General features: G+C 41.2%; 5 protein-coding genes across 11 annotated transcripts; 2 read left to right on the top strand and 3 right to left on the bottom strand.

Moving 5' to 3' along the window:
- The first annotated feature begins 28047 nt into the window (after positions 1-28047).
- On the top strand, positions 28048-34071 carry LOC117543077 (cadherin-4-like). 2 transcript variants are annotated; one of them, XM_034211130.1, is made up of 17 exons: positions 28048-28136; positions 28630-28749; positions 28845-28991; positions 29109-29253; positions 29352-29521; positions 29675-29806; positions 29900-30082; positions 30487-30791; positions 30886-31028; positions 31116-31340; positions 31441-31668; positions 31811-31935; positions 32082-32144; positions 32287-32343; positions 32640-32684; positions 32869-32913; positions 33045-34071. In XM_034211130.1, the coding sequence occupies exons 1-17, from the start codon at positions 28101-28103 to the stop codon at positions 33306-33308; spliced, it is 2433 nt and encodes an 810-aa protein (XP_034067021.1). In that variant the 5' UTR covers positions 28048-28100; the 3' UTR covers positions 33309-34071. The 2 variants fall into 2 exon arrangements, with proteins under 2 accessions (XP_034067021.1, XP_034067020.1); XM_034211129.1 differs by having other exon boundaries at positions 32869-32952.
- A 4145-nt stretch (positions 34072-38216) lies between these two features.
- Positions 38217-41103, bottom strand: mtg2 (mitochondrial ribosome-associated GTPase 2). The gene is given in 7 exon segments (XM_034211182.1): positions 38217-38656; positions 38659-38712; positions 38826-38964; positions 39066-39284; positions 39397-39512; positions 39759-39906; positions 40434-41103. Coding segments are annotated over 7 exon segments (1263 nt in total). The 5' UTR covers positions 40683-41103; the 3' UTR covers positions 38217-38318.
- A 267-nt stretch (positions 41104-41370) lies between these two features.
- Positions 41371-49917, bottom strand: LOC117543110 (calcium-responsive transactivator-like). 4 transcript variants are annotated; one of them, XM_034211186.1, is made up of 11 exons: positions 49659-49917; positions 48791-48867; positions 48615-48699; positions 48159-48291; positions 47565-47801; positions 46369-46533; positions 44741-44842; positions 44108-44200; positions 43855-43956; positions 43642-43769; positions 41371-43303 (listed from the first exon to the last, which is right to left on the bottom strand). In XM_034211186.1, the coding sequence occupies exons 1-11, from the start codon at positions 49725-49727 to the stop codon at positions 43277-43279; spliced, it is 1218 nt and encodes a 405-aa protein (XP_034067077.1). In that variant the 5' UTR covers positions 49728-49917; the 3' UTR covers positions 41371-43276. The 4 variants fall into 4 exon arrangements, with proteins under 4 accessions (XP_034067077.1, XP_034067075.1, XP_034067076.1 ...); XM_034211184.1 differs by lacking the exon at positions 44741-44842 and having other exon boundaries at positions 49659-49915; XM_034211185.1 differs by lacking the exons at positions 41371-43303; positions 44741-44842 and having other exon boundaries at positions 43310-43769; positions 49512-49917.
- Positions 49918-50992: 1075 nt separating this feature from the next.
- lsm14b (LSM family member 14B) lies at positions 50993-53988 on the bottom strand. Of its 2 annotated transcripts, none has more exons than XM_034211180.1 (8): positions 53679-53988; positions 53390-53556; positions 53160-53289; positions 52855-53046; positions 52592-52678; positions 52353-52505; positions 51750-51885; positions 50993-51666 (listed from the first exon to the last, which is right to left on the bottom strand). In XM_034211180.1, exons 1-8 carry the CDS (start codon positions 53797-53799, stop codon positions 51507-51509), a joined length of 1146 nt encoding a protein of 381 aa, XP_034067071.1. In that variant the 5' UTR covers positions 53800-53988; the 3' UTR covers positions 50993-51506. The 2 variants fall into 2 exon arrangements, with proteins under 2 accessions (XP_034067071.1, XP_034067072.1); XM_034211181.1 differs by having other exon boundaries at positions 52855-53031.
- A 1130-nt stretch (positions 53989-55118) lies between these two features.
- On the top strand, positions 55119-70441 carry LOC117543106 (transcription initiation factor TFIID subunit 4-like). 2 transcript variants are annotated; one of them, XM_034211178.1, is made up of 16 exons: positions 55119-55386; positions 55547-56272; positions 57337-57491; positions 57907-58029; positions 59387-59512; positions 60728-60850; positions 61010-61099; positions 62851-63075; positions 63171-63285; positions 63682-63784; positions 64288-64457; positions 64565-64695; positions 64797-64922; positions 67833-67889; positions 67996-68115; positions 68208-70441. In XM_034211178.1, the coding sequence occupies exons 1-16, from the start codon at positions 55119-55121 to the stop codon at positions 68373-68375; spliced, it is 2826 nt and encodes a 941-aa protein (XP_034067069.1). In that variant the 3' UTR covers positions 68376-70441. The 2 variants fall into 2 exon arrangements, with proteins under 2 accessions (XP_034067069.1, XP_034067068.1); XM_034211177.1 differs by having other exon boundaries at positions 63679-63784.
- The last annotated feature ends 522 nt before the right edge of the window (positions 70442-70963 follow it).

Here is a 70963-nt window from a genome sequence, read left to right as displayed (position 1 = left end):
GTCTCGCTCTTTTCCAGCTGCGCAAACATGTTCTCTTCAGATCATGCCTGCGATTGCTGGGGCTCATGGCGTCAGCCATCCTGGTCGTACGACTGGGACGCTTACACATGAGGGAGTTTCAGCGCTGGGTGGCCGCCCTAAAACTAAACCCCGCGCGCCATGGCGCGCTGTTTAGAGTCGGAGAGGTCCTGATAATTTATTCCGGTAAATTACTCTGACCTACTAATTGACCTGACCGAAGTTATTGAGTCTATGTAAGTTTGCTGCTTGGCTCAGATCCACCAACGTCAGCAAGATCTCACCTCTTCCTAACCCCCCCGAAGAACCAGGTTCAATTAACTGCTGTTTCAATTCAGACAACTCTTTTTTAATCTGTTTAAGGGATCCCGAAGGATTTTGATATCAGTAAATGGAGTGTGCTCCTACCTAAGTGTGTGTGGCAGGGTGCAGTCTTACCTTTGAAGCAGGAGAGGAGAGCACAGGTTGTCTTTTAAGTTATCCCAGTCCAAAAGGTGGGATTAGTTTATTTGAAGAAAAATAGGTCCAAACTAATACAGGGTTTTTACCTTCTCTCTTTACAACATTATAATCATACTAAAAAAATGGTGCTGTGATCATGTTCAAATATGAAACTTTAATTCACAGTCTTACATTTATTACCAAAATGTTTAATTTCAACTGCCCAATTCAGTTGTGACATTTTCAAATCTCCCGATAGAATTTAGAGGTATTTCCTCATAAAAAGACCGGTGACAATAAAAAGCGCATTCAACTTTTCATTCACCAAATCAATTCACTTCAGTTTCATACCTTTTTTCCGACACAGATGGCGGGTACTAACATTCAAAAACACACACCTATCTCCCGCAGGTATTTCGGAGGAAGATCCTCACGGTGGCGGTTCCTAATCACAACCACACTCCTATCCGACACAGATGGCGGGTACTAACATCCACAAACACATACCTATCTCCCGCAGGTATTTCGGAGGAAGATCCTCACGGTGGCGGTTCCTAATCACAACCACATCTCACAACCACATCTCCCATCAAATCATTCCACTCAGCATTCCAATCAAGAAATTCACTCAGCATTCAAAGAAATTCACTCAGCATTTAAACCAAATTCACTCAGCCTTTCAACCAACAAATATCAGAGATATTTACCAAGTTTGAGAGAACCTTACCGAGAGCTATTAACCCAGCTCTGAAGGACAAAGCCTACCGGGAGAGAGTCTACCAGGGGAAACCCCCCTCTCTCTCGTGCTCTCTAAAAAAACCAGTCTCTTTATGCTCAAAAAACCGGAACGAAACCCCAAAAAAACAAACTCCTCCTCTACACCCAATTTGTGGAAAACTGGGCATGGCCTCTAATGTACAAGGCTGGACATGACCCGACATGTTCTATGGCTATCATAACCAACTTTTTGACGCCTCAATGTTTTTCTCATTCAGTAAGGAGCCCCCCTCCCTGTGAACTGCTGTCACAGGAGAGGGAAAAAACGGCCTACTCTCTTATCAGAGACACCCATAACTCTTATAGGCCTTACACTCAACTTAACAAACCACTTGGTTTTGTTTATACTGTAACTATAGAAAAACCTAAAATATGAAGCATTTTCATTGTGGGTTATACAAGAATATAATTGATTATATTTGATTATAACTAACTTTCATTTTAAGTATTCACTTCATATATGATTTATAATTAACTTTCGTTTTAAGTATTCACTTCATATGAAGATCTCAACAGCGCGGAGAGTGATGGTTACTGTGAAATGCGTAATGGCACTGCGTCACTGGCTGCACCCGACTTTTCTAGTACGAGGTGTGCCTATGGGTGCTGTCCTTTCACGGAAAGTGGTCACCACAGACGCATGTCTGACAGGTTGGGGAGGTATTTATGAAGGTCGCCCGGTGAGGGGTCTCTGGAGCAGAGACCTCCAGCGGGCGCACATAAATTACCTGGAGATTTTAGCGGTGTTTCTCACCCTAAAACGCTTTCTGCCTTTCCTCAGGGGACATCACGTCCTCGTGAGGACAGACCATACGACCACAATATCGTATATTAACCGCCAAGGGGGTTTGCGTTCTCTCCAGTTACACACACTGGCGCGCAAACTGATCCTATGGAGCTGTAGACGTCTCCTCTCTCTGAGAGCGACGCACGTACCGGGAGTGATGAACCTCGGGGCAGATCTACTGTCCAGAGGTAGGCCTATACCACTTTATGCAGACTGGACTCTACATCCAAGGATTGTGAGCCAGCTGTGGGTGCGTTACGGCAGAGCCGCGGTGGATCTGTTCGCATCGAAAGACAATGCTCAGTGTCAGCTGTTCTTTTCGATGCGCGATCTAAATGCACCGTTAGGCGTGGATGCACTCGCGCACGATTGGCCCCCAGGCCTTCTGTACGCGTTCCCACCCCTGGCTCTGATACCCCCAACTCTGGCCAGAGTGAGAGAGCAACGCCACACACTTATCCTGATAGCTCCGCACTGGCCAGCTATGTACTGGCTAGCGGAGATATATCAGCTGCTGTGCGGGCAGCCATGGCAGCTCCCACTACGCAGGGACATACTGTCCCAAGCGGGGGGGGCGATCTTTCACCCACACCCAGAGCGCTTGGCTCTATGGGCCTGGCCCGTGAGTGGTACAATCTGAATACAGTGTGACATGAAGCTGACCCTGGCAGCTGCCAAGCGAGCCAGTGGCACTCATGCACTATCTGTACAGTCTTCATGCACTCAGTTCGCCCCAGGGCAAACAGAGTGTGTTTGAAGCCCAACCCTGCCTTTATCTTAAGGCGGTTGGTTCAGGTACCACATTTGACATTGAGGCATCCTCCCCGCCACTGTATTCCTCCGGGGAACAGCGGCCGGATTTGCCGTGTCCAGCCCGTGCTTTACGCACGTACAGGGACAGATCAAGGGTGCTTGGTCATAATGACCAACCCCTTGTGTCCTGGGCTAACCCTTATAAGGGCAAGCCTGTTACTAAGCAACGGCTCTCCCACTGGTTTGTGGAAGCAATTGCTTTGGGGCTCATACGAGTCAGAGTTCGCAGGCACCCTCGGGTCCGCGAGCTCTTTCGACTCAGGGTCTGGCTGCATCCTGGGCTCTGTCCAGGATGTCTCCCATCCAAGGCATTGGTGCAGCGGCGAGCTGGTCCTCGCCGCTCACTTTTGTCCGCCTCTTAACAGGCTGGACGTTCTGCTCCCAGTGTGACTCAAGCAGTGCTGGGCACCTGGTTGAGTCAGAGCTCTACCTGTTAAGTTCTGGTTGGTTTGGTGATTTTCGAGATAAGCTCGTCTGACAATACGGGAGCTACAATTTCCCATAGTGAGACATCGAACGGAGTGTTATGAATGAGAACTATAGGTTACTTACGTAACCCCAGTTCTCAGAGTAACATGAAGTGAGATGTCTCACCAGACGGCCCTCCTTGCTATGGTGAAGCGAGAAGAGGTGCTTATTTTGAATGACGCATGCGTCGTGGCGCAAGCTACTTATAGGGGGTGAATTCCCTGACGCTGACGTCAAGATCACCAACCAATCAGGATTGGCGTAATGAGATTGATGCTTCTGTTTGCTCCGCGATGAGGCGCATCCCATAGTGCAGGGGTGGCCAACCCGCGGCTCTCGAGCCGCATGCGGCTCTTTGCCTAGTTTCATGCGGCTCTTCAGTTCATATCGAATTGTATATGTGTGAGTTTGGGGGAGAGACACTGACTCCTGTCCTGACTAGTGTTGCACGGTGTACCGATACTTGAAAGGTATACCGCGATACCCTGTCGTTAAAATCGTTACGATTCCTCCGTTTCATTAGTATCGGTACTTTAAGAATGCCGGGGGAAAGTACTCCGGTGAGAAAGCGCTGTTTTAATAAGAGCCAGCGCTCTGCTTCCACTCCCTGCACTGCAGCCGTGCCTGCACCCTCCCCTCTCAAGCACGCGCTAAATCCCTCCCCTCTCTCGTGCACGCGCTAGCTGCCAGAGCATGTGAGAAAACGAGAAGCATGGCTGCAAGTGGGAGTGCAACTGCCGCTGCGCCTCGGCTTGTTGACAAAAAATATGCCAGAAGCTAAATTTGGAAGTATTTTAGCTATATCTCTGACAGTGAGGGCAAGCCTACGGACACCACGAGGCCTGTCTGTAAGAAATGTATTAATTTTATTTAATACGAATTCTTGTCATTTATTGTATTTACTGTTCTCATTGTTTAAAAGTTTGTGTTATGGTTATGATTCTGGTGTGACATAAAGCACAATAATTACATTTAAGACTGTTTCCCGTTTTTTAAGAAAAATAATCGGAATCGCAATTCTTGACTTGGTATCGAAACCAAAATGTTGGTATCGTGACAACAATGACAGTTACACCTGATATTTAGTAGGTCTGTTAAGTATTGAATGCTGATCATTCTGACGTAATTTGGCCGGTCAAAGTTGTTTGGGCTCGGATAAAATCGCTCCGTTACTTTGGTCCCGTGTTACTTTCGTCCCGGCTCTCCCTACGTGTGTATGTGTGGTGTCAGGTGTCAGTATGAGAGGATGACAGCGCGTCTAATTTTGACGTGGCCCAACAGCCAATCACAATAATACCTGCAATGCAGTGAACCAATCACCTTTGAGGGGGGGAAACCTATTGTTGATTAAACACTATTCAGTGTTTCCCCTACCATTGTCTTGGAGGGGCACTGCGAGCCGCCAACGGAGCCCCGCGCCCCCCCCTGAAATTCAAGGTGTTATATACTTTTTTTAAATATATATAGCATCAAATTGCAAATAATCTATAACTACTGTCACTTTTCACATTGAACATGTGCTCTTTTATTAAATAAACTAAACGCTTTCATTTTAATTTGTGGGTTTAGTGTTTTTGACCCTAAGAAACACTGATGCATTAATCAATAACAATAATACACAGCTCCTCTCTCTGCGCCAGAGGATTTTAAAAATATATCCCAATGCCACAAAAATGAATCAGTGACGTGGTTGAAATCTTGTCTCCAGAAAACAAAAAACTGAAACAAGCGGTATCAGTGACTGTGTGTTTGATGTGGCTCCTTGCAGTAACATAGAAAACATGTTGCTCTTAACCTCTGACTGGTTGGCCACCCCTGCCATAGTGAGACATCTCACTTCATGTTACTCTGAGAATGGGGTTACGTAAGTAACCTATAGGTCCGTTGTCCAGCAGTCAGGTGCATCTCTTTGCCCGGTGTTGGTGGTGGCAGTTGCGCCAGCAGCAGCTAACTTTAGAGGCTCTGGAGGAGGCGGCGGAGCTAGTGCTAATGCTAATGCACTAGAACTTGGAGCAGGAGGATCAACCAAAGAAAGCTCCCCATCAGACACAATTTCCAACACAGGCACAGCATTCTCTGTATTTGAAGTTTCTTCCGGCGACAACCGCTGTCTTTTTGCACTTTTATTAATCCACGCTAACATTTTAGAAATGCTAATTTGTGACGTGACTTGCTTTCCTTCTCTCGGGGGCGTGCATGCTCTGTTCTATCACTCTACATAGCCACCCACTGGGTGGGAGTTGCACTGCATAAACACAACACACGTGCATCTAGGTATGTAAATTGTAAAGCATTAAAACATGGTTTTACTAACAGTTTTCAGTATGTTGTTACTTCGGCATTATTATTATTATTTTGAAACGTGTATTACTATTAAATCACGGTCAAATAGGTTAATTTTGACAGTCGTTTCCACCACAGTATTTACATGGAGAAGATAAGCCCCGCCCCCTCTCCAGCACGTTCTGTTTGAATGACAGGAGTAAACAGCTGACAGCCGCTGTGAAACTCCAGCGGTTAGAGCGATGAGAATGTCCGTTCGGCACCTCATGACGCATCTACTGAGTACCGGGCGGCTGTATATATATATATGGATGTATAATAAGAACGGCGGGAGAGTGTTGAGTACTGGCACGGTGCATGAGTACCGGAGTACCGCCAGCATGCCGGTACTGAGCAAGAAGTGCCGGTACTCCATGGGTCAGAACCAGAAGTGCCGGTACTGCGTACCGGTGAGTACCGGCCCAATTCCAGCACTGGAGAGACGGAGGCAACATCTGTGGCGAGCGACGCACAATTTCTAGAGACAAGAGAGGGACCTGTGGAGGGACCTTTATGAGAGGAGGCGAAGCGAAAAGATGATGGGATGGCCGTGACAACATGAAAAAGTGTGGTGGTCTATTTTCATCCAGCGGGCATTTCCGAAACTTACATTTCCCGGGAAAACTGATATGGCATGGGGGGGGGGGGGGGGGTTAGTCGCTCGAGATTCCAATCCTGCAATTTCCCCACAGGTGAAAGAGTTGACATGCTGAAAACCCAACCCCTGCAGGGGGGTCTGGGGAGATTCTCCCCCAGGAGATTTTTTGAAATACTAACATAAAATACACATTCTGGTCCTCTCTTGAGTAGAAAAATAAATAAATCTATTACTATACAACATATTTTAAAAAATTAATGCCATTACAGTTTTTTGTTACTTTGTTCTGAAAGCTGAACTTGCTGCTCCTCACAGAGAGAAGAGGGAAGAGGCTGTGTGAATTACTTTACATAGTGGATAGCCCCCATTGTTCTGTGTGTCAAAATGAAAGACAGCCCACACACCTATCAATCATCAAACCGTTGGGTCTTATTTCTATCGATGTATATAGAGATGTGTAGAGGAAACTTCTGTGTAGCTATGCAGTGGGAGTCACCGACTGCAGGAAGGAGACACGGGAAGAGCAGTAGCTTTGATGTCAAACACATGATGGTTTATTTGGAGTTAACGGCCGGAGGATTCACATCACAAGTCCAAGAGTCAGAGGTTCTGACTTCACGGTAGAGTTGCCACGTCAATTCTGGAGAGCCTCTCTCTTGCCAGCCCATCTAACTGGTTTCGCAGAGAGTAAACAACATATTTGAGGAGATAGCCTAAACAGTGTGGGAACACAGAGCTACTTGCCTCGGACACTTATGACCTCGAAGATTTTACCTTGGAGTCCACAAATACAGAGAAGGAAGTGTCCCAGTGTACCCACAACACAGACCATCTGTATCCCAGTATTGACCGGTCACAGAATGGGAACAATAACATTATTGGCTAAGCCGCCTGTGTCCTTAAAGAAGGTAAACAGACATCGAGGTTTGTCCTGTATGTTACTAATTGGCGTCTTATGATAATTATTTCCACAACAGTCCTCTCTTTTTATCATTTATGATAACCTAAAAACATTAGTCTAATAATAATTTGGTCAATAATTAACTCAATAGGCGTCTCCAGGTTCGAGTGTGGTCTCACCTTACATTAATTATATCACAAAGTGGAATAAGATTGAAACATTCAATCACAATGATTGATACAGCCAATCATAATAGGAAAAATCATCTCTCATCAGTGTTTGATCATCTTTTGTCAAAAGCATAATAATGAACACACATAAAACACAGGTGCACAATGGCTAAATATTTGTTTTTAAACTAATATATTTGATCATTTACCATTAGTTAATTTCATTCATCAAACTATAAAATCAAAACCAGCTTGCCGCTTTAAAGATTTACTTCAAGGCAATCACTAGTCAAAAGCATTTTAAAACTCAGGATCGTAAGAGATCCAGCTAAAAATGTACAGTTAGAGTATAGAATTCACAATGGTGATTTGATCAATCTGTAATCTGCAAAAGTGCAGTGTCCTCAATTTTAGGATTACTTTTACGTTTACTTAAATACGCTTTAGTCAATAGTAAGGCACTTAGTGGAATCAATACATTCATTTTAGTCAAGTACATTGTTCAAAATCTGAAAAGGAAAAGTTAGGCAAATATTCAAAGACTTTTGTAAAAACCTGGAAAGGACGGATTAAACATTTTTAAACCTTGAATTATTACATTTGTAAATGCTACCACTGATCTGTACCAAATTAAGTCTATCAAGTATTCCTATTAGCCATACTTACCTGAGCTACTTATGGTACTTGGAAAGGATTCTTCTGTGTTTATCTAATGTTGAGAATATCAATTTCTTTAAATTATACTTCTCTAATTTGAGGATCAAATATGCTACATAATTGTTATATGAAATATTATAAATATTTGTTTTGGGCCAAAACTGAAATGAATCCAGTACTTGAAACATCATTGTAGGTCTTTCTATGCATGGATAATACATTAAAGAGTAGTGTTGTTAAGCCTGATTGCTGGATTCAAATCCACTAGAGTGCATGTACCTATCCAGAGGGGAGCCAGAACTTGATAGAGCTTGTCGCCGCACAACCAAACGTAATCTTGTGGCGAGCTAAACCCCACATCACTGGGCCAGGCCAGTTGTATTGCTCACGGTTGCGTTGTCCCAGGCGAGCCGTCATCACGAGGTGGGAATGCTCCATGGGGTGTGTGTGTGTATTCCTTCGGTCGATGTTGTGACACGGACAGTCAGACTCCGCACACCGGTAACACAAACGAGGAACCAGAGAGCATATGGAACCGCTCAGCTGGCACTTGCTTGTGACACCTTGTGTGTAGTGTGTTTTGTTGTATGTAGTGCAAGTGTGGTGCAAGTTGGTGATTAGGACACATCACTTGTTGTCATCTACTTTTGTTGGTGATTAGGACACATCACTTGTTGTCATCTACTTTTGTTGGTGATTAGGACACATCACTTGTTGTCATCTACTTTTGTTGGTGACTAGGACCTTGCAGTGGCTGGCGTGGACCCACGTAGCTCTCTCTCTGACCCTTGGCCTTCAGAGCTGTCCTACTGTAGTTATTGGGTTAACACTTGATAGGGATGTTTTCCTGAGTGCAGACAACTCAAGGTAATGGATTAGCACATTATCATTTAAATACAAAAATAGGATAGGCCCCTCAGAATTATTTGGGAGCCTTCCTGAGACATGCACATGCATAAATGTAAGGTTTGTGTTAGTCATTTAACATGCAAGAATCATAAACTCATCAGTCCAAAGTAGAGAAATGTTATTGTAATTTAAAGGTGAGCTAGTCCCTGCGGATATCACCCCTTCTCAATGATTCTAAATGTTATATTAATTCACCATTTACCGTTTGATAACATATTAGTTTATCAGAAATATTTTCCTCTTCCATAAAACAGGTTTGAGAAATAAATGTTCCAATATAAAATCAATTACTCAATATAATTGACTCTTCCCTCCCTTTTCTTACATATGTCTCATATGAAATAATAACTTAGGAGTCTATTTAAGCATGGTGTAATCTATTACTCGAGAAGACTCAGTATCACCTGTGTGCAGCTTACAAAAAAACAAACAATTTGTGAGAAACATATATTATGCAGGAACTGTATACCTTTGTTGAAAAAACAAAGCATATCTGATTTGGGAGGAAAAGCTTCTTCCCCCTAACATCTGAGTCACTACTGATGGCATAGCATAAATGATAGTGGGTGTCTGAGGGTGTTTTTACTGAGAAATGTCAAACACATTCAAAACCTTACATTTGAAAACAGGTTTGCATTCCTTCTCTTAAAATGACGTTATCATTGGAAACAATAAAAGCTAATTGTTTTGATGTAGAATCTATCAATTGAATTGTTAGAGCAGAACAGAATGGTCGTATTGTAGCCTGAGTACCGTGCAGCCTTCAGTTTCACCAGGTGGAAACATTGTCCATATAATGTGAATACATGTAGAACTAGACATTAAGAGGCTCCTGACATTAGGCCTATTTTAAAAATAGTAGGGGCTTTTAACAGCTTGCCAACCTACAGGCATCCTCTGCATAGCAGTATGAATAGCCTTAAAAAAACAACCCACTCTGCGGTAACGAGAGTCATATTTCTGAACCAAATGCCCTAAGTTAAGCCGTTAGTCCCATCTGACTGACCCAAGGGTTGGTGCTGGTGTGACCGGGAGGCTTCCAGGTGTTCAGATGTCAAGCTTTCAGTTCATGGCTTGGTGGGGGGAGTGGCCCACGTGAGACAGTATTGTTCAGTCTGAGGAGCGGCATTGTCTCTGGAAGCAGGTAATGGTGTCCATTCTCAGACCAGACCATTAATGTCATTTCATGTAGAGCAGCCATAGCATCTCTGTGACTGCACTCAGAACTGTGTCAGAACTGGCTGATTCTTAGTGAAGCCGTCCAAGGTCATAGACAGAATGGAACCACGTACCAACAAAAGGGACACAAGGTCATCAATGTCTCTCTTTACCATTGGCCTAATTGCACAACAAATTAGTGGGAAAAATGTGGAGCACTAATCCATCATCATGTGAAATGTTGAGTTAATCTAAATAATTACTTATGGGTTGAAATCAAATTAACATTAGAACTAAAGTCAGTCATAATTGGACTTTGCACAGATCCGAATCTAAGCAATACACCATTTCCCCAGCTCTGTAATGAAAAGGATAACAAGATTAGGTACATTACAGGAGTGTTCCACACCCAAACATGCACACTTATCTTATTCTAGTAGAGATTAGAGGACAAGGTCTAATGTTGTGAACAAAATGATCAAATCAAAGTTATTTTGTTTATTGTTATGTACCTAATTTAATTTAATAATTAATCTTGAATTACTAATAACTTTAAAGAAGGCAACAATTTACAATTTGGATGAAGTGATTACTCATCCAAAGTGTGTGTGTGTGTGTGCTTGTCTGCCCAAGGTTTCAAACATTTGGGACAGCACAGCAGTGAGAATGTTATGAGAACCAATCTGTTGTTTACACTAAACTCGAAGGAAGCTAGACTGGAACATTTTAAATAAATCAAAACACTTGCACATTAATTAAATACATTTCACATTTAGCTCGAGCTGGGTTCAATACTTTTCTTTATGGTATTTAAAATTGGGCTCGAGTAGAACCCCTGGATTTGGCTTGCAACACAAAGTGATACTGATCTCTGTAGGACTTGGAAGTGTTATGATTCAAAGTGCCTGTGAAAGAGAGGCCCTTGGAAAACAACACCTATTTTGTAACTGTAATTACTTATTTTAAAGAAATTGCAACATTATACTTTTAAAGAATTGCTCAATTAATTTAACACATTTATTATGCACACAATAAAAACTTCAACAAATATATTGATCCTGGCTTAACCAGCAACCTTTACTCTATTGTTCATAAGCTCGGTTTCAGAAAACTTGTCAGTAGTTTAACAACTATTTTAATTTTAATGTTGTCTCTGGAGACCAATTGGTTGATACTAGAAATAATTTGAAGCAGTTTAATAAAAAATGTTAAACAATGTTTAAAACTGTAATTGAACTTCAACTTATATTAATTACCTGATTCCAGTGGCCAGTTGGAACAGAATAATTAACACAGTTTCCATTTTTCTGCAACAGCGCAAAAGGTTTCAACAACAATTAGTATTATGTCTGAGTCTTGTTCTGCTTATCTGCTTTGTTTCGGAATGTGTTCAATACATTACGTTTTTATTCATTATTACTATACAATACATAGATTAAGAATAAATGAAACAAATAATACAACATTGACCTAAAACCAGATTTTGCAACCCTGATCTCCTCAGGCAGGTCTCTGAGGGTCTCGGGGCGCAGGACGGGCATAGGGTTTATACAAGGTCACAAAGATATCTTAACATACCAGCAATACCATTTAAGAATGGATTCTTAAAGCAATATAATCTTATTTTCTTCTTACACCTACAGCGCTCACCCTGAACAGTGTGCTTCTTGTTTACATTTTCCCCTGCACTCAGAGGCAGGACATAAAAACACTTTTTATTTTTCTCAAGTCATTTACTTTTGGTGAGATAATTAAAGTTTAGTTCATTTTACCCTGTCTATGGACTGATTAATTATTGTTACAAAACATACACAAGACGGCGGGACAAACCAATATAGACCCCCATACAAACAATCAGACAAACAAAACATGAACTCTTAATAAACACCAGCGCGACAGCAAAGCTCATCCAGCTCAATTTAGTCCGGATTTTAGAGATCTTAGAGGGGGGGGGGAATTCTCTCCAGTGCGGCGTCTTCTCACGCCTCACCCTTGCATACAAGTGATTTATCGGTGCCTGAAAGCCGTCCAAGAACGATAACTAGCTTATCATCTTGCGACAACCACTAGGCTATTTGTTTCTAGTGGCGCTGTGCCCCCCCGATCGGAGCCCACAGACTTTTTCCCTGCCCTTTCTCTCCAAACAACAGCTCAGTTGACTGTAGTCCGTACGACCAGCCTATATACACTTGCCATCGAGTTCACCTCAAGGTGAAACACAGTTTGCCTATGCTTGCTTGCCACTACACACCTCTGATCAATTAGCCTATATTTTTATGTATGCACTCCTGACCGCCACCTGCTCCAGAGAGCCGTAGTGCATCGGGTGATGCACGCACTTCGCGCTGGCCCGTCTAACCATGAGAAAAGCGGTCCTAAACAACGAGTGCTTTTAGACCGTCCCGTTTGAAGGACGGCGGTGCCGTGAGTTAAAACCTATAGGCAATAAGCTGTGACTTTCTCCCTCTCAGCCTGCACTGCTCCAGCCCCACACACACGCAGTGAGGTTTCTTTTACACACACACACGCAAGGCTGCAGCTGGAGCCGTGTTTTTACAGAGAGGTGATAGCAGCAAATATCTTTGGCTGCTTATTTTCAACTGCTATGTTTAGCCACTAAGACCCCCAAAATCCGGCGATTTGTCCAATACAAATCTTTTACATTGCTTTCAATTCACACAGAAGCTCCACTTCACTGATGCTCTTTCTTTAAGGTATCTCTAAACATGAGCTGTGTATGCCTGTATGGCACTTCCGTCCCGAGCAGCATACACAGAGGAAATAAGCCAGGACTGAGTCCCCAGACACTGATCTCCTGGGTTTATCATCCCCAAATGTTCATTAACCAAAAGGAAACGCAGCCGATCAGTTTCACAGGTAATTTTAGGATACCGTCAATCACAGATTCTGATAAGGCAATGTCCAAAGTAGATTTGAAAATCACACTTACCAGAATCTGAAGATCTGTTGGCATCCTGCCGACAACGCCAATTTGTAGAGGAAACTTCTGTGTAGCTATGCAGTGGGAGTCACCGACTCAGGAAGGAGACACGGGAAGAGCAGTAGCTTTGATGTCAAACACATGATGGTTTATTTGGAGTTAACGGCCGGAGGATTCACATCACAAGTCCAAGAGTCAGAGGTTCTGACTTCACGGTAGAGTTGCCACGTCAATTCTGGAGAGCCTCTCTCTTGCCAGCCCATCTAACTGGTTTCGCAGAGAGTAAACAACATATTTGAGGAGATAGCCTAAACAGTGTGGGAACACAGAGCTACTTGCCTCGGACACTTATGACCTCGAAGATTTTACCTTGGAGTCCACAAATACAGAGAAGGAAGTGTCCCAGTGTACCCACAACACAGACCATCTGTATCCCAGTATTGACCGGTCACAGAATGGGAACAATAACATTATTGGCTAAGCCGCCTGTGTCCTTAAAGAAGGTAAACAGACATCGAGGTTTGTCCTGTATGTTACTAATTGGCGTCTTATGATAATTATTTCCACAACAAGATGTACTACAGCAAAAGTATTCTCCGTCGGGACTTCCTGCAACAACACCACGTCGTTATCTTGATTCTGATTGGCCAGAAGACATTATCAAAGATGTTCTATTGAGAAGATGATCACTACGTGACAAAAGTTTTCAAACCGTTTCTAGTCTTCGGTATTTCCAGACAAGTGACTCAGGGTCGGCTCTAGAACAAATCGAATGGGGGGGGCAATCATTTACCAAGGGGGGCACACACTGCCGTCAACAACCAACACACAAACACCAACGCAACTTCAATTAAAAAAAACATGCTGTAAAGTCTATTGTCTTTCACACACATTGCAGGAGTGTATGTGCTATTTTATAGCGCACCTATGACTTGTGCATACATGCACGGTTGTGGCACAACCACCAAAACAGCAACATATGGACATAGGCCACCATATAAAAAGTGTGCAAATGTATTTAGTATCCTATCCATGTGAACATGTTTTCGGTGGGGGTGGACCTAACCTCCTCTAGGAGGGTCTGGGGGCATGCTCCCCCGGGAAGATTATTTTTAAAATATTGAAGTTAAATGCATCAATCTGATGCACTTTGAGAGTAAAATGAAGAGATCTATGGATAGCCTACATCTCTCAGCATCCATATGAAACAGAACTGTACACAGATTTACTTTTTCTTTATGGATATTTTACTAATCACTCCCCTTTTAAACTGTATTCTTGTGTTACTGTCCTATAGTATTTCATACCCGTTTTTCATTTATTCTCTTATTTTTTAATAACTATAATGATCATATTGGTGTTCCTCGCAAATACTTGTTTACATAAATGGTGACCAAACAGTTTGAGACCCACTGAGATAACTTACACTAAAGTGAACTATCTAAACACTGAGAGTCCTTACCTCACCGAGCTGAGGTTATACGATCCTCTCAGTCTGACAGGAGAGGACTCTCTTCCACCTTGGTGTAGAAACAGCTCTTTATATCCGTTAGCATAGCTAGCTAACCAGATGCTAACAACAACATTCCACGTTACCGCTCGTGCACTCACAAAATGCGCTCGTGCCACACACATAGGCCTACAGAGCCGAGCTGAATGAAATACAGAGACCCAGAAGTAGGCTACTTGTACTGTACTGTATATCATATTATTTTCGATGGCTTTACTGTATAATCAGTGTAACAGATGAACAGATCGCCACTGGGCTTTCATCTAAACACACAGCCGCGTAATGATAACAAAACAAAAGTCGGGGGTCATTGGTCAAGCAACACACCAATCAGAGAGCAGCAGTGAGCACACCTCAGGCTGTGTTTTATATTTGTATTCTTTATTTCTGACGTATTTCACACAAAAAACCTTTAAAAAAAAAAAAAACGACAAAGTGGCAAAGCTTGCCCACCCTGCGTTGACTCATTTGGGGGGGCATGGCCCGCGAATGACCCCCCATGACGCAGACCCTGAAGTGACTGCTGAAATCAATCTTACTAACTGCTGTCTCTGCAGTTTACTCCGCGCGAGTTGGCGGACTTTATTTTGCTTACTTTAAAATCATTTTTCATGGTGGGGCTAAGCCATTTCTTGGTATGGCTGTAGCCTACCCCAGTATTCCCTGGCGCAGCCACTGAACATAATAATAAAACAATTAAAATGTTGTATTCAGCCCTGATTAAAACAGCGGGCCCAAATCCTGGATGGGCGGGCCCAAATCCTGGATGGGTGGGCCCAAATCCTGGATGGGCGGGCCCGGCCCCATGGGGCCCGCCCATGACGCCGGGTCTGTACAAAACAAAGTGACAAAAAAGTATTCAAAGTTCTTGTAGCCTGCTTTAGCGTATAGGTGTAAATATATATAAAGTAATTTAAATGTGACTTTGTTTCCCTCCCTACGACGTAGCGAGACAAGGGACAGTTGTAACACGGGACAGTTGTAACGCCTTCAATCACAAACAAGCTAGAGTGATGACACTCACTCTGGCCATGCTCAGTTAGATCGAAAGATCGCTGTGAAAAAAAGGAGCCATGTTTAAATGTCTCGCGAAAGATATCAGCAAAAGTGTTTCTGAGGTAAAAAAATTAATTAAAAATGATATGATGTATTTTTTGGATACTGTCTTGAGGTCAAATGTCTAGGAATCCAAACTAGTATTATTAGAATGTTTGTAAGCTAGTACAAATATAACTAGCTAAATATGGGTCAAGCTAGCAATCAGGCAGGTTCACAGGGGGTGAACACATGACTGGTGGTCCTGGGACGGTTGTAACACGGACAACAAAGGGGAGAAAAAGAAGAGAAACCGCTGTCCTCACAGACACTCCATTAAAAAACAACTCGAGGCTGAGAAAAAAAAGTCTAACGCAAAACAAGTCTAAATTTAAGAGAAAAATGAATTTCTGCAAAAAACCCAAACCCAACAAGAATCAGAAGATTCAGGACTCATCTGATGAAGATGAAGCTCAATACTGCAGTGTGTGCCTGGAGAGCTACTGGTCTGCAGTGTTGCTCCTGTAAAGGACTGCACAGATGGAAGTTCTCATTCATAACACAAAAAATGAAAAGAAAAACAATAAAAACAATAAACAGTCCGTCAACTGTTCCCCTTCTGAGAGCAGCTACGGCCTCTCTCAAAGGGCGGACAATTGACGGGTCTGTGAAGGCACCACCGTCACGCGCATGCGCAGTGCCGGCTGGGGCTGTAAAGGCACGCGCTGCGCATGCGCAGTGCCGGCTGGAGCTGTAAAGGCACGAGCTGCGCATGCGCAGTGCCGGCTGGAGCTGTAAAGGCACGAGCTGTAAAGGCACGCGCATGCGCAGTGCCGGCTGGGGTTGTGAAGGCACCACCGTCACGTGCATGCGCAGTGCCGGCTGGGGCTGTAAAGGCACCACCGTCACGCGCATGCGCAGTGCCGGCTGGAGCTGTAAAGGCACCACCGTCACGCGCATGCGCAGTGCCGGCTGGGGCTGTAAAGGCACCACCGTCACGCGCATGCGCAGTGCCGGCTGGGGTTGTGAAGGCACCACCGTCACGCGCATGCGCAGTGCCGGCTGGAGCCGTAAGGGCACCACCGCCACACGCATGCGCTGTGTCGGTGGGGATTGTCGAAATGGGGCACCACAGTGCTCAGACACTGGAGGGCCCCATAACACAACAAATAGAGACTCAGAGGGGAAGAAACGTGACATCTCAGCTGGCTCTAAGGAGCATACAGCGGGAGATGCTCACGACATCTGCTTGGGTTTCTCAAGACAGTTACACGGAGCTACAGACTCCAAGTCACCGTCACCCCCCCTCACTTCTCAGGCATTCTGCATTTGCAGGCCCGAGGAGAGTCAGACCATATTCTGGAGAGAGAGATTCTCTCACTCCTAGAAAAGAGGGCTATATCTATTGTACCTGCCGAGCAGAGTCAGGGCGGCTTCTATTCCAAGTACTTCCTCGTTCCCAAACGGGGAGGGAACGGAATTCGGCCAATACTTGATTTGAGGGCTCTGAACAAATATCTAAAAAGATATAAATTCAGAATGCTCACTCACACATCTCTGCTGCGGCTCGTGCGACAAGACGACTGGTTTACATCAGTCGACCTGAAAGATGCGTATTTTCACATCCCAGTATATTACCCACACAGGAAATATCTGAGATTCGCATTTCAGGGGATCTGTTATGAATACAGAGTACTCCCCTTTGGTCTGTCTCTCAGTCCAAGGGTGTTTGTACGATGTACGGAAGCTGCGATAACCCCGTTAAGACAACAGGGTATTCGCCTGGCGACTTACCTGGACGACTGGCTGCTTCTCGCACAGTCGGAGCAGGAGGCTGTTACGCAGACAAATGTCCTCGTAAAGCACCTGCTCAACCTGGGTTTCATAATAAACACAGAGAAGAGCATGTTGTGCCCCGCGCAGACTATACTCTTCCTGGGTTTACACCTGAACTCGGTGCCCTTTTCAGCTCGCTTGTCAGCGGAAAGAGTGAAAGCTTTCAGAGCTTGTCTCGCTCTTTTCCAGCTGCGCAAACATGTTCTCTTCAGATCATGCCTGCGATTGCTGGGGCTCATGGCGTCAGCCATCCTGGTCGTACGACTGGGACGCTTACACATGAGGGAGTTTCAGCGCTGGGTGGCCGCCCTAAAACTAAACCCCGCGCGCCATGGCGCGCTGTTTAGAGTCGGAGAGGTCCTGATAATTTATTCTGGTAAATTACTCTGACCTACTAATTGACCTGACCGAAGTTATTGAGTCTATGTAAGTTTGCTGCTTGGCTCAGATCCACCAACGTCAGCAAGATCTCACCTCTACTAACCCCCCGAAGAACCAGGTTCAATTAACTGCTGTTTCAATTCAGACAACTCTTTTTTAATCTGTTTAAGGGATCCCGAAGGATTTTGATATCAGTAAATGGAGTGTGCTCCTACCTAAGTGTGTGTGGCAGGGTGCAGTCTTACCTTTGAAGCAGGAGAGGAGAGCACAGGTTGTCTTTTAAGTTATCCCAGTCCAAAAGGTGGGATTAGTTTATTTGAAGAAAAATAGGTCCAAACTAATACAGGGTTTTTACCTTCTCTCTTTACAACATTATAATCATACTAAAAAAATGGTGCTGTGATCATGTTCAAATATGAAACTTTAATTCACAGTCTTACATTTATTACCAAAATGTTTAATTTCAACTGCCCAATTCAGTTGTGACATTTTCAAATCTCCCGATAGAATTTAGAGGTATTTCCTCATAAAAAGACCGGTGACAATAAAAAGCGCATTCAACTTTTCATTCACCAAATCAATTCACTTCAGTTTCATACCTTTTTTCCGACACAGATGGCGGGTACTAACATTCAAAAACACACACCTATCTCCCGCAGGTATTTCGGAGGAAGATCCTCACGGTGGCGGTTCCTAATCACAACCACACTCCTATCCGACACAGATGGCGGGTACTAACATCCACAAACACATACCTATCTCCCGCAGGTATTTCGGAGGAAGATCCTCACGGTGGCGGTTCCTAATCACAACCACATCTCACAACCACATCTCCCATCAAATCATTCCACTCAGCATTCCAATCAAGAAATTCACTCAGCATTCAAAGAAATTCACTCAGCATTTAAACCAAATTCACTCAGCCTTTCAACCAACAAATATCAGAGATATTTACAAAGTTTGAGAGAACCTTACCGAGAGCTATTAACCCAGCTCTGAAGGACAAAGCCTACCGGGAGAGAGTCTACCAGGGGAAACCCCCCTCTCTCTCGTGCTCTCTAAAAAAACCAGTCTCTTTATGCTCAAAAAACCGTAACGAAACCCCAAAAAAACAAACTCCTCCTCTACACCCAATTTGTGGAAAACTGAGCATGGCCTCTAATGTACAAGGCTGGACATGACCCGACATGTTCTATGGCTATCATAACCAACTTTTTGACGCCTCAATGTTTTTCTCATTCAGTAAGGAGCCCCCCTCCCTGTGAACTGCTGTCACAGGAGAGGGAAAAAACGGCCTACTCTCTTATCAGAGACACCCATAACTCTTATAGGCCTTACACTCAACTTAACAAACCACTTGGTTTTGTTTATACTGTAACTATAGAAAAACCTAAAATATGAAGCATTTTCATTGTGGGTTATACAAGAATATAATTGATTATATTTGATTATAACTAACTTTCATTTTAAGTATTCACTTCATATATGATTTATAATTAACTTTCGTTTTAAGTATTCACTTCATATGAAGATCTCAACAGCGCGGAGAGTGATGGTTACTGTGAAATGCGTAATGGCACTGCGCCACTGGCTGCACCCGACTTTTCTAGTACGAGGTGTGCCTATGGGTGCTGTCCTTTCACGGAAAGTGGTCACCACGGACGCATGTCTGACAGGTTGGGGAGGTATTTATGAAGGTCGCCCGGTGAGGGGTCTCTGGAGCAGAGACCTCCAGCGGGCGCACATAAATTACCTGGAGATTTTAGCGGTGTTTCTCACCCTAAAACGCTTTCTGCCTTTCCTCAGGGGACATCACGTCCTCGTGAGGACAGACCATACGACCACAATATCGTATATTAACCGCCAAGGGGGTTTGCGTTCTCTCCAGTTACACACACTGGCGCGCAAACTGATCCTATGGAGCTGTAGACGTCTCCTCTCTCTGAGAGCGACGCACGTACCGGGAGTGATGAACCTCGGGGCAGATCTACTGTCCAGAGGTAGGCCTATACCACTTTATGCAGACTGGACTCTACATCCAAGGATTGTGAGCCAGCTGTGGGTGCGTTACGGCAGAGCCGCGGTGGATCTGTTCGCATCGAAAGACAATGCTCAGTGTCAGCTGTTCTTTTCGATGCGCGATCTAAATGCACCGTTAGGCGTGGATGCACTCGCGCACGATTGGCCCCCGGGCCTTCTGTACGCGTTCCCACCCCTGGCTCTGATACCCCCAACTCTGGCCAGAGTGAGAGAGCAACGCCACACACTTTTCCTGATAGCTCCGCACTGGCCAGCTATGTACTGGCTAGCGGAGATATATCAGCTGCTGTGCGGGCAGCCATGGCAGCTCCCACTACGCAGGGACATACTGTCCCAAGCGGGGGGGGCGATCTTTCACCCACACCCAGAGCGCTTGGCTCTATGGGCCTGGCCCGTGAGTGGTACAATCTGAATACAGTGTGACATGAAGCTGACCCTGGCAGCTGCCAAGCGAGCCAGTGGCACTCATGCACTATCTGTACAGTCTTCATGCACTCAGTTCGCCCCAGGGCAAACAGAGTGTGGTTGAAGCCCAACCCTGCCTTTATCTTAAGGCGGTTGGTTCAGGTACCACATTTGACATTGAGGCATCCTCCCCGCCACTGTATTCCTCCGGGGAACAGCGGCCGGATTTGCCGTGTCCAGCCCGTGCTTTACGCACGTACAGGGACAGATCAAGGGTGCTTGGCCATAATGACCAACCCCTTGTGTCCTGGGCTAACCCTTATAAGGGCAAGCCTGTTACTAAGCAACGGCTCTCCCACTGGTTTGTGGAAGCAATTGCTTTGGGGCTCATACGAGTCAGAGTTCGCAGGCACCCTCGGGTCCGCGAGCTCTTTCGACTCAGGGTCTGGCTGCATCCTGGGCTCTGTCCAGGATGTCTCCCATCCAAGGCATTGGTGCAGCGGCGAGCTGGTCCTCGCCGCTCACTTTTGTCCGCCTCTTAACAGGCTGGACGTTCTGCTCCCAGTGTGACTCAAGCAGTGCTGGGCACCTGGTTGAGTCAGAGCTCTACCTGTTAAGTTCTGGTTGGTTTGGTGATTTTCGAGATAAGCTCGTCTGACAATACGGGAGCTACAATTTCCCATAGTGAGACATCGAACGGAGTGTTATGAATGAGAACTATAGGTTACTTACGTAACCCCAGTTCTCAGAGTAACATGAAGTGAGATGTCTCACCAGACGGCCCTCCTTGCTATGGTGAAGCGAGAAGAGGTGCTTATTTTGAATGACGCATGCGTCGTGGCGCAAGCTACTTATAGGGGGTGAATTCCCTGACGCTGACGTCAAGATCACCAACCAATCAGGATTGGCGTAATGAGATTGATGCTTCTGTTTGCTCCGCGATGAGGCGCATCCCATAGTGCAGGGGTGGCCAACCCGCGGCTCTCGAGCCGCATGCGGCTCTTTGCCTAGTTTCATGCGGCTCTTCAGTTCATATCGAATTGTATATGTGTGAGTTTGGGGGAGAGACACTGACTCCTGTCCTGACTAGTGTTGCACGGTGTACCGATACTTGAAAGGTATACCGCGATACCCTGTCGTTAAAATCGTTACGATTCCTCCGTTTCATTAGTATCGGTACTTTAAGAATGCCGGGGGAAAGTACTCCGGTGAGAAAGCGCTGTTTTAATAAGAGCCAGCGCTCTGCTTCCACTCCCTGCACTGCAGCCGTGCCTGCACCCTCCCCTCTCAAGCACGCGCTAAATCCCTCCCCTCTCTCGTGCACGCGCTAGCTGCCAGAGCATGTGAGAAAACGAGAAGCATGGCTGCAAGTGGGAGTGCAACTGCCGCTGCGCCTCGGCTTGTTGACAAAAAATATGCCAGAAGCTAAATTTGGAAGTATTTTAGCTATATCTCTGACAGTGAGGGCAAGCCTACGGACACCACGAGGCCTGTCTGTAAGAAATGTATTAATTTTATTTAATACGAATTCTTGTCATTTATTGTATTTACTGTTCTCATTGTTTAAAAGTTTGTGTTATGGTTATGATTCTGGTGTGACATAAAGCACAATAATTACATTTAAGACTGTTTCCCGTTTTTTAAGAAAAATAATCGGAATCGCAATTCTTGACTTGGTATCGAAACCAAAATGTTGGTATCGTGACAACAATGACAGTTACACCTGATATTTAGTAGGTCTGTTAAGTATTGAATGCTGATCATTCTGACGTAATTTGGCCGGTCAAAGTTGTTTGGGCTCGGATAAAATCGCTCCGTTACTTTGGTCCCGTGTTACTTTCGTCCCGGCTCTCCCTACGTGTGTATGTGTGGTGTCAGGTGTCAGTATGAGAGGATGACAGCGCGTCTAATTTTGATGTGGCCCAACAGCCAATCACAATAATACCTGCAATGCAGTGAACCAATCACCTTTGAGGGGGGGAAACCTATTGTTGATTAAACACTATTCAGTGTTTCCCCTACCATTGTCTTGGAGGGGCACTGCGAGCCGCCAACGGAGCCCCGCGCCCCCCCTGAAATTCAAGGTGTTATATACTTTTTTTTAAATATATATAGCATCAAATTGCAAATAATCTATAACTACTGTCACTTTTCACATTGAACATGTGCTCTTTTATTAAATAAACTAAACGCTTTCATTTTAATTTGTGGGTTTAGTGTTTTTGACCCTAAGAAACACTGATGCATTAATCAATAACAATAATACACAGCTCCTCTCTCTGCGCCAGAGGATTTTAAAAATATATCCCAATGCCACAAAAATGAATCAGTGACGTGGTTGAAATCTTGTCTCCAGAAAACAAAAAACTGAAACAAGCGGTATCAGTGACTGTGTGTTTGATGTGGCTCCTTGCAGTAACATAGAAAACATGTTGCTCTTAACCTCTGACTGGTTGGCCACCCCTGCCATAGTGAGACATCTCACTTCATGTTACTCTGAGAATGGGGTTACGTAAGTAACCTATAGTTACTTTTACACTTGCCAGGCTGCCACAACTCTGAATCAGATTAATTTAGTGGGAATGCTGATACAGCATTAATGGTTAATGGTCCAGCCCTCAACATGTCTATGTGCCAATCGTGAGTTTTCCTCAAAAGCTGTTGCCATGGCAATGCATCCCTCGCAATAAAACACGATATTGCTATAACTTCTATGAAAATGGTCAAAAAGTGCGCAAACTTCACATGTGTGCTAACAGTCCAGCCGTGAATACATCTACGTGACAGTTTTGAGATTTCTTCAAATGCCGTTGCCTTGGCAACATAACGATCACTATGAAACATGGTTATCTCATAACTTCAGTGAAAATGCTCCAAACGGTCCAAAACTTCACAGGTTTGGTAACGATGCAGCCATCAACACATCTAAGCGTATTATGGGGTGTCATCAAATACCGTTGCCATGGCGACAGATCATTCGCCATCAAGTTAGTTCAAAAGTTTGCAGTTCAAATATTCTGCTGCTTTTCCAAGCCTTTTTACTTTCTTTAATTCTCTTATCACACATTCAAGCCCCCAGTGTTCATGTATCATTTCAATCTAAATTCTTCACTTTTTTCTTATGCTGCATTCACACCGGACGTGATGTGAATATTCGCTTCGCTCTATTCGCTCCTATCGCCTCGCTCTAAACGCTCGAGTTTCCCCGCGGCTGTCAGCTGTGTTTACTAGCATCATTCAAACAAGACGCGCTGGCTAGGGGGCTACAACTTTAACAAAATGAACACATTTGTGATCTAATTGTAATACACGTTTCAAAATGATGCTGAAGTAACAATATACTGATACCGGTGGGTAAAAACCATGAATTAATGCTTTGACAAGTCTGCAGACAAGACGGCAGGCGAAAAACCTTTTAAAATGCGTGTTTTCTGAATGGAGATCGGATCGGTCAGGCTAAGCTAACGTTGTATATTCTCCGTCCACACTCACAACAACGGCCTACAGACATAAATAAACCAGCGACTGTATTCGCCATGACACAGACAGTTTGTGGTTTGTTCTTCTTTAACTTCTGTATAGTTTCTGAACAGATATGAGGAGCTGTGAACTCTGTGTGCTAACTGCTAACAGCTAACTGCTGATGACAGGCTGAGATCCTCACCGCTGATTGGCTACCGCGAGATCGCGTCACGCGAATATGACGCTCGAGTTGAAAAAATGTAACTCGCCTCAATCGCGCCGCGGAATTCGCGTCCACCGCTTCATGCTCACCGTCGTAGCGAATTTGCGTCTGTCCGCATCCCTGCATTGACTTGACATGTAATCGCGCCGCCCCCAAACATCACATCGCGTCCGGTGTGAACGCAGCACACATTACATTTCAGCATAGCAGTTCAGCATCATCTTTTCAGCATAAAGCATCCCCACTAGCAATTTCTTCAGGAATTGCATTCTCTAGTTCCATCTGGTGTTCTGTTTTAAGTTCTGATCATTGTTTTTTGGAGGATGTGTGAAACCCCATTAAAATCTTGTTGCCTTAAAATTTGACAGCTTTCCCTTTTGTCATGTAGTGTGAAAAAGGGTAACCGTTATTAACATGTTACAGCCGTCCCTTGCATTACAACCGTCCCTGTACACTGGGATGGTTGTAACAGTTGAGTGACTGTATTTAAATACATTTTCCAATCTGTGCTTATTTCTTAACAACACTTAAATACATTGTTTCAGTAGTTGACACATTAAGAATGTATATTATAGCAAAATGGCTATCCTAGTGTAAACGTATTTTTACTTATTGGGGAAAACCCAAAAAGTGTTACAACTGTCCCATGTCTCCCTACAGCTTTTGTCTTTTACCCCCCCCCCCCCCCTCCACACACACACACATTTCTAAAGTATTTAATTTTTTCATGAGAAGTGATTTCATCACAGATTCCAGTGAAAAGATTTGTATCTGTCATGCTTCATTGCAAAATAAAGGCGTCCAGAGTTCCAGCTAAGTTACTGACGTGTCATGCTATCATCTCTTTTGTTTTGTTTTCGGCGGTTAGTTATAAAAAACACTCCTGATTCCCATTCACACCCCCAGGTGCAATGTGAGCCAGATACTCTCCCTAAAGATTTTTTTTCACATCTTAAAGTATCTAGACTGTTAGTTAAAATTGTCCTCAGGTGAAAAGGTTGTAAATTAGGTTATAACATTCCTCTGTATAGCCAGCACATCCAAGAAATACCAGGTGCTTTTGTAAAACCAGTGTAGTTATGTTGTATAGTATGCCTTTACATTTGTGGTCAGTCAGCATATTTCTAATGTTATTACAATGAGCACACACACAGATGTTGTGCTTTTTGAAGGACGAAGATACACAATGAATTATTATGTTGATGTACTGAAAATATATAAAGCCCATTGTTAGGACTGTCACTATTGCACACATGGAAGTGAGTAATAATTCAATGTGATTCAAAGTCAACTGTCGAAAGGAACAACACTTTATTTGAAACTGAATGAATGCAGCCTTGATATAACCGTGGCACTCTGGGGCTGAAATTACATTTGAATTTTGTAATCTGACCTTTAATTTGATATCTTATCCCTATCAACCCAAAAATTTAAATACATTGTTTGTTTTTTTAATAAAGAAAAGTGATGTGTCAAATCTTATTTAACCACATGTCGTAATGCATGTTTTTATTTATAACAATTAAAGCTAGCTTTGCCTCTCAGCCTCATACTACGCACCATAAAACAACTGCAGTAAAAGTAACATCTAAAATACTTTTAAAAATATCTTATTCCAGGAACTGATTTCAAAGGACAAGTCTAAACTAGAAGTCAGTTGTTATAAAAGTGCACACAAACTCTCTCACACACACATGCACGCACGCACGCGCACGCGCACGCGCGCACACACACACACACACACACACACACACACACACACACACACACACACACACACACACACACACACACACACACACACACACACACACACACACACACACACACACACACACACAGGGGCACCGTAAGGGGGTGAAAAGTTAGGACGATTCTAAGGGCCCGTGACTGACAGGGGCCCAAACTATTTTAGAACATTAAGAACAAAAAATGTAAGTAACCAATGTGATATCTTTTCATGGGGCCCAAAATCCCTGGCGGCTGCCCTGCACACACACACACACACACACACACACACACACACACACACACACACACACACACACACACACACACACACACACACACACACACACACACACACACACACAATCGTATGCATAGAGAAGCTGTTTGATCATGTTTTCCCTTGATCTTTACCCTTTGGAGTGTGTACACAAAACTATCCTAGAACATTATAAATATTTTAGATCTTCCAGAAATGTATAAACATTTTAAATGTTCTCGCACTGTCCCCCTCGCACCTGCACGCCGGAGGAGGGACTAAACAGAGACATAACCTCAGTGTAGTAACAGTGTAGTGCAGAACTGCAATTATCTACCAACAAAATGGCCAAAAGATATTCTGCTCAGAGCCTTGGAGCTAATAATGGATGAGAGTGAGTGGAATGCATTAGAAGAACACGGTGAAGTGGGACAGGAAGACATTTCTGAAGATGAGGATAATGTGGAGGTAAACTCAGAATTTGACAGCAAATTGGAAGATGAACTTGACTCAGAGCCAGCTGCTGGAAGACCCCCACAGCCAGCCGCAAGAAGACCCCCCAGTTAGCTTCTGGAAGACCCCCACAGCCAGCTGTGAGGTCTGTGGACCCTCAAAGGACTCAAAGACACAGACTACATGCAGCAACTGCAACAAGTACATCTGTGCTATACACACGAAGAAGTTCTGTACATCATGTGTTTCCTAAACGGACCTGCCCATTGACTCACATAATGTTCTGCAGCTTCACTTCATCAATATATTTTTCGGATATACTGTATTTTATGAATAGTGACTGTTAATTATTTTTATTTGCTTTGTGTTTATATCTGTTCTATGTCATTTATATGGATGTTTCATTCCCTCTATATTTCACAGCCAAATACTTTTGGATGTGTGGTTCTTGTGTTCCAATTGCTGATAAATTGCTTTATTTCCTTCAGGGCTTTGATTATTATATGACAGATTAAAAATAATAAACATTAATGAAAAAATGTTCATTTACATTTGTCCTAGAAAAGCATGAGCAAAATGTAAACCTAGTTTTTATTACAGTGTATTTTTTTTAACATAAATTACATTTTTTTCACAAAAAACGATGGACACTTCCATTGTTAAATTTGATCTAGCAAAGAGTATTTTCAAAAACTAATCATATATTTCATTTATATTGTTGGGGAATGAGTTAAAGACAATATATATAAGGAATTGTGCATGTTGAATTTAGTTCTGTATTTTTTTAAAACCCTGAAATATGTCCCGGGTCAATTTGACCCGAACATTACCAAAGGGTGCGAAATGTGAACATAACACAAGGGTTAACATGAATGAGTCCGTCCACACTGTTCTCACTGTCTACTTTCCTCTTCTTGGAGAGCACCATGTGTAATTATTTGTCTCTCCCTGTCTGCCGCTAACACGCCTGTTCACTCTCCTCTTGTACAATATAATGAAATAAACAGATAAATAAAATAAAGCCACGCATTGTGAAATCATCTACAATCAAATTACATTTATATAATCATGTTCAAAATCATTTTATTACTCAGGTCATTATAACATCTTATAAAATCTTCCCATTTACATTCAAAATGACATAGTTAACAAGGAGCAGTTAAATCTAAGCAAGAGTCAATGGTGTAACTGTGTCCGTCTCGTCCTGCCTGGCAAAGACCCAGTGATAAAGGGTTGCATATTATAGAAAATGTTTAAACAGGACAAATATATAACATTAATTTAATACATTGCCACAAGTACTGCATTTACAATATATTTTGTTTTCATAGAGATATGCATGACAACAGTTTGGGTCTCCATAGTGGTTATCAAGCTAACTGCCTTTAGAGTATTATGAAATCCTAGTTATTTTTTAGATGTAATTATTTAGATGTGCTTTCAGTTACATAGTTTAAACATTTATTGTATTTGTGTGTTTGCACCACTGTAAAGCACTTTGTAAGGTTGCTATAGGAAAGAAGCTATTTAAATAAAAATGATGAAAATGATTACATGGTTACATCAAAAGTGTAAAGGTATAGTAACATAACTATTCTCACATATCTCTAACAAAAGTGTTACAGACCAAATATATAATATGCATTTTAGACACACACACACACACACACACACACACACACACACACACAGGCCCCGCCCCCTCTCAGGTAGGCTGCTGCCATGAGTTGCATTTAAACTGTAATCCAGGTGCATCCCAGCGTTAGTCTAAAAACCAAGGGATTAACAACACACGATCTCGATTTGCGATGGAGATAACACGCCCTAGGCTGTTCTTGATACTGGTAAGAATGTATCTTTTGCATCATTTCTGGACAGATTGGTTGAGAATATTTCAAACAATTATTACTTGATACTTACTTAAGCCTTTGATTCCATCATGATGGGCTGCCTTTATAAACATTCACTGTTTGTAAATATATATAACCAAGCGTTACATTTTTTTATTTATATGATAATATGATCAAAATGATACAGATATAATATGGCTGGTTATCAAAAAACAGATTATTTAAAATTAAGTCAGTTTGTAAATGACAAATCAAATATTTATAAATATTTTTAAAAGTCAATGCTGAAGGCACTGGTTAATTCTGCTAATATTATAGATTATTGATAGAATATAGAGCAGTGCTTTAACGAGTGTTGTGTGTATAAATTAAGTGACTTGTTATTTAACAATGTGTTAAGAGTTGTATGTGCTAGTAATCACAATCATGAATATACAAAATAATCCAAAATGTACTTAATCTTATGTAATGTAATGTTTTTCTCTAGTGTTTGCTAGTCCATAGTTCATCTTTAAAAATTCTGAAGCGACAAAAAAGAAACTGGATTATTGATTCCTTTACTATTCGAGAAGACCATGAAGGAGGTTTCCCATACGAGCTGGGCCCGGTGTGTATTTACCGAGAGTCATAATAAGTCGAAATGAATGGTATAGGTATGACAAGATCCCACCGTTCACTACTGTGCTGTTTTACTCCCTGCAGCTCCACGTTGAAAATAAATTCAGCTTTTTAAAGATACATGGTCAGGGTGTGGAAGAAGAACCCAAAAACATCTTAAAACTCAACGAAATTACAGGAATGCTTACTGTCCATGGCCCCGTCGACTACGAGAGGTTCAGAGTTTTAAAGGTTAGAAGGAATTTACTACATTTGCATTGTTTACATTATCTCCTGGATGTGAGTGTATGTGTTTGTGTGCCCTTGAAAGCATTTCATTATGTCACAATTTGTGCTATTGCATTACAGCTAACCTTTCAGGCCTATGATCAAGAAAAAAATGAAATAGACGCACAGCTTGGAGTTGAGATATTAATAATCGACGCAAATGACAACCCTCCGATGTTTGAGCATGATAGGTATGAGGTTTCCATAGAAGAGTCAACACCACAAGGTAACTTGCTAGTCGCTTCTCAATCTGCAATCTTCACATATTATGAACAAATATTATACAAACTAAAACAAACGAATGCTTTCTTTTGATACTGCCAGGCACTGAATTCACTACCATCAAAGCAAACGACGACGACAGCACTGAGAACAACAGATTATTTGATTTCAAAATAATCTCAGTAATTCCTGACCCGTTTGACCTGGAGTTCTACCTAACGCAATTCGAATCAACTGCAACGGTTTCATTTAAAGGATGTCTGGACCATGAGGTGAGGAAACTCATTGCATAATTTGATAATTAACAAATCACAAATATTAAAAAAAAGAGGTTAATCTTGGAACTTTTATCTTCTTAAATTTGAAGGTTATCGCTAAATTATAATATATTTAATAATAATTGTTGGGTGTTTTGAACTGATCAGAAAGCCGATGCCTACATCATTAAAGTGGAGGCCAAAGACCGTGGAGAAGAAGTTCAGCTCTCCAGCTTCGCCACCATCATTATCAACATAGAAGATGGAAATAACCATCTACCTGTGATAACAGGACAATCAGTGAGCCATTACTTCTTGAATTCACCTTGATAAGAATATGGTTATAATACAACGGTACATTTTCACAAATAAAGTTTTATTTTCCTTTCCCAGGGTACAGGGAGAGTGAAAGAAGGGGAGGAAAATGTTCTTGTTAAACGTCTGCAAGTTACAGACCGAGACACCAAAGGTACATCGGCCTGGAGGGCCAAATATCAAATCAAAGGAGACGAAAACAGGAACTTCAAAATCACTACTGATCCTGAGACAAATGAAGGACTGCTGTATGTAGAAAAGGTATCTTTTGTGTGATCATCCTGATTTTTTATGAAAGACAGACGACACGTTTTTATTAGCACAGATAAAGTAACCGGTATCCAGTAGTTTTTCCATGGGGTAAGGTATTCAATATCCAACATATTAGGCTCTATCATTGATAAATCACTTTTGATCACACTAAGCAGTAACATTACATTCTGAGTATGCTGCTGTGCCTTTAATTGCCCTTAGTTGATGAGATGAACTGCAGCAGTGCTAACAAAGAGAACTAAAGAGAGTGAAACCTCTAGAAATTCTTACTATTTGTTGGGATTCTTGTTTTTGAAGAAATTGACAACTACAGTATCAGTGACAAACTTTATGGCTGTCAGGTGACATGGCCTGAATTTCAAAAATTCCTTTCCTTTTTTTATTTTTAACAGCCTCTGGACTATGAAGAAAGTCATGAAAAACACCTGAATATCAGTGTACAGAATGAAGCGCCATATTACTCATGCAAGGTGGAAAGAAGAAGCACCACTGGTCTTTGGAAAGTCAACACTATTGGTAGTAACACACTAACTCTGTCCACTACCAAAGTGACAGTGATTGTGGAGGATGTCAATGATCCTCCAATCTTTGACATGACTAACAAACATGTTACGGTGGCGGAAAATACCAAGGCAGGGCTCTATCTGGCGACATTTGCAGCTACAGATCCCGACGCTTCCAGTGCCAGCACAATTGTGTAAGTTATGAATTTACTAGTTGTCGTACCGTCTCACGTGACTACAATTATTTGGTCAACAAATAACTCGCAAAGGCCTGATTGTGTGTTTCAGATACACAAAAGGAGATGACCCAGCTGATTGGGTAACAGTGGACCCCAGGACTGGAAATATAACCACAACCAAGATAATCGACAGAGAGTCCCACTTTGTGAAAGACAATATGTATAAGGTCACAACATATGCTGCTGACAATGGTATGACCTTCAGGAATATTTATATTGTGTTTGTTCTTATTTAAAATGTCTTCACTAATGAAAATGCACATGTGTTTTGGTCACCAGGTCTTCCTCCAATGACAGGCACTGCAACCCTCAACATCCATATTACCGATGAAAACGACAATGTGCCACAGTTGACTGAGACAACATTGGACATTTGCCAATCTGATGGACTCTCTCAGGCCAACATCACTGCCTTCGACCTTGATCAAGACCCCTTTGGTGGACCTTTCTCCTTCAAGCTCCAGGAAAAAGAGAAGGGCAAGTGGAAGATTGACCCTACACAAGGTTAGAAAATAACGACAGTTTTGAAAATAAACCTCTTTATCCTTTTTGAACCGAAAGGCTAAATGAATTGACAATATAAAAATGAATGTTTTATGTACAGGGTATACAACCAAACTGGTGAAGGAGCTCACAGTTCATTCTGGAGAGTATGATTTGGTGCTGAAGGTATCTGGCCTCCAGGGCGAGGAAGCAGTTTACAACCTGTCAGTTATTGTGTGTAACTGTGTTGACATAACGAAGCCAAATTGCCGCATCCGCAAAACTATGGGCTCCGGAGTAGGAGGAGGAGTGCTTGGGATCATATTTCTTAGCATGCTACTGCTTTCAGGTAGGAAACGTGTCTGAAATTGTCAACAATATGCAAAGATACCCTTTAGTTCGAATGGGGGAAAAAAAGATTTCACAGTAAAGTCATTTAGGACATAAACGTATATGCATTGATCTGTATGTGTGTGGTCTTTGTCTCCCAGCTGTGCTACTCTTGGTTTTTCTGCTGAAGTGTAAGAATGAGCACAAACCAATGCCAGATAATAATGATTCAGGTTCAGGACATCTGATAACGAGTAACATTGAGAAGCCCGGAACTGATTGCAACGTAAATACATTTTTTGCATAATAAACCTGAACTTTATTACCTCCCCTCATACTTCAGTGATGTACAAACTTTACATATTTTTCCAAAATTATGGAAAAATAACTGTAACTTGTTGCAAAGAAAAAACGTTTTTTAACTTTCAACAGGTGGAATTGGGTTACGGTCGCAAAGACATCAAATTACCAAGAAGGCCTTCAAAGAGAAAGCCAGTAAGTGAAGAACAAGCATACATACATTTAATAACAGGCTTATGAAACACTTTTGTTGTTATATTCATGACAAATTAACACTAATTATTTTCATTTGTTAACATAAGGTCATTACCTGACTTGAATTTTGTTGTTGTTGCAGTCAATAGACGCGGGAGGCCAGCATGTCACAAACCAGCAATGGGACTATTTCTACAGGGTACAGACATTTATTATTATTATTATTATTATTATTAAAGGATGTATCCCAGAGTCAATAAATCCAACGAAAAGACCAAAACCAGCAACGAAGTGCCATAGAACTCCATTGTTACTATTAAAAATGCATCAAATGAGCTTGGGGCTTAAAGTCACTCACTCACACACTCTTGGTTTTAGTCATTTCATTTTTGTTGACAACCAGAACAAATAGCCAGCCCTTTGTTGTGTAATGAAAAATGGATAATGGATTGATAATAACAATTATCATAAATTGACATGGTTTTTTATTTCCAGTTGAAAATGGAGCAAAGATATCAACGTTGGTGTTCTTGGCACGAGGTACTATCATTATTGTTATTATTATTATTATTATTATTATTATTATTATTATTATAAAGTAGTAGTAGTAGTTGTGGAATTATTAAGAATGTAACTGAGTCGAGACATGTTCCGTGAAATATTCCATTATTTATATCTGATGTTATTCAGAACTGAAATCACATGATTTACTTTTGATTTCCAGGATTGGGCTCGCCACGGCGGATCTTCTGCAGATCAAGAGATTAGTGTGATGCAACATACAATGATACTCAATTTACTACAAGATGTAAGAAATGAATTGAATCAATTGTTTAAAGTTCTTGACATTGTGTTTCTTTTCAATAATGTTTTCTCCCCTTTGTCTTCTGTATTCTGTAGAAGCTGTATGCCCTCAGCGCACCAGAAGAGGAGCTGGGTGATTATGATCTTCATAATTACACTGAGGAGGGAGACGAAAAACACAACTTTGATCTTGATGCCATCTCCATCCCTGATATTCCATTTGACCCAGAACTTGACATGGACCTGGATTTCAGGTTTGATACTCTGGCCTCAATCTGCCTGTCAAGAGACCATGCCTACAGTACAAAACCTGAGCCTCAACGTTTTGAGAAGCAACAAAGTTTCAAGTGGAAAGTCTAAAATGAACACTCCATCATACCTGATTTTTTTTTTATCAAGTTAGTAGTCCTAAATAATAATTGTAACCATATGTTTGGAGGGGCAAAAACGAAAACTGTTACAATTATTGTGGGATTGGACAGAATTGGCTGATTTTGTGAAAAATGGTTTGTATAACTTCATTGTTTACAACAGGAGCTTTCTTAACTAATATTATTTTGGGATTTTAAAATGATTACCTTTTTGTTCTTTCATACAAGCAATGTTCATCGCAGATAGGGAATGTACAGTGTTTCTGAAAGGATTGGAAAGCATGAAATAAGGTTTATTATACAAATAGAAAACGTTTTTAACTCTTCGAATAAATGCTCTTTCAAAGTCACACATTAGGTTGGGATAGTGTCATAAGGATTACAGTGGGATTTCAATGTACTATTACAATACAGGGGACTATATCTCAGGAGGTTATGAAAGCTCTTAAAGCAATGGTTGAATATATGAGAATTTAGAGCAGATACATGCAGTGCAGGGATAATGGCAGCCTATGATATTTATTTTTCAGAAATGTTTTGTTTGTTTAGCCTTTAAACTTGTAGTTCCTTCAATTTATTTTTGTATAATATGCTAAACCTTACCTGATCAGATGATTAGTGTGTTGAAATAGAAAAATATATCAGGTTTACTGAGACCAACTTTCACCCTACATGACTTTCTGTCTACCAATGTTGTGCTACTTGTTTTCAGGAACTTTACAGCATGTCTCAGATAAAATGTTGCTCTGAGATTGAAAGTCATTGAAATGTAGGCTAATGTCTTGGTTTGTGGCAGGGTCATGGTAGGTAGAGATACTAACTCGTAATACAACAATCCAAACCGCATCTTTTAAATGTCAAAAATATGCAGGTGTGTCAGTATGTACATATGATTTATGATGCTATCTCATGCACCCTGATGCCAAGGAACTATCAGTCAAGAGTTGCAAAGTCGTCATACCGGTTTTGTTTTTGATACCTGTGATGGTGTGCGGTTTAATGTGAACATGCCAAAAAAGAAATGCTCAGTAGGTGCAGCTGTTTCCAAAACAAGCTCAGCTAGCATAACCCCAAATTGATAAGCTATTGCACTTAAGATACAGAAACCTTTTCTCAAGAGTTGCTAAACCTGTGTACAATGAACCATACACATCTTAGTGGTCCTTGGAAATGTTTGATAATAACCACAATTATTATTAGATGAGAATAGGTAATGAATAAAATGCATTATACACATGAAATGAGTGCACTCCTACAGGCCAATCACGTAGGCTGCATGGGGCCCCGCCTTGCGCAGGGGGCCCCGCCCAGAGGGCCTCGCCCAGAGGGCCTCAGCTGCTGTGCGCAGTTCTCCGCGCACCCCCCGCTGACACGCGAGAGTGAGAGGTGACAAGGGGAGCACGTCTGTAACCCGACACCGTTGCAATGAATCGACGACCAATCACGGCTTTGATACGGCCACTAGTGCAGGTGTCGGTGAAAAGACAGTTTCAGTCCGGCGCAAGCAAGAGGGGAAAAAAACAAAACATGAAGAAACTAGAGCATCACTCGAAGGTGGGTTATTGTATGAGTCAAATGTACAACTTGCGAATGTTGTATAAGTCAAATTGCCAATTGCCATATTAAAACATCAGCTGCAATTCACGACATGAAGATGTCTCTGCATATGGAGATGCAGTTATTTCCAGCATTCTTTATTTAACATTCATTCAAGTATGTTATGCCTTTTATCTGCTAATGTACAGGAGGAAGAGTGATACACTGTCTGTCTAGTTGGCTAACATAACAGTTAAAGTTTACAGCTTTAAAAACATGGAGCATTTTTCCCCTTTTATTCATTTTTATGTCAATTTGCACATTTCATGGTGATGCTCAGCCTCTCCCCTTAACTCCTAACAGTCATCATCATGTCAACCACAACACAGAGAAATACTGATAGAAATGTGTGTGTAGTTGTTGATACATTGCTGACAGAGGGAACTACATTTGAATACAGATTTAAGAAATATCAGTTTTTGAGCATGTTTTGTCTTGACTATTCTATATTATAATAAAATAATATAGTATTTACATTATTGAATTGATTATGATTATTATGATTATTATTATTTGTATTATTATTATTATTAGTAGAAGTAGTTTATTTGCATTCATTATATTTTAATCTTTTTGAGGCTAGTATTTGGCAGGAAATGCAGACGTATTCACCTGTAAACGCATACTGAACGACATACATTCACTTTTACCATTTACCTCACTGTATAAAAAAGTAACTGTTGATAATAATAATAAACAGGAATTATATTTGCAAAGTAGCCTACTTTCTTTGTTCCCAAAACAATTGTTTTCACTCCTGTCGGTTGGGGGGGGGGGGGGGGGGGGCTCATCTCACAATGGGGCCCCAAGTTGACCAGGGGCGGCCCTGCACCTATATGTGCCTAATGATTACAGTCCACACTGTTTCCAGACTGTGATGCTGTTGAAGGGAGTCTCATAGGATTACTGCCTATTTCTCACTCTCCTCATCATTGTTTTTCACACATGCCTAGCAAAAGAGAGAGTGGGATCAGATTTCATAATTTAAAGACACACCCAGAAGAACAAGATAATCAGCATTGTTAACATATGGCCAGAACAGCTCTTTCAAGTTAAGAGGGCTGTCATGCTGTTTAATGTGCAAACAAAGCAGTCATGTAAGTTCGACCAAAAGAAAAGATGTGACACAACATCCTTGAAGACAACATCAGGACATCCTGCTTTTAAAAAAGCAAGAGACCTCAACCGTAGCTGGTATATAATGAAGCTTTTACCTCTTATGTGTTTTTATTCTCCAACGTTGCTATTCATTAACCTTCCCCTCCATCCTCCTTAAGTCTGACTGCTTTGTCTCAGCTCTTCTATCCACTCTCATTTATTATTTCAGTTCTTCAATACACATTTTAACCAGATTGCATTGATGTACAGGGCCTTAAAGAAAATACTATTATTTAGGTGGATTTTGGAGGGATTGTATTATTTGATGTACCCAGCATGTCTACCACTTTGAAAATGCAACATATTTTTTTTAATTGTGAAACAAACAGGAAATAATAACAAAAATAAATGAAAAAATCTGTGTGCATAAGTAATAACCACAAAACGCCAATAACCTGTGAAGCCACATTGTACAGCAATTAAAGGTGCAAGCTTCTTTTGTACGTCTCCATAAGCTTGGCACATCTATCCAACAAGATTTTTTCGCATACGTCTTTTCATAACCATTCTTTAAGTCATACAACAGATACTCAATCGGATTGAAGTTTGACTCCCAAGACACAAAATGTTTCATCTTAACTCCATTGTTGTTTTAGCAGTATGCTTTCAGTCATTGTGAACCTCCGTCCCAGCCTCAAATCTCTTAAAGTCATCATTCCTTTAATTCTGACAAGTTTTCCAGTCGCTGCCAATGAACAACATGCTTCACTGTGGGGAGGGTGCTCTAAGGGTAATAAGTGATATTGGGTTTGTGCTAGACAAAGCGTTTTCCCTGATGGCCAAACATTTTTTATATGACCAGAGTACTTTTCCAAGTAAACATCCAAAATCCAAATGAGTTTTCTTATTTTCTTCTCATCAATATACATGTACAGTTCTCTGCCACTCGTAGAGCATTAAGTTGTCCTATGGACAGATACTCTGATCTCTGCCTGGCCAATACTTCCCCACAGCTTTGTCCTTCCATCTATTTGGGGACCTTCTTTTTCTCAATGCAGTTTGCATGTTTGGTGCCTAAATACAGATAACATATATACAGATGATGTAGCTGTAAGAGCTAATGTGACACTTAGATTGCACACAGGTGGACTTTAGTTAAACAAGGATTTAATTCTGAAGGTCATTGTTGGGACTTCAAAGTCGGTGAATAATGATTACTACTTTTAAGTTTTACATTTTTTCAAAATGTTTTACTGGGCTTCATTTTTTTCATCTTTGTGGTCTATATTGTGTTATTGAAATAAAATCCATATTCAATTGTTTCAAATGACAAGTTGTAATGCAAAAAATATAAAAAACACCAAGGAGGGCACTGAATATTTTTTCAAGGCACTGAAATAATTCCTTTTTGGGGAAACAATTTGTTTTAATTTCTCTGAGTTCTATATTACTGCATAGTACAACATCAAAATACAAAGTATCTTTACCCTATGTGGTTCTTTTTAAAACAAATTCCGGTTTTACTGGCAACGACATAATACATTGCCGAAAGCATTTTTATCTTTATACACACATTACTAAAGGACTGCTGGCAAATTAAATACACGTCTGCACCCTTATGATTGTGTGGGCTGATAAACAAGAGCAGCGGCAGCCCACCAATGTCATCATGTTGTAGACTCTACAGAGTATTATTTGCTAAAAGGTTCAATACAAAAAAAATCATAGAAAGTTGTTTAAAAGGGTGCATGCCCTCTGCTGGTATATTTAGGAATTACGTTGTCATTGACAAGCTTCAACACAGGACAACAAAAAGTTAGAGCATCAAGTAAAACGGAAAAACATGTATCTCTATCTTCTTTGTCGAGTACTCTATGCTTGTGGTTTTGTAATGACTGAGAAAATGACCAGATTATGTAAATAACATGTTGCTTTCAAGTCAACTGAACTCAGTTTTCCTGTTTGTTTCTCATAATCATTTCTATGCACACACTCATCCTATCATAGACTGAATTTGTATAACTTATTTGTTTTAGCAGGCTGACCCAGCCTAGACAGGCATTTGTTAATACTAACAGTGTACTGGCTTCTCTAGTTTTAATACTTTATTGTGTAGCATATAGCTGCTATATCTTTCCAGAAAATATAAATAAATAATGTACTTATCAAAGAGCAGCAAGTAATTGACAAACTAACACAGACATTGAATTATGTTTCGTGTATGTGTTTATTAAGCAATTTAAAAACATTCCATGTCTTCAAGTATAAATATATATCGTGAAAATATCAGACAAACTCATTTTTACTACCATCTTTTGGGTTTCTCTTCCCCACTACCTTCTCCTTGGAGATATCCGTCATACAGCTCTCTGAGGTGGAGGATGAGCTCTTCTGTGTTTTGTCCTGTGAGCGCCGACACAGGGATGACCCGCTGGGAGACGTGGCTCTTTAGAGTCTCTAGCTTCTCCCGGGCCTCAGGAAGGTCCATTTTGTTGGCTATGATGACCTGAGGACGCAGGGACAGATCCGGCTCATACTGGTCCAGTTCATAACGTAAGTGCACGAGCTGGGTCCAGGGCTCTGGGGAAGACAGGTCCAAAACATAGAGTAGGAAACGACAGCGCTCTATGTGGCGCAGAAAGAAATGCCAAGGCCTCGATTCAGATGGGCTCCTCGAATGATGCCTGGGATGTCAGCAACTACACAGGACAAGGGTAAAAGTGCAGCATATATATTACACTGAAGAATAAGCTACATCTTATTAAATCATTTCTACAGTGTTTTAAAATAACGAATATTAATCACTCTCTACCTGCAACTTGCTCATGATCCCTGTAATTGACAATCCCTACATGTGGGTTGAGTGTTGTAAAAGGGTAAGCAGCCACAGCAGGCCTGGCGTTGGAGATGGCTCTCAGCAATGATGATTTTCCAGCATTCGGAAACCCCACCTGATGGGATAAAGATGTTTCAAATGTCAGTTCATTACATTTTTAGAGTTGAAAAACAACATGTGCCTATGAAAATTCAAACATTAGCAGCTTTTCCTCACCAGTCCAGCATGGGCCATGGTGCGGAGCTCCAGTTGAAGGACCCTCTCCTGGCCCATCATTCCTTGGGTTGCCGTCATTGGTGCACGATTCTCATTGGACAGAAAGAACCGATTCCCCTTCCCACCAATTCCCCCAAATACAGCCAGATACTCCTGGCCGTGCTCCGAAAGGTCGGCCAGTGCCTCTCCTTCTTCCTTTACCATGGTGCCCACAGGTACCTTAATAATAGGAAACATCATCAATGGTTAGACAGTGGGCTTATCGTAGAAAAGTCTTCTTAAATTACATTCATAACTGACATGTAATTCATAATCAAATAGATGGACTCACAGAAATATAGTATGAGCTCCCGTTCTTGCCATAGCAGTTCTTGCTGCCACCTGGTTGCCCATCTTCTCCCTTGTATATCGGAACTACTTGTGCCAATGATTTGACAAACTTGTCCGCTGAAAGTACATAAAAAAGAAATGAATGACAGAAACAAGTTTGGGCATGATGAAGAATAGACCAAGCCTTATGAGTGATATAGCATTGATGATAACAATGATTTGAACAATGTTCCAGCCAGCAGAGTGGGTAGATCTGAATTGTAAAATAATTAATATTTTGTCTGGAGACAGAATGTGATAATTGTAGAGAATACATGGCAAATATAATAGTGTCTCGTGCCTGGAACCACACACCAAACTTACCCTTCATAATGATGCTTCCCCCATCTCCTCCATTCCCTCCATCTGGTCCCCCCCACTCTTTCCGCGGCTCACTGTGAAAGCTGGAGACTCCTCTGCCACCAGAGCCAGCCATCAGCTTCACACGCCGATGGTCTACAAAACAACGGGTCTGTGGGCCACATAAAAAAAATACTTAAGAGAGTAATCCAAACTGTGATTCATCAACAGCACACTAGCATTAATTACAGACAATATTTCTCTGTTTGTTATATTTTAACAAGGATTGTTTAACAATGCTGATCTTCATAGAGAATTAACCTAAGACTGAATATAATTAACACCTGTCCATGATAGAGGTTTCTTTTATAATCATCTAGAGAGACATGTAGAGATTAAGGCATATCCGATATATTCCTGTGATGTAATTGTTTTGGATTTCAACATTTAAATATTCCCATCTGTGTCTTCATTCACACATTTTACAAGAAGACAGGTTGAGGAAATGATCCAACTTCAGGAAAATATGTTTTGTTTTGGCTACTTGAGGGACAAATAACATTTCCATTTCACATATGAGGTAGTGGACAGACTCTGCCTTTGAAATAACTGTTCATTTATCTCAGTTTGTATCCCTATTGTAGGTTAATTTAAATCCCTAGGTTGTGAACAATGTATACCATTATCTCAAACACATACCAGCTTCTTTTCAGACAGCTCTCTCTTCTTCGGCTGGCCTCGGACTTTGGCGCACAGCGAACAGGAGGAGCTGACATCTCTGGAGCCAGCGGTGACTTTCTGCCTCACCGCTGCGGATACTGGTAAACTGTGACTTAACAAGCTAACCTTTTTACTTCTCACTTCTTGTCCTAATAGGCCTATGTATCCTAAAAATATTTCCGGAGAAAGAAGTCTAGGGCTTTTAAGTCTTGACAGCGTCGTCAACATTGTACCATTCAACAGCCAGATACCAATACTAAAGAAGGGTTGGCTAACGGCGGTTTCACAAAGTCACCACGTTTTGCCTCAATACACAGCACTCACAGCAGAACAAATGTTCGTTCTGCCAGAGTATCCGGCTTACCACTGGCTACGTTATACAGTTAATTCCCGATGGATTTACATTATTTCATAATCGTTCTGGCACGTCTAATAACTACAGCATGCTTATACTGAGTACGCTACTTGGCACCTACGGAACCCGTGAAGGGACAGTTTGTTTACGCGATTGTGAAATACCGTTCCCTGTTGCTGGTGCGATTCAGCCCTATAACGCCACCTTCTGTGCTGGAGTGAGTGTGAGTTATCGTAGGCAGGAAGACTATGAAAGAAAACAAGTGGATATGTTATATTGTCAATGCTACTGAACTAGCCTTCGCCAGTGTACATGAAACAGACTTTTATACAAGTGTATACTTCACAAATGTCTTTAATTTCAATATTAGCGGGGATTCTTTTAAAGGTAATCTGTTTTTTTGCATCTCTTTTGTTTTATTGCAAAATACAAACAAATAAAGAACTAAAATGAAATAATTATTCAAATAATTATATAATTTTTAACTCGTGTCTCTTTCATTTAATATTAGCAGAGGTTTCTCGGTGACGGAAAAGTGTAAATAATAATAATAATAATATCAAAAGGTGAATGTCAGTTTATTTTTATATAACAAACAGTAACAAAAGACAGCAGAAAAGATCAGGCAATGCAGACTTACAATAGATAAGAACATAACATTCATATTTGGATTATGCGCATCAAACTTCGCTCTCACCGTTTTCCTTTCTCTCTCTCTCTCTCTCTCTCACACACTCACACACACACACACACACACACACACACACACACACACAACACACACACACACACACAACACACACACACACACACACACACACACACACACACACACACACACACACACACACACACACACACACACACACACACAAAAAAGGCGTACCGCACATTCAACCACATCAGTGCATACACATTACATTGAACTACAAAAGACTTGCCATACATGTTCAGTTCACATACAAATGAAAAACACTGATACAAATTCATTGTAGTATAAGCCTGTGATTGTCCCTGTTGAGTGGCAGCTACATAGTTATTTAGCTGTTTGACAGCCAGGTTTCTCCCATTCTTGAATAACTCTGCAACTATTACGTTATTTTACCCCTCTGAGATAAGTTGAGTTACTACAGAATATACTGCAATGAACCTTAAAAACCCTGTTACTTGTTTTTCCATCTAATACAAAATATATTAATAAAAGTGCTCACTGGAAAAAGTATGTTGAAGTAGTAAGTTTTATGTTTGTGATAAAGTTCACATCTGTCCAAAAAGTCATATGATTACGGAAATAATGTTCTTAAATATGACATGTGAGTTGAAACCTGCAACATAACATTAGACAAACCAGACCTTTGACATCAAAGATTTTCAAAATATAATGCAAATAATGTATTAAAGTATAAAAAGCAACCTCAACATGACTAACTGTCTGAGTGTATTGCACTTTTTAAAGTAGAGGTGCAGGATGTGTTACCATTCTGTTCCTGTGTTACTTTGGCTTTTTGAGGATTATTTGTTAAAAAGAGCCTGAATTGCACAACAATACAAAACAACTGACAATACATACACTGTCACTGCAAAAATAAAGTGCAGACAAAGTGGCAATGTGTTTTTATGTAAAATCATTAATGATTGGCATCACACTAACTCTAAACTCCGCAATACAATACAATAACTGTAGTCTGTTTAGAGGAATGCCACCCAAAATAAATACCAAAACTACTGCCACAAATCTGTATGACTATGGATACTTATACACACCTTTAGGTCTGGATCAGTTGGCTAACTACTGTGTCGAATACCTCAGAAAGACATAAGTATAGAGTGAAAACACATAATGTTAGACCACACAGCAACACATCACAGTTGGACTAACAGACAAACTCCCTGATCAAGTCAGGTTTAAGGACCAACGTTTTCACCTTCATAAAATGTATTTCCTTTAGCAGGAGATAAAACAGCGTCTCAACTAGGAATTAAAGCAAGAGCTGCACTTAATCTTTAAGATAAATATCAACGAACAATTCATTCAAGGCTAATCAGTTTTTTTTTTGTTACCACAGTCTCACAAGCCTGCTTTGTGCACCAAACTAATCAATAAGAAGAGGCTTGTTAAATACAATAAACATTAAAAGACACGTGAAAGGCATAGACAGCAAAATAATAGAATTATACAGGCGATTGGCTGCAGCTCGTCGAATTTCCTTACTGCTACTTTTAGTACCCTATTTAATCCATATAAAAGGTTCAAATGGACTACCTTGTTTTTATGACCACTGTAGGGAGCAAAACAGATGAAGAAAGCATCACATTTGACTAGAGTTTGTATTCTTGGCTAGAAAGATGATTAATGAGGGAATAATTAATCGGATGCAGCCAGATCTACTGATCCGGCTGAGCAAGCGACACCCTGTAGAACCGTTTATTTTTTCACTCTCTTTTAAGAGAAAAACAAGGTGGAACCTCATTGCTGATAATTTCCATACTGACCCTGCAACGAAAAAAATGATTCATACAGAGATTAGAAAGCATTTCATACATTGTGTTGTTCACTTTCTCTTTGCCTTTCTGTAATTAATGAGACACAAAACGATATTCAAGCTACACAGTAATTTCTACATGCATTAGCTTTACTGATGTTTTAAAGTTGATAAAATAGTTGAATTTAAAAGAAAACACTGTTTTTGTTGTTCAATAATAAAACATTTACTGTTAACTTCTATCCAAAATACTCGTTATTTGGGATTTATACATATTTTCCCATATGTTAACTGGGTATTAGTCAGTGTTGCAACGACAAAATCTGAGATCTGATCTAAGTCTATGTACCTGTTCGTAGGTATAGGGCCTCTGTGTCTGGGCTCCAGGGCCTCCCTGGGAGGAGCGGTAGGAGCTGTACTGTTGGCTTTGACCCTGCTGATACTGAGAATACTGCGAGGATCCACCTTGGCCAGGACCTGTAGCAAAGGGGTAATCAATTAAATTATTCATTGTTTGTGTGTATTTAAATGAACACATTATGGTTGTATGGGTTGTTCTAACCGTATCCCTGTGGCTGTCCGCTGTAGCCTTGTTGAGAGGAGTACTGCTGCTGGCTGTACGGCTGCTGATACTGAGCCTGCTGTTGACTGTATTGAGAGTTTCCTGGAGGCATACAAAAGGTGTTAGTAATTTATCTTTTCATATGGATTGGGACTCATTTGGTTAGACACATTTAGACAATTTACGTTTGGGAGAGTGGAGGGAAATACATCTTGAAAGCATGGTTTAAAATGACAGAATGAACGACTGCTACCTCCTTCATAGTAATGCTGTGAAGATTCATCAAAGGATCTGTCGTAGCCTTGCTCCCCATAGGAAGACTGTTGATACGAATACTCCCCATGACCTGTAGAGAAAGCTGTTCAACACATGCAAAAACTCCTGTGCAAAGGCAAAACCCACTTACATAGAGGCAGGACATTATTACTCGCAGATTGAGGCCAAAACATTTATAATACATGTGCAACGACAAAGATCGAAGCACAGACAACATTTTCAACGCTTCTCGCTTCAATATTCACAAAGCACAAAGGAACGCCCTGGAGGAAGTGTGTGCTTTGTTCTCAACACACTGTTATGGCACTTTCTGAATTCTGAAGTTTCGGCACACCAAAGGGGACAGTATGGACACAGACACACTGGGGGAAAACAGATTTGAGACCAATGTCAGGCTTTTGCAATTTTTTGCAATACTTTCCAACTCCCAAAGCAAGGGTAAAGACTGTGACTGCCTCTCAGTCACAGTCTTTATCCCTTGCTTTGGGAGTGCTGAAGCACCAGCACTGCAGTAAATCTGGCTCAGGTATGTAGATAAGTGCTTGAACTAAAATGTGGCTTTGTGTATTTGAAAGCTGTGTGCATGAAGTTTATGGATGTGCACGATTACCATCAGGGTAATATTGCCGGTTTATGGGCTTGCTGGAGCTCTGAGTGTGTCCATACTGCTCTCCGTAGAACTCTTCTTGTCCCATGCACTGCCATGCAGGTCCTGCAAGACAGGCGACACCACGATTTGCTAAACAGTCGGCTGGACCAATTGGGTGCTGAGTTGGAGACGAGCTGTGACAGGACATTTAAGCACTTTAGTTCTCTGTGAATTAAGAATAACTTAGGATCATAACAAACATTATGGCCAGCTTTCTTGGAAATACTTTAGTTATGAGGCTATTATGGGTAGATCAAAATCAAGTGAATTAATATGACCATACACTCTATGTACTGCAGGATAATGGTTATTATCAGTGGTTTCTTAAACGAAAGAAGCTATAACGTGCCAACCCAATTTTAGGAGGCAATAATTAAAGAGGGGAGAGATTACAATGAATAATTCCATGACAAATTTAAATGATATGTAATTTAAGAGGAGAAAATGAGGATTAGAAAATGAGGATTGGGGAAAGGCAGTTCACAGGGAGAATCTGATCTCTGCTTGGTGGTGGTGTGCAGAAACTCCAGATTCCAATCTTTCCTTTTCCTTTTCAATTTCATCGAACAAAGTCAGAAAAACCAACCTAACAAAAACCCTCTTGAAGATGCATCTGAACTACGGACAAGATAAATGCCTTGAAAACCACAACTGGCCGAAATGTTTCCAAATACAGTGATGAGTTGTAACAACTAACTATTTCTATAGTCAAAATAATTCCAGATGTGACCCAGAGCCCAGGGATGACAGAATGGCCCTGGCAACGCCACCACAACCAAGCAGCTAAACTATGGAGACCTCAACTCCATAACAAAGTTCTCTCTGAAAACTCTTCCCCCAGTCATGCAAGGATAATGTACCAGGGTGAATGAGGACAATCTATCATGGTCGTTGCCCTGGAAACAGTATCACATTCTTTTTATAGCATATCAGTTACTATGTGCCAAGTATACACCCTTCAAAAGACATAACAGAACAGGGTGGAGCTATTATTAGACACATGCTGACGCAGCAAAAGTTAAGTGATTCACAAGAACTTAAAGGTGGGGTAGGTCATTCACTTCAGATACACTTTTTGTTATATTCCATGGAATGCTCTTAACATCCCGATAGCAATGAATACATTAAATGCTTTGACAATAAATACATTAGAAAATGTCATCTGTGGAAGCCGGTCCGGCTAAAATAACTGGATGGCCTACCTGCCTGTCAGCCTTCCATCTGTGCACAAACTTATCCCGTGCCCTCATTGGTCATGCGTGTTCGTGTGTGTTGGAGGAGGGGCTCTGTAAGGAAGTCTGAAGGAAGGAGCAGATTTTTTTCGGCTGCGTAGTTTCAAATTCTAGCGCACTCGAGCTGATTTCTCCATTCTTACCTCCCCTACCTTTAATGTGACACAAATCACAATTCCTGTAGGCTTCTTAAAGTTGAAGGAATCTAGGCATCTAGAGCCTCAATTAATGGAAACCTGTTGACAATTTCAGTCTTAACTATCCCAAGGTACAGTCACACATCCATCCATATGTCTTTAAGCACTCAAACTAACCAATTTCAATGTCAAACCGGCAAGAGGAAGTCTTACCACCTACCTTGCTGTGAAGAACGGTAGGATCCCATTGGTCTCTGAGACATCATGCTGTTTCCTTGACTGCTCTGACCCATCATACCCATGGCCTGCTGTCCCTGATAGTGTTGGCCCCCAGCCTGGGCTGAGGAGTAGTGTGGAGTGGCAGACTGTTGCTGCATCATGGAGACTGTGAAGGAGGTGTGATTATGGGGGGGGGTAAATAAACACAGACACATTCAAGGAATATACCTGCAAGAGCATTTAACAGCATTGGCAGAAATGTCCATGATTAAACAAATGAACAAATGTAGAAGGAGTTCCATGTCAATCAGAGCAAAGGGAAAAGCCAAAAACGGTCTAAAGCAGTCAGGGGTCTCTAAAAGAACAACATTCTTTGAAGAGATGCTTTCAAGATGCGGCTCAGAAGTAGGCGATGCAAACAAAGTTAGTGAAGTCAGTGCATAAACATAAATATCCACACAGACATCCAGGGAGAGAAGGGCTGTATCTCAGGGTCAGGAGTTGGAGATTGGCAGGGTAAGCCTGGAGCAGAAGGAAGAAGGCAGGAAACCTCTTCGATGAACTGAATGTGTTTGCCTATTTTGATGGTAGAGATAAACTAGGAGAGAATTTGCAGATTGATGAGCGCAGATAAACATGTAAACAATTTAATGTTTTGGCAAGATCAATGTGCGTTTGTCATGAATACATTTAGAGGTAGTTTAGAAATCATCCCACTCACTCTGAACACTTGGAAGGCATTACTTTCAGCAATCCCTTTTTTCTGAGTGCTACATTTTCGAACATACCTAATGATAAAAAAAACAATAACTAATGGGACTTCTTGCACCATAACCATAAAGTTAATGATAATCAAGTCTGAAGTGTTTTTGAGTGTTCAAATCCTAAGCCTGAATGTATTAACCTAACCTACTGTCCTACCTCTTTTCGCTGCTTTTAATTGAACTATTCATATCTTAAACTGCACTGTAACTTTTATCCATGTATTTTTTCTTTTAATGTTTATTTTATTAGCTTTTCTTTTTAATGACTGATTTTAAATGCCATTTTCTTAATGTTTTTCATTTTTTGTAAAGCACTTTGAATTGCCTTGTGTTGAAAAGTGCTATATAAATAAACTTGCCTTGCCTTACTGTAGCCCTCTTCCCATATAAATACACCAAATCTCCTGATAAGGCTGCACTATACCTGGCTCACCTTGGTTAGACTGCAAGTTGAGGTTGCTGCGAGAGGAGGAAGAGGAGGCTGAGGGTGTGGAGGAAGAAGAGGAAGAAGAGCCATAGCCAGACCCAGGACCCTGGATAATGCTGCCCTGGGAAGAGGGCGCAGAGTGGCTGTAACCAGAGGTCGGGGCCGAGCTACCGTAGCTGCTGGCTGGCTGGCTGAGGGATGCGGAGGGAATGGCCGACTGCTGCATGGGGGCATGGCTGAGGCCTGACGACACACACGCACAGTCAGAGCAGCCAGCACATTCCCATGCGGGGCCATATCGTGTTAACCACGGGCCCACATTCAGTTCATCTTTACAGGAATCTTTTAAGGATTACTGATTTATTTAAAAATGTATTGGTCACAAAAAGAAGAAAAAAAGCTGCAAATAAATCTGACTGTCAGACCATGAGATAACATCATAACATATTTGCAGGCAACAACGACAAGCAACACTGTGATGGACTAAATCTGCAGACAAACATGCAGCCAATTCAGGATCAAACAACCATGAAAGAGGGGGGAACACGATGAAAGAGAAGGTGTGCAAACCAAGTGTGGGTTTTTGTCGAAAAATCTCACCATTGCTCATCTGACTCTGCATCATTGATGTGGGGGGATGTCCCGATGCCATGTTGTCATTGAGGTTGCTTGGAGCATGTCCCACACTTTGGCCCATCCCTCCAGAGACCAAAGACATATTGGTAGCGGGAGGCTAGAAATAAAAGAATAATGCTCCATTTGTTTTCCCCTTGAGAAAAGTATTTTTCCTAATTGATGTCCTTAATTTCCTTATGCCTTATTTTATATAAACTCGTGTCTACTAAATGTACCATTTTGTTAAAAATCATTATCAGTGGACAAATTGCATGAACATGCATGGATGTTTACCTCTTGATTGTCTACCCACAAATGTATGATCACATATTCATTTATTATTGATATTTGAAAAATTGAGAATATGTGATGGATGGTAAGAGCATAATCAATCTGATGGAGATGGGAAAATATATTGTTACTTCCTCTTGGAGGACTCACTGCAGGTAGTAGTGTCTGCATGTTCTGATTCGAATCTGCTATAGTGGCCAAATAAACCAGATTTCTGTGCAGGATCTGCTGATACCTGTCAAATTGGAAAACAAAACATAGCTTTATTTACTGACTTGTATTACAATTATATGGCATCAGTCAGGAGTAAAAAAAAGAACACTCACTGTGTGCATTCAGCTGTCTTGCCTTTGCTTTGGTAATCCATTATGCATTGTATTAAATGATTGTTTTCATCCAGCATCTTCAGGAGACAAAACAACTTCAGCAAAACAGTAAAAGTCACAATGTATGGCAAATTATACACTGAAAGATGGCCTCAGACATTTCAGTAATGTCCTAACTTCAACAAGCCTTCTTTCTGGGTCAGTTTTTACATTTTTACTCATAATGGGGCCAAATATGGAAGCACTTCCTCACAGTCTTTTTTTAGGACCTTGTTTGAAAGTCCCTGTGTTGAAGATTGGTTGTGCAGTGTTACAAAAAAGGCTTCAGTCAGGTAGCCTATAAAAGCAGCAGCAGTCTCAGGAGGCTATATGGCTCATGTTTGTCCAATGTAGCTCGGTTTTCATCATACAATGTCTATTTCCAGCTGATTGTTATATTTTGCAACAAAGCAGGGGTCCATAAAAACAGTTTAACCTTTCGCCACGCTGTCTGACAATAAACGGGCACCCATAACTATAGGCTACCTTGATCAGGTGTTGTGCTTTAAAATGATTAGAAACACGTAACACCATTTGAAGCTGATGATTTATGATAAAAGTAAAACATTTTAGTCATGTCAGAAAAAAAAGCAGAGATTGACAGCATCACACAGAATCAGCTCCAGTGATGAGCATAAGCGATCGCCTACATCAGCACCGTGTCTTTGTTATAGGTACGCACCTTCAATTGACTGTCACGTTACAATACCAGTTGCCATTTCTTCAGATATTCACTACAGGCTACTTTCTCTGCACTGGCGGACCGCAACCTCCCATCCAGACTAGAATATGTTATCACAAGCGCCACGACGCACTTAAAGAGGTTTACCTTTTGAATTGTTTGCTGTGTCACCTCCCCTTTACTCCTGGGGCGCGCCGAGGAAAACGCCACCGACATTTTGTCATATGGAAAATAAAAGCGCTTCTTTTATTCTAATATTTATTATTTTGAGCGCAGCCCTCTATTTGGGTACATTTTTGTCCATTGCCACCAGGAAATGGGGGTATATTGACAATAACAAATGTCTGTCATGAAGGGAGGAAAATAGGAACACAGTGGATTTCTCTGACTGTAATTCGACACACGATTTTACTGACAGCTATGTATAGTTTGCAATCAAAAAATTATACAGAAAATAAACTGATAGGTAATATTGGAACATCCCCCTCCCTCAGTTTTTGGTATAACCCGGACAGTGAGTAGCCTACCACTTTCCCTCACTGTAGACGGAGTATCCTCTGATTCATGACAGCCAATCAGTCCTCATTGTACACACTGCTCGATGCTCAAAAGTCGTTCGAGAGGAGAGATTGCAGAAGTTGTTTTAAGCACCTCTGTGTGAACAAGACATCTTATTACCAAAGTCTCATGTTCATATTTGTTGCAGAGCATTTCCGTCCCCTAGCACAATGATAAATGTAATAGTTGATAAGTAGGCAGTTCCATTTAAACCCAAAAGGAAACATCAGCTAAATCCACCAGAAAATTCAAAGCTATAATTGTGCAGAACATTTTTCCCCGAAATTATTTTTACTGTGAGGCCTACGCCAAAGATTGTTTTGGTGTTACTGTGACAATGTCAATGTTGCATTGTCGCATGCAAGTGCGCCTGTGGGTATTACGTTGGTGGTCTTTTTTATTAGATTACTTTTTGTAACCCACTGTTGGGTGGTTGAGTTTAATCGGCATTGCACAATGTAATCCTAATATGAAATAGAGTCCTGTGAAAATCAGCTTTAACAAAAATAAATTAATGTGCAGAAATGTATGATTGATGACTTTGTGAACAAGCAACAAGACGGTTTTTTTTAAATAGTTCATTTATCTAAAGTATTTTTCAACCCATAAAGGAAAGGTTCAACCTTAAGCAGAAACTTTCCAGATCTACACATTTGGAATACATAGTTTCAAAAGAGAAATATTTAATCTGAGAAACACTCAGTCAGATAAATATAGAGTATAGTAACATATTTGCCTGAAATGTAGTTGAAAATACAAAAATAAAAATATATAAAGTTACTTTTAGTTCAATTCCAGAACTGTGTATATTGCCCAACCAAAAAGGTACAGACATGTAAAGCTCATTTGTGTACAATATGACAATATAATGTATGCATCCTCAGAGAGCAGAAGACGAGTGAATCAGCAACTTCCATTTTATTTACATAAGTCTCACTTGTTGCTTCGATATTACAGAACAAATATTTAGATTTTAAATTCATTCAAGTTTAGTTAATCGTGTTTATATCCATAGTATACAATATTTTTTAATGAAATAAATGTTGCCTTCTCCCAAGAAGCAAAGCCAGATCCCTTTTTAAACATGAAACCAAAACACGTTTGGGAGTGAAATTCTTCCAAGTAGAAAACAAAACAAACTTAAACACTCCCATTTAATTGAAGGGGGAAATACTCAGACAAACATTCCGAGGGGGAAAACTATTGTCAAACAAGGAGGACCATTTAGTGAGCCATGCATATATGCAAAAGTCGCCAAATGACAAAGGGCATAAATAAAATACAATACTGGCGTTATGGGGGCTTAAGGGCCTCAGGGAAAGAAAAAAAAACGAAAATAGATCCTTCTTCGAACAGACAGAGGTGTACAAGTCAGATTTTATGCGAGGGGAAGCCATCCCTATAGCAAGGGGTTGCTTTAGTGCCAAACTCTGACCTTTACAGCTGACCACTCCTGGTTCTGTAAGAAGACTGAGTCTGAGCAGTGCCCCGTCCTCTTCGTCCACTATAGCCACCTCTGAAGCCTTGGCCCCTCAAGAACCGTCCAGGGACACCAAAAGTCTCCATGTTGCGCTTCCGCTCCTCCGCCCATGTTTGTCTAACACAAAAAGAAACAACGCTGTAGCGTCACATAATGGAGAAACTGTTGTTGAATGTTCAGGATAGAAAAGCAACCAGTACCTGAACTTTGTGTCAGACGAGATGTTGTCAAAGAAGCACTTTGCTTTGTCGTAGTAGCATTTTGGTCCAAAAAGATCATTCTCTGCTGTTGAGAGCAATTGTTCTTTTCCCTTCTCCTCTCCTTTAGGATTTTCATCTGCAGACAGAAACATGCACTGCTAGTAATTGGGAACCAACTTGTTAGGCGTTTCTATAGGGACATTCACTGATTTTAAAAACACACATGCTCATCTTCACACCTTACAGGTCCTACGCAAGATAATATAATCATACACTGAGATGTATCAAATCTGGCTTTTGATGCACCACTTGTCAATGCATTGACCTGTTCAGAAATGAAAACAGAATCCTTGAACAGATGTTTGGAAAGCCAAAAACAAAAGATAAATAATGTCACTCATCACTGCCACTTAGTAACCGAATCCTGGTGCCAAAATCCATCTGTCTTACAGCTGCTGAGCCTAACTACAGTTGGTATGATTTAGAGCTTGCATGCAACAGTGTCTAAATAACTTTATGTTATGGAAAAGTGTAAGGTTTTAACAACCTGTGGACATTTAAAAAATAAACGTTGTCAAAAAAGCAGAAGATGAAAATGCAGACCTTTCGTCCCGTGCACCTCCCTCTCCAGCTCCTCCTTTACAAACTGCGCGTTTGATAAATCAAAATCAAAGTCTGTGTCAAACTTCAGGACTGCAGATGGAACATTAGCCACAATCAGCTGGCCTCTACTACGGACTCTGCGCCTCCGAGGTCCTAGGATTATTATATTTTTAAATGCATTGAAAGTTAGGACTTGGTCATTTGTCTTACCGTTACAAACCTGTACATTTTACCATTACCTTGTTTTCGGCTGGGTGTTGGCCTGTTTTCATCATTCTGTTGCAGAGTTTCCTGCTGAGCATTGGGCACACCTGGGCCTGACTTCACTAAAATGTAAAAACAATTACACTCACTTGCTGGTAAATGCACAGATTGACATTTCCCAACATTTGTAAAACCTTTTGCTGTTAATCAAGCAAAGCTCTTCACTTGTGTGTAAATAAGTGAATATGGTGTTGAGGCTATACCTTTGCCTTTCATTAATGCAATTATGTATGCTTACTGTTGGCTCCAGTGGCCCTTCTGGTCTGTGGAATCTCTCCTCTGGGTTTCTGAGGCCTTCTTTCCCACTGCTGCTCCCGCTCCTGGGATACAGAGAAGTCTCCCCTCTGCCTAGTTCTTTCCACTTGGAGGGTTTGAACAGACTTTTCCACCATGGGGCCCCTTCTAACATGTAAACCTGGAAGCATAGGCCCTGCATGAAAAACACAATTACTGAAATATGCAACAACCTAAAACTATTCAGAGGCACTGAGGGTGTGTGTTTGTGTTGGTCCATTAGCAGTACATGTGAATTCATTGAATTACCAAGGCCAATAGCTGCAGCATATTGTTGATTAAGCAGAGAGCTGGCAGCAAGCTGGTTGTAGGCTGGTATCCGTAAGGGGCTAAATGGTCCAAGAGGTGAGTAGACGTTTGAAGGGCCTCCACCAGAAGACTTAAGAAAGAAGTTTGAAAAATGTCAACACAGAAGATATGCATCTTTGTATAAGTGTAAGTCATATACTGTGGGATGTGAGCATGCTGTTCTTGTTAACCTGTACTATTGCAGGATCCAGGGGTAGGCCGTGGAGGTGAGATCTTGGAGCTTCACACAGTGTGATGTCCTTAATATCACTTCCGCGGAAAGTGATGTACTCATAGACATCATCTTTGGGGTGAGTTGGTCGGTCTGTGGGTCGTCCCTCAGTTCCAAAACACTTGACTAGTTCAGAGAAAATGTTTAAATAAGCCAAGTGTCATCCATGTTTAAAGTGTGCTCTTTAAAAAAACAACATGCTTTTAGATATACAGGCAGGCCGTCAAGCATAAGACCACACTACTCACCTTTAGCCAGCACTACTGTGGAGTTCACTTTATCAATTGTATACAAAATCCCCTCATAACGATTTTGGGCTTTCGAAATTAACCCTATTTTACAACCAATGTAGGGCTTTGATGAACTCATGGCAGGAGAATGTCCAGAACAATTGCTTATAATTTTCAACAAGAACACATGTGGCAGAATTCAAGCCATGGAGCGACCGGAAACCTTTTATTATCTTGCCCAGGTGACTTGAAACCACGCCCACTGATTGAGGCTTACACGCACCTGGCGATGAGACGCCTACTAATTCCCCATGCGGAACTTTTCATGTATGACCCATGATGTCTAACAATTAGCATTATTGACGATCATTATTATTTGTTACATTTATTTGGAATCAGAATGATTGTATTCGTCCAACAGATGGACACATTTACATTGAAACAGAAGTAGCCTATAGGTGTGTGTGTGTGTGTGTGTGATATTTTGTTCTGACAAAAAACGTTGTTCTAACATTTAACATTGTATTGTTTATTCATATTTATTATCAACTCTGCCGTGTTTTATTCGGTTTTATTCTTATTTTCCATTTGTTTTGTTTCTCTACTTAAAGGTGGGGCAGGTAATTTTGGAGAAACCAGCTTGAGTGAGCTAGAATTTGAAAATACACAGCCGGAAAAAATCTGCCACTTCCTTACAGAGCCCCTCCTCCAACACACAGAACGCGCACATGACCAATGAGGGCACGAGATAAGTTTGTGCACAGAAGTACTAGCCTACGCCTTCCACAGATGACATTTTTTTATTGATTTGTTGTCAAAGCACTTAAGATATTCATTGCTATCGGGATGTTAAGAGCATTCCATGGAATATAACAAAAAGTGTATCTCGAGCCGGTTTCTCAAACCTACCCCACCTTTAACTATTATTGTTTCTTCAATAAAATAAGCTATGCACCACGTTAAATGTAAGCAAGTCTAAATGTAGGCCTATGTTACCGCCTGCAATAAAGAATAACCTTTATTATGTGTAGTATTATAACAACTTACGACAAACAATATATTACAATGCTGCTTTACAGATAACGAAAGTGATGGTTGATGATCTGCGCCCCCCTGCAGCAGCTGCAATGTCTCTGAAAATACAGCAACAACGCAGCCATTTTGAGTCGTCTACGATAGTCAAATAGATAGAAAATCATTCTTTATTGTTTATGAATCTGCAGAGACAGGTTGCACAACATAAACACACCCCCAGATAACTCCTCGATGTGTTCCACTCTTATTATACATCCATGGTCCCACTAGGGGTTGCGCTATGTACTGTATCATTAATTTCTAGTAGCGTTGGAGGTCTACACTGCGACTCACAACCATTTGTCTCGATTTTGTATTCGATCCGAAGCACCAATCACAGCGTCCGGCGGGGGCCGCGTCACTGAGGTTGCATCCAATCGGCGCATGCGTCTCACGAGCGAGCGCGACTGGGCAAAGATGGCGGCGGGCTCCGATTTGCTTGATGATGTTTTCTTCAACACAGAGGTGGACGAAAAAGTAGTCAGTGATGTAGTGGGATCTCTGGAGTCTGAACTAACTGGAGCAGGGCCCACCAACACAACGACCAGGGTTCAGTTTGCAGCAAATCACCTCGGAAACTCAGCTGTAATTAGTCATTCCAATGTTCAGTGCCTCAAAATGGGACTTTCACAACAAGAGCTCGCTAAAGCAGGTAAGACAGTAAGCTGCACACTCCGGTTAGCTAACATTGGCGTATTTTGCTCACGTTGTGCCACTGATTTTGGCTTTACTTGCGTGTATACTGAAACTAATGCGAATTGGAGAGTTGTTCGACACCCACATTGTTTTGTTGTGTGTTTCTGCTGCTGTAGGGACAGGAGTACAAGGAGGTGTCATTAGCAGTACAGGGTCCCCGGGTTCAAGTATGGATGGAGCCGCCGAGAACACATCGAGTATGACAGCCACTCAGCCTAAACCGGGGACAGCTAGCGGAGTCGTTACGGTGGTATCGGGTGCAACATCTGGTGTGGATAAACCTGCAACTACTGCTGTGCAAACTCTGAATGGAAGTGCTGTGTTGATGAACTGTCATGTCACCGGAGGCAGTGGCGGCAAAACCTCACAGTCAGCTGTCACACTTGTAAACACTGGACATGTCTCTGCGAGTGGAGAAGGCGCAACAGTTTTGTCTGCAAATACTATTACCGGTATACGAACTTCTTCCACGAGTGCGCAGCATGTTGTGATTTCGTCTCAGCCATCAGTAAAAAGTGTACCCACTGTCACGCTTGTGAGGCCACCTATGCAAACTCCCCCTAACCCGTCTCACACCGTGTTAACATCACCCACTAGCACGACCGGCTCGCTTATCAACAAATTCGACTCCACAAAAACTATAATGCAGGCTGTTGCGACAGGGACACCAGCCAACATGAGGAGCCCGACTGTTTTTCAACATGTGAGGACTTCAGTACCTTCAACAATCGCTGCCACTCCTCCTGCTGGAATACGAGCTATTGCTCCACAGGTGTTGGCCCCACGACTCACCCAGCCCCAACAAAACACTCCCAATATCCAAAACATCCAGCTCCCTCCAGGTAACTTTAGAGTGTAAGAGCATCTTGAAGGTTTGTCTAACATATTAGATGTGTAGTGTTGTCTATTTAGGCTATGTCAGGCCTCAATAACTTTGTCAGAAACTTGTTGCTTCCAAACACAACTTTGTTTTATTGGTTGACCTTTCTGCTCTTGTTTAAACAGGCAAGGAATGGTTTGAGACATTATCTTTTAGGGCCAAAAACCACAGATAAGAAGTGGACAAGGTACTCACTTCAGAACAAACAAAAGGCCTTGAGGACAGCTGATCTACTTCTGTAGTTTATCAGACCGCTGCAATATATTGTTATTTTTACTTTGTCTTGTCAGAGAGGCTAACTGTTCTCATACCAACAACTTGTAACTGTGTATCTCTAAATATATATGTCCTTTTTGTGTGTCTCACAAAGTTTGCAAAGGGTTATTGTGTTTATCTCTGACCACCATTTACAGTTATATTAATGCATGTTAGCTCTGCTTGGGAGTCCTTTAAAGAGGTATCCCAACATGGGACTGAATGGTCAGACCTAAATAAGCTACAACAATACAGGGTTACACTTTAACAACATCATTGTATTGACTACATTTAATAACACTTACCTACCTACATTTCAGCACAAACACTTTTGTGTTTGCATCTTAATTCTCCTGTGTGGCCTATCTGTAACTTGGTGCTACACAGTAACTTATCACAGCAACAAACAGTCACCTGTTTGATAGAGAAAATACAAAACCAGGCTCCACTGCATGGAGCACTGACCTACATTAAATTATAAACACATTTTACATTGTTATTCTGTGGAAACAATATCTAATAACATATTATGTTGCGACTTGAAACCCTTTTGGTTCTTGGCACCATGTTTGTGGCAAATGTGTCTGATTGGTCACTTGTTGACTAGAAATCTCTGAACATAGCACTCCCATCTAAAGCAATATTTGTGTATCAACATCCTACAAAAACATTGTTTCATACCCCCTGATGTCAGAATCGCCATGAATGCATGCAGTATATGAATGACAGTGATCAGGACAGCAAAGCCGTGACATCATTTTCCTGTTGCAGGTATGGTTTTGGTCCGCAGTGAGAGTGGGCAGCTGCTGGTGATTCACCAGCAGACCTTGGCTCAGATCCAGGCTCAGACGCAGTCCCAAAGCGCCATGACCCCCCGACCTGCAGCCCCCTCCAGCACTCCACCTGTCCAGATCACTTCTCTTCAGGTACCGGGACAGCTGGACACAGGGACACAGTCACACACAGAAAATGTGACTCATTCATGTTAGATAGTGAGGCATGGATCTGAGATTCTGGATCAGTTTTTACATGAATAAGGTATTCAATTAATCCGACTTGTAAGATTTGGTTGATATTTTCTGTATGTTGTACAGTATCAACTAGTTATGCCTATTTTTTTTCTTTCTACTGTATACTTCTTATTTCAGGAACTTTATAGCAAAATTATCCAAATAAATATAGGCATAACTTATATGGAAGAAATGATATAGAAACATATTTCTGATAGTCATTCTTTATCGTTATGACTACATAAATGATCATATTGCCCAGCACTAGACTGACCATTTGCATAGGTTCATGTGTGTAACACCTCCTTCTGTATCCGCTGCGGTTCTGCAGGCTCCGGGCGCGTCCCTGCTGCCTCGTCCCGTCGCCCCCCCCACCACCATCATTAAACAGGGTACCACAGTCCAGACAACTGTTGCAGCCACCACCACACTGCAGAGGCCTCCAGTACTGCAGGTAACTACAATACACATCCATTTTAGACCTCACATCCTTTGCATTAAATGTTTTCAGATTAATCTGGGACGGTCATTCACCGAAAATAATTGTTACCTAGTTCCGTTACAGCCATCCTGGTTCGTGTGCACTGAAGAGTCTGTGACTTTTAGACAACCAAGTTGAAGCAGAATATTTGCTCTGTATAGACCAGGGGTATCCAAACTTTTCTCACAGAGGGCCTCATACAAAAAAATATTCGAAGGGCTGGGCCACTCACTAGAGGTGAGGTTTATTGCCTCATAAGTAAATGAGTTAGCAAAATCAATCAAATGTAAGTAAATTACGCTTGATACAACAGCCTACATCACAGCTTTCCATAGTGTTTCATTTATTTTGTTAGCAGCTCATTCCTTAAAACAGAAGCATTAGATTACTTATCATACGATGAAATAGGAAGGGTATATTTCAAGGTTGTTATTTAAATAAGTTATTTGGCTTTTTTCTTATCAACTTAGATTTATTAGAACATATTTTCAACTTCAATTGACTGAAAGTGGGCTTATTAACACATGAACACTACTGTGTAACATGTTTACAGATATATTTAAGAAGTACAAGACAAGCTCATGTTTCATTTGCGGGACACATTCCATTATACTTCTGGACACCCCTCGTATAGACCATGCTTTTAATGGCCGCGTATTACTCTTCAGGGACTGTCACTTTCAGTTCATTAAGCCACAAACATAACATATGTTAGACAGTGTGAACAACTTTTCCAACCAGCTGCTCAGGCATATAGACAGAGTTCTTACCTGCCTGTCCTGAAACCAGAGTGCATCTATCTCTGCTCCTCCTGTGAACAATGACTCCCTTTTCACTACAAATATTATAATATGTTCTTTACATTAAGTCAAGCATAATTGCATTCATTGTTGTATTGTCTTTGAAAAGCCCTTTTGGTCATTCAATTAAAAACCTTGCTGGTTGTCTCATCTCTTTTGGATTTATAGTTGTTCAGGTTGCCATGACATTTTCCCTGAAGGTTAATACATTTTGCTGAACTCTCATTAACAGGTGTAATCTCTGTTTTGCACCTCATGTTTTTCTATTGTAATTTAGGAGTGGAATAAGAGAATTGCTAAGCTCCCAAAGAGTTTATGTTGTACACAAAGTGCATGAATAACAATGAGTATTCTGTGGTAGCAAATATACAATATCTATCAAAACCTTTTCCTGGAAAACTGAAGCTTGGGGCAAAAAATGACCTCTCATTGAAGTTGGATGTACTGTCCCCCGGGACCAGACATTTCAGAGATGTTACTCTGACCTTGTCACTTTCATTTTATGACTGGATATTCCCTGACTCATATAGAACACCATCATGCTGGGAGGAACGTCTGCCTCCACGGGACCGCCGATAGGAGCCCCCACCCCGGTGCAGCCTGGATGTGCACAGAGGGGGACTGGGACCCCTGTCACTCCAACAGCTATCTCAGCTGTAAGAGAGAAGTAACCTTGAATGCTCTTGTCTTTGTTATCTTATACAATTAAATATATACTAGGGATGTAACGATAAATCGGATATCGCGGTAAAGAAATGTCTCAATACCGTCGTGAGACTGACAAAATCTACCGCCATCTTTTTATATATTTTTAAATAATTTCTTTTTTTTAAATAATAATTTTAAACCTTTATTTAACCAGATGGTCCCATTGAGATCATCGATCTCTTTTTCAAGGGAGACCTGTCCAACATGGCAGCAAGTAGGTTACAACATGAACATAAAACAACAGATAACACAAAAGGACATCGTATTTACAGGGCTGCATGTACATACAGGGTTTGAGTTATAAACTGAGCTCTATGGGGGTCTTTAAAACTAACGCGCGTGCACGCACGCACACACACACACAGTCACAGGCATAGATTACGCAATAATGTATTGCGCACCTTGGAGGTGCAGACCCCCACAGATGTTTGATTTCACTGGGTCCGTGGGAGCTCAGGCCCTTCCTTATGGGAGCTCAGCTCCCATTGGCTCCCACGTAACTCGAACCCTGTAAGTACTTACCTAGAGACATTGACAAGTACCAACAGTATATTTATATCTCTGTCAATAAGCCTCACCTTCTTGGAAAAAACTATTGTTTTTGAAGTGGTGGAGAGACAATGCACAGTTTGACCCACTGCTGTCACCCATGGCCAAAGCATATCTCTCTGTCCCAGCAACATCAGTACCAAGCAAGAGAGTTGTTTCCACAGCAGGGGATATTGTAAACGCCCAAACATCCCAGCTTCTACCTGGAAATGTGGACATGCTCATATTCCTAAAAGATAACCTTGATGATGCTGAGTGTGAGTTAGAGTTGAGTTACTTGAAAAACTAAAGTGAAACTTGATTTATTCTATTGCCGGGTCTGATTATTATATTGTTGACACTTTAAAATACTACTATCCTACTAAAATGCTGTACAAATCAAATTTATTATTTAATAAAGAAGACAACAAATTAATTAAAAAAAAAAAAAAATTCACATTTTTCTTTATTTTTCAATATCGCGATAAATATCGTACCGTGAGTTTTTGGTATCGTTACATCCCTAATATATACAGATGGGTATTCATTTGAGGGTATTTTTGTGTTCTGTCACATTTTCATGTCTGATGTGTATATTTAAAAAAGACATGCTATGTGTGTGTATGTGTTTGCAGGAGACCCTGGAGAATGTAAAGAAGTGTAGAAACTTTCTGTCCACGCTGATCAAGTTGGCCTCTAGCGAAAAACAGTCTTCTGAGACTTCGGCCAACGTGAAGGAGCTGGTCAAGAACTTACTGGTACATTTCCCTGCTCTTCTTTTTGTATTATTTTCCTTCCCCTCTCTCTTACAAGTTTCATCTCTCCATACCATCAGCCTTTTGCCTTCATTGGTCTTTCTTCAGTCTTTCTTGTGTTTTTTTTCTCCTCATCCATTCTCTGTGTTTGTTGCACCACAGGAAGGGAAGATGGAGCCTGAAGATTTCACCAGTAGGTTGTACCGGGAGCTCAACTCCTCGCCTCAGCCGTACCTTGTGCCTTTCCTGAAGGTGAGAGCAGTGACACTCCAGCAGATATGATGGTTAATGATGCATGTTACAGCTTTTATGGTTTTCAATAAATGAATAAAGCTTTACTTCAATACTGTTGCAGTCATTTCAGACTCCAAGCTGTCCAAACCAAATACTACCCTTAGTGTCAGTAATACATTACATTAGCATCCTTTTAGATTGTATGTTTTTGATTTACATATGATGAGGTGACCATATCATTATATCCTGTAAACAAACACTTATTCTCCTCCAGTGTAAAACACTGCTGCTAAAACCTTTTAACAAAATGAAAGTCAACCCGTCTTTAGTCGTTTAATAGTGCTGTGCATGTTACTGAAGTTTGTGTGCACAGTATTGACCATGAAATAACCTCCTGCAGCAGTGTGGCAGTAATCGGTTAAACAAAGTGTTTTTTATCCTTCATCAAACACAAGGTTTGTGTGTTAAAGTTGTATAACACTAAGATGCTCAGACTGTTTCTAAAGCTCTTCTAAAATGCTAGAATGAATGCAAATGTTCCAATAACTGAAATAAAAAATGGTCTTTGTTTCTCTTAATACACGAGACACGAGGTCTGAGTGTCGAGTACTTGAGTCGTGTTGCGCACACACTACTGAGGGTATGCACACAGAGACGGTGAGATTCACAGACATTCTTCCCTGTCTGACGTCCAACTCTGTTAGAATAAGATTGTTGTACCCAGTTCACTTCACTGTTCAGGCAGTTCTCTTTCCCAACATGCAGGCAACCTTGTTTAGATTGCATTAAAAATGCATTTATGAAGACAAACAAATCTCAGGATCAATTATTGTAGTGTCAACAAACATTCAACTCTAACAAAAAGAAGGCATCTCTTAGTTGCATGATGTTAGCTTTCTTACACTATATATGGCACAAGTTAATATAGCCTTTCCATATAGGCCAAGTCCAATGTTTATAACATTTATATATTAAAAAACCAGTGTTGGTCAAACCTTTATTCTGCATTCTGCCCTAAGTTTTTATTTCCATCACATCTTATATTATCTTATTTATTGCACCTGGGGGAATATATTTGATTCCTCACTGAAACCATCTCTAGCAATCTCCTGCAGATATGTCTAGACATCAAGCTCTTATCGTGTGACTGCTGCTCGTAAACTTTCCACCTCAAAGAGGAAAATAATTCCTCAATGGTTTTTAGGAATGGAAAGTGAAAAGGACTACTCTGTTAATAATTAAACAGCTCATGCAGTTTGAAAGATGTGGTCATTGAATTGAGCATTTTGTGTCAAAACAATGAAAAGTGATCCACATATGGGTCACATTGACTTTGTTGTCTGTGTGCGTTTTGCTAAAGTTAACTCAATATTGTTTGTTTAATACAAATGTTGGAACCAGTTACAGGTAAATATGTTATACATTTCAAGTGAAGACAGTTTACATTGGAAATAGAGTGATTTCCATGTACATTGATGTGAGAGTACATTTGCTTTGCAAGAACAAGCTGTGCTGTCTATTTGAGAATCATATCATTAATGTAGCTTGACTATTATCTAAATAGATCCAACTTGCTTAGCAACCTGGGGAAGTTTCCTGTGTAGTTTTTCAAAATCTAAGTTCCTTAGAAATAAATAACTTTATTTGACCAAATCCCTGTGGTTTTATGCTTCCAGAAAGAGGGTCAAAAGACCAGATCTCCCTCTATGAAAAGGAGTTGATGACTTTATCAAACTGATTGCATGTCCTCTCTTTCTGCCTGCCTGCAGAGGAGCCTCCCAGCGCTGCGTCAGCTGACCCCAGACTGCGAGGCCTTCATCCATCAGAGCCTGCTGCCTCTGCCCAGCAATCAGCCTGCAACCGCCTCCACCGCCCTCGCCGCCGTGGTGCTGAGACCTCCCCTCTCCACGGCCCCCACCATGGCCACCAGCACCGCCGGGGCCAACACTACAGTCATCAGCCTCACTCAGACTCCTCACAGTAAACCTGCACTGGTAATTTATCATTTGCTATCTGAATTCAGTCATTGGCAATGCACATAGAAATAAAAGCCCTGAATATGCATCTTTATGTCTAAATCTGTGAACAGACGATAGTGAGGCCCCAGGTGACGATGGCTCAGTCTCCCATGGTGACAGTCAGAGGACAATCCCATAGCCGGATCATTGTGGGCCAGCCGCAGATGGCCAAACCGCTCCAGACAGGTGTGTGTTCAACAGTTACTGACACATATTTTATTTCTTTTATATGAGGAACTAAATATGCTGTTGGTTCCTAGATTTTTTGTTTTATATTTTATGTATGCACCATGACATCAAGTAAAATTCCTCGTACGTGTGAACCTACCTGGCAATAAACCCGTTTCTGATTCTGTATTGATCTTCCAATAATGTACTATGTACAGTGTGGGAATGCTGCCACCTTGTGGATAATGTCTGTAGTTGCAGTTTGCTAAGCTTTTGATAATATGCCAAATTATTCTAAAGAAAAGCATTACAAAAATGGTACACTAACAATTCAAAGAGAAAGTGTAATTTAATCTTCTCAGTTATGATCAATAATCATCTGAATGTCCTGTTGTATCTCTTTGATTCCAGCAGTGAGGCAGACGTTTACTCCCGTGGTCAGAGGAGGGCAGGTGGTCAGTCAGACTCCTCTCAGTGCTGCTCAGAGGCTCAAGGAAGCAGGAAGGGGACCCTTCAGGTGTGTGACTCCTTCACCTAAACAGCATCAGTGTCTCGACAATAAATAGTGAACTGTCCAGAGATTTCAGGAGTTTCAATCTTTTACATTCGAAAAAGTATTTGAGAATATACAGAATCTTTTTTAGTATTTGTCTACGTTAAAACTATATCGGCATTTGGTACAGACATTGCAAATTAAATGTTTATTAGAATCAACCACATACATTTATATGTTCTTTGCATTTGTTTCTTTAACTTTTTGTGATGGTACATTTTATATCTCTGATTTGGAACCGTGCGATCGACCTAAAGACCTGAGTTAATAATTTGACCAGATGGAAATAGTCAAATTCTACAGACAAATTGCATTAGTATTTACATTATTGTAGTTGTTTAGGGTCACTGCAGCTGCATGAAGATGATTCATGTTGTTTTATTTAAATGTACAATGACAAAAAAAGAGTAAAAATGTATAAATTGTGTTGCTATTTCTAAGCCATCACCTTTTTTTACTTTGTCCAGGGATGACGATGATATCAATGATGTGGCCTCGATGGCAGGAGTCAACTTGTCGGAGGAGAGTGCCCGTATCTTAGCAACCAATTCTGAGCTTGTTGGCACGGTGACTCGGTCCTGTAATGATGAGGCCTTTCTCTCCCCCTCGTTACTCACCCGGAGAGCTCTGGAGATTGGTGAGATACATAATTAAAGAGAAAATGTGCAGCACTTTCTTGCTTTTAAAGGTCGACGCGGTCTCACACCGACTTCATCTTTATTCACACAACTTTTTTTGTGACAGGTAAGAAGTTTGGTGTCAGCGAGTTGGAGACAGATGTGATAAACTACATTTCCTACGCCGCACAGCAGCGACTCAGACATCTGCTGGAAAAAGTGTCACAAGTGGCGCAGCATAAAAATATAACCTTCAAGGTGAGTATTAATTAGTCATTTGAGAGCTCCTGAGACCCATTGCCTCATTCGCCTGTTTTACCTGATGTAACCCACTCTACCTCCCTTTCCTCGTCCTTCAGGAGGAAGAGCGCTGCGAGCAGGTCAGCGATGTGCGAACCCAACTTAAATTCTTTGAGCAGCTGGATCAGATGGAGAAGCAAAGGAAGGAAGGGCTGGAGAGGGAGATTCTGTTGAAGGCTGCTAAGGTAACAATGCATATAAACAAGGTCACACCATCGACAGGACGACTCCTACACACTTTCATTATTGCATAGACATGGCGATCTGTCTTTGCTCAGTCATTATTTCCTCTGCTGCTTAAAGTACCTAGAGCACAGACCTTTTAACAATGAGCCGGTGAATGAATAAAATCAATCAATCAATGTTTATTTATACAGCCCAATATCACAATGTTACATTTGTCTCAGTGGACTTCACAGTTTGTACAGAATATCAGTATGACAATACGACACCCTCTGTCCTTAGACCCTCACATCGTACAAGGAAAAACTTCCAAAGAAAACCCACAGTTTAAAGGGAAAAATGGGAGAAACCTCAGGGAGAGCAACAGAGGAGGGATCCCTCTCCCAGGACGGACAGACGTGCAATAGATGCCGTGTGGAAATCGAAAAGATAATACATTTACAGCATAGGTAGTCCAAATGTTTGGAAATGCATGTGTCTATAATAAGAAGATGAATCCATGAGGATGTCAGCAATCTTGTGGGAGCCATCAGGGAAGTAGTATGGTGAGAGTCTGGCAGGACCGCAGAGACTGGTTCAGCCACGACTCGAAGTCCAGGACTCAGATCCATTACTCAGGATAGAGGATCCAGGACACACGACCACAGCAACAGGATTAGCCTCGACTCAGGATCCCAGCGTATATATGGACACAAAAAAAGAGATTTGGGGGAAGCTGGGTTAATCGGAACATGAGAGTACACAGGTACAAACAGCCAGAAAGACGGAGTAAGGTGCCCCCCAACAGTCCAAGCCTATAGCAGCTAAACTAATGTGTCTACATACATGCACTCCCTTAGGATAGGTTGAGGGAAAAGGGTAGCAAGTAAGAAGTAGGAAACAAAGGTTGAGAGGCACATGCAGGGAGAAAGGTCCCCACTGGAACCTGAATTGGTTAGAGGTAAGGAGTAGGTCTGTGGCTATCAGCGACGTGCAGTCAGGGGAGGCAGGGGAGGCAGAGCCTCACCTGTCATACTACAATGTAACGGAAAAACAACTAAAGAAAAACTAAATAGTAATAATAATAACATGTCTCCACTGATCTGTGTTGTAAATGTGATTTATGTTTGATTCCAATCGCTTTTTATAGTCAAAATCAGCAAATGTGCCGAGCTCCGCTACAACTACATGGGAGCGATGAGGAGTGAGGCAGGGACGAGCTCTGCCTCACGTAAGACCACAGTAACTTGCTGGAGCGCGGGCACTAATTTAGCGCGGGCACTTATTTTGTGAGCACGCTCCAGCCAGTTACTGTGTGGTGAGGTGAGGCACAGATGAGCTCTGCCTCACCTCAGAATGCGTCACCTCACAGAAACTGGCTGGAAAGCGGGCACTAAGCGCATGCCTGTTACCATCTCACTGTAGGTCACCAATGTAATGTTTGTAGATCCCTTTATTACATTTATCCTCGCCATCCATAGTCTCTAAATAACTTATTTCACGTATATATGATATTTAGGCTCGCCGTACAACGGCAATGAAAAAAGCACCAGGGGAGGCAGCCATAACCTCTGCCGCACTGAAGGGGGCGCACAGGTCCTTGTTGCTACTGTTATTCTACGCAGAGACGGTATAGACGCGAACAACAAACTAGACTTTTGAAACTAGAGGAAGATAAGGAGGACTTTTACAAAAAAGTAATAGAGATTGTTGTCCAGAAGGATAGCATGGACTTCATCTTCAAGTCAAGGTAAGACCACATTGGTAATGAAAATTGGTTCTTACTAAGAAAGAACAATCCAATATTTAGATTGTGGGTATCCTTTTGTTGAACGGTCTGTTTAAAATGAATCGAAACATCAGACCAAAAAAGCTTTTGAAAATAACAGAATATTTCGATTAAGGTCAGAATATAATATTTGTAAATCTGACTCTGAAAGAGTCAGTGCCTCACCAGCCATGAACCTCACCGCACGTCACTGGTGGCTACGTTCCACACTCCCCGGCCGGGCTAGGCGTTCTCTGCAACCTGTTACCCTCTATTCTTTCACACACACATACGGGTTTTGGGCCGAGGGCGACACCGTACTTCCGGTATCAACCATTTCACGCGAGGTGCATACAGAATATCATAGTCGATTGCCTTAATCAATATAGTCAACTCTAAAATACCACATATATGCATTGGCATGATAATATTATTGTGACAAGTGGGGTATTCACCTGGTGTTTCCAGAAGATAGACGTAGATGCCAAAATCGACCGAAGGCCACTTTTGAGGGTCGTAATTCCATACATTGTACATCCAACAACCCACACAGCTCTAGTTTACGCTGGTAACGACCTAGAGCACACCCCTCAAGTCCAGAGATGTAATCCGAAGACATGCAGCGATTTCTTCGGTCGTTAATTCAGAAAAAAAACCTAGTGCGCTCTGCCTGGCTACATAAGCTAGCTGTTTATATTAGCATCACCAGGATTTTTGCACCTCCAGAAAAATGGCGTCTTTATAAAAAAATATATGGCGCGCGTTGCATTGTGGGTAGCTGTGACGTCACTGTGTGTGAAAGAATTAGAACCTCGAGAGGTCAGAGAGGGGAAAGGTTTGGATAAAGTTTTAAATATAAGATCTAAGTTTTTAGGATTTAAGTGAAAGAGTAAGAACTAAAATGTATAGGTGAAGAGGCACAACGTATCTACGTCAATGGACTCTTATTAGATTATTTTATTTGATCACTATAAGCTTTATCAAAAAGGAAGGTCTTAAGCGTACTCTTAAAAACGGATAGGCTGTCTGCCGCCCGAACACAAACTGGAAGCTGATTCCACAAATGTGGAGCTTGATAAGAAAAGGCTCAAAATAAAACAATTTTGATTGAATAAATCTGACCTATTCATCTTGAAATATTAAAATGTCCTCCACCTTGCTGCAGTCTCGGTCACGGCAAGAGGACCCCGAGCAGCTGAGACTCAAACAGAAGGCCAAAGAGGTAAGAATACATTTTGATAAGTGACTTTATGATTATCTGTTTTTGTGAGACATTATGAAGTGTTTGTGTGTGAGACTAATCCGTGTGTTATTGCTTGTTATTCCAGATGCAGCAGCAGGAGCTGGCTCAGATCAGACAGAGAGAAGCCAACCTAGCGGCGCTGGCAGCTATCGGCCCGAGGAAAAAACGGAAAATGGACTCTCCTGTTAGAGGAGCCAGTGCAGAGGTGAGGAATATGGAGCCAATTGGCGTTAGGGTTGTGCAAATTAACAAAGAAAAGGTGAATAAATGTCTCTCTCTGTTTGTTTCTGACCCCAGGGCTCGGGGGCGGGCCCCTCTCAGCCCGGCGGCTCCGGTGCAGCGAGCTCCAGACAGTTTATGCGACAGCGCATTACCAGAGTCAACCTCAAGGACCTGCTGTTCTGTCTGGAGAATGAAAGAGAGACCAGTCGCTCTCACTTGCTTTATAAAGGCTTCCTCAAATAGCACCTGCATTTAAAAGACTAGTGTCGCTCAGTGGCATTAAGGAAGCTGAGTTGTTTTGTCAGATCGGACCCACTCAGCCGGTTCTTTCTTTGCTCTCCCCGCTGCTGGATGAAGAGTCGTCAGTGTGTGGGTGGAGAATGATCTGGAACAAAGAGCACACGTCTTCTTTTAGAAGCCTCTTCAAGCAAAGGTCTTTTGTATTTTCAGAGGTGCAAATATTTGACTTCAGCCCTGATTTCAGTGTGCCTCTCAGCTCGGGTAGCTCTTTAAAAACCAGTTGCACCAAACTACACTCCAGTCATACACTGCCTCACGCTGCACACAAGAAACACGTCTTTATTGAACGCAGCATCTCAGACGCAGAGACCGTGTCGGTGTCTTTCACACTGGCATCGTGTTGTAGCAGCAATCCTCTGTAGAGTGGTTCTATCAGCCTGATTTACAAACCTGCGGTAATGTGCTAACTTTCTATTGGCGTTTATTTAAGTTCCTAACGGATTTTAATTAATCACACATTCATACTATATTTGATCACAGCCTGTGGATTGTTTTACATAGACTAACCTCGACTAGCCTTGCCATCTGCTCAATTGCCTTCTTAACAAACGAAGCCATATTAGAACGTGTTGATCAGCTTCAGTAACTTCATCTATCCATCAGCTCTCTCTCGTCTCTGTCGTTTTGTTGCCTGCTCTCTTTGTTTCGTCTTTGCTTGATTGGAAGCAAACATGACAGTTGATTTGTCATGTCTGGTGCATGATGTAATCAAAGGTAGTTGGCATTTGAACTCCCGCCCAAATGTTTTCAGTGAGTTCCCAACACAGTGGTTGAAAGCAAAATATACCACCTTTTAATACAAAGACTAGATATACTTTACATTTCTATCAATCATCTCTAGAGCACACCGTACTGGTTGGGATCTGTCCCAACTTTGCAGCATATGACGATATAACATTTAACTACAAGAACTGAAACTTGTATTAATGTTAACATCCACTCCTAACTGTATTTCTGCGCTGCACTTCTGGTATGTTATTGTATGGGTAGCAAGCTTGTCATGTGTTGATATTCAAGAGCCGGGAGAGGTAATGAAAGATTTACATTCTGAAAATAGTTTGGCTCTGTGTAAATTGTTACGAGGAAACTATCGAGTAAATGTTCTGCCTTTCATTAGTGTCATTTAAAAGGTGATAGTCTTTTCAAAGAAGAGTGTGATGTTAAGCTGTGACTGAAATCTCTTTGGGGAGGATGTTCACTGTGAATGATCAGCACATTTTAGATTCTGCTTTTGTGCCATAAAAAGATGATGTAATTGGATGGCTAAATATATCAAAATACATTGAAACTAGTATGGTGTTATTGGAAAAGAATATGCCTGTAAGTAATGTAAAGTATCCTGGCAGTGTAGCTCATAGGTTAACATGTGCATTTTAAATAATTGAGTTTGGAGAAATTAATGCTATTAATGTTATTGATTACAGTCATTTAGGGGAATTAGACATTTTCCAATGAGTTGTTTGTCAAAATGTTTATATTTATGAATAATCGAGGATGGACTGCACTTTGACAGGTCACTTTTCTAAAACTAATGAACCCAAGCATACCCACTTTATACCTTTTAATATTTTTAAGTGCACATACTATTTTGGTCTTTATATCTTTGTCATTTTATGAGAGAATGTATTTGAGCGTGTTTTATTACTGTATATATTTAAGTTTGCTATTTGTAGGTTTATCGGTTGACAACTTCAAGAGTGTGTCTTTTATTTTTCATATGCAGTCTGCAGTAGATATGACAATTAAGACAAACGTGTTATACTTTCTTGCCAATATCTTGTACATTTTGCACAGCCACTTGTTTGTATGTAAATATTTGAATTTGAAAAAAACGTTTGAATTGTTTTTTTATAATGGATTGAAAGAGAATGATCTCTATTAAAACAAAAAGAAAGAACGACTGCTTTGACTGTCTGGTCCTTTAGGTCTTTATAGAGTATTTGCCTGTATTTTCTGTGACGTTCCAGCAGTATTTGTGAACGTGCAGTAAAATTAAGTCTCAAAGTAAACCTTTTTGTAGAGATAGAATGATTTAATTGATAAACATTTAAATGGATGTGATGCCAAATTGAGCAAAATACAATTTTAATGTAAACACAATGTTTAGAAAAATGACTTGTACTGCAAACGTTAAAATATTCTTAATGATTTGAAGGGATATTTTCAAGGACTTTGTACAGAAATTAACAGTGTTATTTAGCAAAACACTATTAATATATACAAAGAGCTCTAGGGAAGACAGCTATGGATTATGTTTTCTGTCTCATTGTTTAACACCATGTTGAGTATTGTGTTTTGATATAAAAATGTTGTTAATCTTTTTTCCACAGGATCTGTTAACGGCATCATCTCAGTGCCAGTCAGTATCTCATTTTACATTATGTTAAACAAAATGACCTCTTCTTGTGTATTTATAATTTCTAGATATGTCAAGAAAGAGACTGGAGACAGGAGTGTCTCTTTAGGGTGTTTTACTTGAAAAAAAAAAGGCGTCAGATATCCAATACAATCTCTTTCTATTGTCACAGACA

Source organism: Gymnodraco acuticeps, unplaced genomic scaffold (assembly GCF_902827175.1).
Source record: "Gymnodraco acuticeps unplaced genomic scaffold, fGymAcu1.1, whole genome shotgun sequence".
Classification (NCBI taxonomy): Eukaryota; Metazoa; Chordata; class Actinopteri; order Perciformes; family Bathydraconidae; genus Gymnodraco; species Gymnodraco acuticeps.
This window is presented reverse-complemented; position numbering and strand designations above follow the sequence as displayed.

What these genes read in the sequence shown, in the direction of transcription:
- LOC117543077 (XM_034211129.1), top strand. Translation starts at nt 28,101, where the DNA reads ATGGAGATAACACGCCCTAGGCTGTTCTTGATACTG. An exon ending in AGAAGAGTCAACACCACAAG is followed by an intron (nt 29,254 to 29,351) that starts GTAACTTGCTAG and finishes TGATACTGCCAG; the next exon opens with GCACTGAATTCACTACCATC. An exon ending in GTTGGTGTTCTTGGCACGAG is followed by an intron (nt 32,685 to 32,868) that starts GTACTATCATTA and finishes TTTGATTTCCAG; the next exon opens with GATTGGGCTCGCCACGGCGG.
- LOC117543110 (XM_034211186.1), bottom strand. Translation starts at nt 49,727, where the DNA reads ATGTCGGTGGCGTTTTCCTCGGCGCGCCCCAGGAGTAAAGGGGAGGTG. An exon ending in CACAGCAAACAATTCAAAAG is followed by an intron (nt 48,868 to 49,658) that starts GTAAACCTCTTT and finishes TGTCTCCTGAAG; the next exon opens with ATGCTGGATGAAAACAATCA. An exon ending in ACAGCATTACTATGAAGGAG is followed by an intron (nt 43,957 to 44,107) that starts GTAGCAGTCGTT and finishes GTATGCCTCCAG; the next exon opens with GAAACTCTCAATACAGTCAA.
- lsm14b (XM_034211180.1), bottom strand. Translation starts at nt 53,799, where the DNA reads ATGAGTTCATCAAAGCCCTACATTGGTTGTAAAATAGGGTTAATTTCG. An exon ending in AACACCCAGCCGAAAACAAG is followed by an intron (nt 52,506 to 52,591) that starts GTAATGGTAAAA and finishes TAATAATCCTAG; the next exon opens with GACCTCGGAGGCGCAGAGTC. An exon ending in GGAGGTGCACGGGACGAAAG is followed by an intron (nt 51,886 to 52,352) that starts GTCTGCATTTTC and finishes TTCTGTCTGCAG; the next exon opens with ATGAAAATCCTAAAGGAGAG.
- LOC117543106 (XM_034211177.1), top strand. Translation starts at nt 55,119, where the DNA reads ATGCGTCTCACGAGCGAGCGCGACTGGGCAAAGATGGCGGCGGGCTCC. An exon ending in CTCCAACAGCTATCTCAGCT is followed by an intron (nt 59,513 to 60,727) that starts GTAAGAGAGAAG and finishes ATGTGTTTGCAG; the next exon opens with GAGACCCTGGAGAATGTAAA. An exon ending in CTCACAGTAAACCTGCACTG is followed by an intron (nt 63,076 to 63,170) that starts GTAATTTATCAT and finishes ATCTGTGAACAG; the next exon opens with ACGATAGTGAGGCCCCAGGT.